The sequence below is a fragment of the Rutidosis leptorrhynchoides genome, unplaced genomic scaffold (assembly GCF_046630445.1).
Source record: "Rutidosis leptorrhynchoides isolate AG116_Rl617_1_P2 unplaced genomic scaffold, CSIRO_AGI_Rlap_v1 contig485, whole genome shotgun sequence".
Taxonomy (NCBI): Eukaryota; Viridiplantae; Streptophyta; class Magnoliopsida; order Asterales; family Asteraceae; genus Rutidosis; species Rutidosis leptorrhynchoides.
The window spans coordinates 1-65,121 of NW_027266716.1; the positions used below are offsets into that span (position 1 = coordinate 1).

Consider the following 65,121-nt stretch of genomic DNA (forward strand, 5'->3'; position numbering starts at 1 on the left):
AAACAGTATAGTACTCAATTGCATTTGAAAAGAAGAAAGTAATAACATCTGGGTTTGTAGCAGAAAAACGTAATAATGCATAAACAGAACAGAAAGAGAGATTGCGAGAAAGAAGGAGCGAAGTCGAACCTGAAGGGGGTTTATCTGATTTGGCGGCTAAGCGAAGAGACGATGTGAATGAAGAAGTAAATCACAAGAAAGTATTAGTATATTGTATATGGGAAAACTGACTTTTTATATCTACCGTTTCATAATAACGACGGGATTTATTTTACTGTTTTGAAATTGAGAGTTTTCCTCCCTCATTTCAAAACGTTAAAAGGAGTTTCTTTTCTGCCGTTTACTCGTTTTATGTGTCAAAATTAATGGATAAACGAGTGGTACGTGTTTTTCTTACATGAATTTATCGATTAATTTTGATTTGTAGGACGAGTTACTACCATCTAAGACGAGTTAATGGCAGAAAGATAAATTTTTAATGTTTTCAAACAGTAGGAATAAGAATTCAATTTTCTAAACAGCAGGATAAATCTCCGTCAATACGAAACAATGAGATAAAAACTCAATTTTTTCTATTAAATATTCATATATCGCTTGACCTATTTACCGAAATGGGCTTTGTATAACGAGTGGGCAAATGGGCTTAGTTTGGTTCGGTTCAAATTAAATCCCGATGCGTTAAAACTTGCCGTTAAAGCTTACCGTTTGCAAAGAGGCAAATTTCGTGGGTATAAAGAGGGAGCATATCATAATACGCAACATCCTCTTATAATTGCATAATATGTTTCTGTGATTCGAACTCCCTAAACCCATAACATCTAGACCACAAAGAACAATTTTAACCGATTCGCCCTCAAAAAGCTTTAAATTAAGAATACAATTTAATTTTGAGATTATATAATCATGATCATAAGTAAAAGTAGCTGATAAATTGATCTATTAGAAATAAAATAAAGATTACACGCACTAATTGATCTATTAGTATACTTTTTTTTTTACTTTTTCTTGACTGCACAAATCGAGCTAGTCCTTCGATGCAATTCATGGAGAGTCGATCCTCTGACTTTTTCATCCGGATAACCATTTTCACGCTTTAACATACTTGTCAACATAGCCCAGCAAAAATTATGAAAGATAAAGTTGATAATTGTTCACAGATGGTTTAAACTCTTAAAAATAAATCTCCCTACACAGTCTAGCAACTGCCTGTTTCAAATAACTCGGCGCTTCGCTAATCTGCAGATCCTTATAGTGTTCTCTCCAGATATAGTAAGTATTTCCTTCTACGGCTGTTTTGAAAAATGAATATGCATTTCGCTTTCTTCAAATAAATACCAGATCCGGACCTGCAAAAATGATCAAAACAACAAAGGAATAAGCTAAGCACAGCAGAAGAAACAACAAATTTGTAAGGTAGCAAAGCAAGTCCATACAGACTCTACGTCAACAATTGATCATTTCAATCAATACACAACTTTGAGAACAAAATAACTCTAAAAACACATATTCAGCATTGTTCACTTAAATGTTGAGTATTGTAAAGGCTGCTAGTTTAATGACGATGATATCAAATCATATGATAAAAGACACGATATGAGCAAACTCCAAGTTCAGTTCTGGAAAAATAAAAGATAATCCACTGCCTCTTTATTATCCCAAATCAAGCCATTTACTTTTTTAGCAAATTCTTTTATAAGTAATACAAGGGGTGGCTGAATAATAGTGATAAGATATGGAGCCTTAAGGGACCAAAAATGTTTTGAAGCAGAGCAAGAGGTGCCAAGAGCCAAGCCTGTAGGTAAGATAGAGATATCATGTCCAAGCAAGCAGTCGGAATTTATGCCTTTTAACCTCTTCTCACTCCAGAATCCAGATGCTTGCATCATACAGTTGAAATTACCAATAATCACCGCAAGAACAAAAACCATTTACAAATCTGTGAAAGCGAACCCGATCCCTCACTATAATTTCCCGATTATAGATCTTAGATACAAGCTTAAACACAGAATGACAACCCCCACAAATCCTCAGATTCTTAATCACTTGAATTGGAGTACTCTCACTTAACGTAATCAAACCAAAAGCCTCAGCCAACTTCTCACCATGATAACTCAAAGCATTTTCTTTATCCTCTGCCTCTATATCATGCAAGACAAGACTAGTCTTGGCTGTATACCCATATTCATTAATCCTAAACCTAATCTCATTCAGCTTGGCATTAATTTCTGTGGAGTTCAAATGAGTCGTGTCATTAGTATAAAAAGTGTGTATGACACCCTCTATTTCAATGTAGCTAAGAGCAGGCACTTTCTTCACCTCCCTGTTCTTCATAACCTCTCAAACTCTACCAACATCTAACCATCTTTCTTGAGCAGCATAAACATTCGCCATCAGAACAAAATCACCGCAATTTTTGGATCCCATCTCCACTAGCTTCATTGACACGATTTCTGCCATTTCCACATTGTTATGATTTCTGCAAGCTCCAAGTAGACTCTGCCATAGTACCACATCAGGCATCATTTTCATTGAATTTATGATTTCATATGCCTCCCACAGCCGCCCACCTCTGCCAAGCAAATCAACTATCGTCCCATAATGTTTCATGCTGGGTGGCACCCCAACCTTAGACATTGAATTAAACAATCGAATCCCATCATCAACTAATCCTGCGTGGTTACAGGCACATAGTGCTGCAAGGTATGATACCGAATCTGGGTTCACGCCATCTTCACCCATGTGCCGAAACAGCTCAAGGGCTTTATTTGCATCACCATGCATTGCAAATGCCATAATAATTGTATTCCATGTAATAAGACTTCTCTTACATTTCATATTATCAAACATAAAATAAGCCTTGTCTAAAGTGCCACATTTTGCATACATATCAATTACTGCATTACAAACGTGCAAATTCATATCCAGCTTTTGATCTCTTATATACTCGTGAACTCTTTCGCCTTCTCTCACAGCACCCAAATGTGCACATGCTGAAAGTGCCCCAAGAACTGTAACCTCATTGGGCCTCCAATTTTCCATTCTCATTCTCTTGAACAAATCTAAAGCTTCTAAAGGCCTGTTCCCTTGAGCCAACCCTGCAATCAACACATTCCACGACGCGATGTCTCTCACTACCATTTCATGAAAAAGCTTCTCAGAACTGTCAAGGTCACCAACTTTTGCATACACATCCAAGAGTGTAGTGCTCAACAAGGAATCAGCAATAAATCCACGACCTAAAACCTGTGAATGCAGTTGGGTCGCTTCGGATAAAGCCAAAACTCGAGCACATGCTTGCAGGGTGAAAGAGCAAGTGAGTGCATCGACACGACGCTGACCACGCAGCATCGAACGGTACCAATTGACGACCTTTAAGGGTTCAGGGCTGCGAGCAAAGCCATGCAGAAGGGCATTGAAGTCATCTGTCGAAGGGGCTTGAATTTGATGAAAAACGCTGAGGGCATAGGACAGGTTGCTCAAAGGTGGGAGAGCACAAAGCTCGAGAAGTTTTGCACGAGAAGAGTAATGATGCAAAAAGACCAGTAGTCACGAGAAATGACTGAAACTGTTTAATAAGTGAGAGAGAAGTGCATTTGGGTAAGATCGAGTTTAGATAGGCCAATGACAATGCCATTAAAAATCAAACCTTTACATAAGAATCTTCTTTTTCAAACAGGGTTCCCTTGTTTTAGCTAAATTAATCAAACTAACTAAAAACAAACTTCCTTTTCTGCTAACTTGATTAAATCAAATGCCAGTTATCATCCATTAATCAAAATCTCATGTTAAGAAAAAAAAACCCAACTCAGACGTGAAAGCACCAAACGAATGACATTAAACAGTATAATACTCAATTGAATTTGAAAATTAGAAAGCAATAACATCTGGGTTTGTAGCAGAGAAACGCATAAACAGAAAGAGAGATTGCCAGAAAGAAGGAGCGAACCTTAAATTGTTTCAGTTGGCAGCTAAGCGAAAGAGACGATGTGAATGACTTGTAATCGTATATTCATATATCCTTTGGCCCATATAACATAATAGGCTTTTTTTTACAACGGGTGGGCAAATGGATGGTCCATCTCAAATTTTAATATCGTTTTTTTTTACTTTTCATTTTGTCACGAAAAGACTTTCATACATAATTTAGCTTTTTTTTACAACGGGTGGGCAAATGGATGGTCTATCTCAAATTTTAATATCGTTTTTTTAAACTTTTCATTTTGTCACGAAAAGACTCTCATACATAATTTACACAAAAATTATGTTGTATTTCTCTTATGTAGTAAAAAACATGTACATATGGTTTTGATCAAAACCTACGAAAAATAAGTACTCCATTCATGTATATACGAGCGAATTATCCACATAAAAATGCGAGATTAATGGTGTTTCGTAAACATATTGAATTGTATGTAATGAAAAAATTCATGTATATACGAGCGAATTATCCACATAAAAGTGCGAGATTAATGGTGTTTCGTAAACATATTGAATTGTATGTAATGAAAAAATGTGAAGACCTGTATGTAAATTTTTGAAATGTAGGGCATTCCAACACTTGACATTTTCAAGGTGTTAAGTCGAGACAAGTAGAAGACAAAACAAAAAAAAAAAAAAAAGGAGCCTAAACGCGTAGTGTGATTGCCATATGCGAATATGGAGACGGTATGGAGGTACAGGCAGTGTATGTAATTGCCATAAATATTTCGTACTGCAATGAACCGAATATGTAAGAACTATATGCAGATTTTGTAAAAAGTTCATCGGATAAATAACTCACTATCACTATTTCATCATGTATTTTGACACGGAAGTACCGGTAAATAAGTTTACAAACACTAAATTTATAAATCCCAAAAAGCTCTCGTATACTGGATCCGCCACTGACTACTCGAATATATCATTTTCACGCTTTAACATACTTGTCAACGTAGCCCTGCAAAAACATATGAAAGATGAAGTTGATAATTATTCACAAAAGGGTTGAAAACTAATGATAGTTATTACAGGGAAACGGGCAATGCAAGACTTACCATCACAAGTTTAGTCAATTTCCTTTGCTGAGTGTCGATGTAATGATCAACTTTATCCCTGGATTTTGGCACTTGGTGACTTTTCATAGCTCCCGAAACCTTGTCAACAGTTTTCTTCACAATCGTCTTAAATGCTTCCTTGCTCATATTGCCTTCTCTCCATGATGGTTTCAAAACCCCCTTTACGAAATCAGCAATGGCAACCTTGAATATCTTCATCGATTTCGAATCTTTGTTCGACTTACTCTTTCCTGGAGAGTTTGTTTCATCGATGTCGAGTTCACCAGCGGCATGATCTGAGGGGCTTCCGTTTTCAACAGATCCCACTTCTGCATCATAGGCAGCTTCAACGTCTTTCGTAGTGTTCTTTTCTTCCATGTCCAATGGCTTGTCCCTCAAGTCAGAGCTGAATTCTGACTTTGTAAAGTTATCGACTTTTTCGGACAAGTTCAATGGTGGCTCCATGCTGTCAGAAAGTGGATCATACTGGTTCTCACCAAATTTAGGAAAATTCTCACCATCTACCTTGTTTGAATTTTGTAAAGTCGGAACACTGAAAGATGGATGCTCTAGAGTATATGCATGAGGATTTTGATAACCATAAGACACTGATTGGGGATTACTATTTCCTTTAGCATAGGAACTCTGAGCATTTGAACCCTGCATCGGAATCTGTAACGGTCTATCTTCTCTGAAACCACCAGGGCCACCAAATTGCTGACCTTGCACACCATACATGGGTGGAGGCATTGAATCCGAGACGTGCTGAGGTGGCTCGAGCAGTGGTGGTGGGTAGGATTGGTGATGATGCCCCCCAATCTGTGACTGGACTTGAAATTCCGTAGAATATGGTCTTGAAATAGTCTGAGAACCAAAGTCATAATTCCTTGGCTGAAAGTGCAAAGACGGATTCATTGTTGAATCATATTGTTGCAAATGTGGAGGTGGAAAATTTGGAGGAGGTGGTAAGGAGGCCCACGAGGAATTGAAATTATTGGAATTTTGAAGAGGAAAAATCTCCCCAGATGAGGGTTGCTGTATTGAGTTTGGCAAATGTGTATTGTATGTCGGATATGAACAAGATGGAGGAGGAGGAAGGGGCAGCTGGGAATGACTAATGCTGACATCAGCAATATTTGGATTCGGAAAGGCTGGGAGCTTAGTCGGCGACATTACGGATTTCCGGACTGGGGATGATTCAGATATGGAGGAGCCATCTGTCTGCTGCGATTCATCACAATGTGGCTTGAAGGTGCCCGTATCAGCTATCGGCACGCCGGGAGACATTTCGGACACGTCAATACACGTAATAGCATCTGTTCTGAAATCAATGGGTCGATCTATTTCCCGGCTCTTCAAGTCATCAACTTTAATACTCGCTACTTTTTCCCCTTCTTGAATACCAACTTTTACCGGATATTGTGTGTTCCTGAATCGCTTAGATCCATCATTTTTGTCAGAATCGTTGTGAAGATACCGACATGATGCTCCACGATGGCACCTGCCTCGCAAGAAATCAAAGCACACTTGAACTTGACCATAACCCTTGTCACGTCTCGCAGAATTCATGCCACGCTCATGTCGGAAAGAGGGAGACCTGCTCCTATATCGATTTCTGGGAGGAGACCGGCTCCTATTTCGGTTTCTTGGAGGAGACCTGCTCCTATTTCGATTTCTTGAAGGAGACCTGCTCCTATTTCGATTTCTTGAAGGAGACCGGCTCATATATCGATTCCTTGGTGACCTGCTTCTGCTTCGTCTTCTTGGAGACCAGCTGAAAGAGAAAATGAAAAATAAAAGATGATGAAGACCTTTAGTCTTTCTCCTCCTGGATATTAAACCAAGACTAGAAAATGAAAAAGAGAAATTTAATACCTCTGTGATCGGCTTCGTCTATCCCTCCGTCTCCTCGGACTTCTCCTCTTCCTCCTGGCTGGAGGTGATAGGCTACGGCTTGAACTTCTTCCTCTTCTGGTATGCCTTTCAGAACGACATCCATCATCAGAGTCACTGTCACTATCACCTTCTCTGACCAACCTTCCAAATTTGTCTACTTTTGGAGGATTAGAAGCAGAAACTACCTTTTCTACATTCTTTTCTATTACATCTTCGTCAGTATGGCCCATTGAATCTTTTTTCATTAATGCCTCCGGTGCAGAAAGTTTGATATTTGATTGTTCATGTTGACTGTCATCGGCATGTTTTTTGTTTTCGTTATCGATATCTTTCATCGACGTGACAGCAGCATTCTTTATCTCTATCTGTGAATCAGAGAAGCATTCTGGTGCTTTATCAAATCTGCTCTTGGAACGTCTTCTTCTTCTAGTCAAATTATTCCCAGCATCTTCTTTCACACTTTTCGTATCAACATCGTCCTGTTCTACACTTTTCGTACAATTTTCTAAAGTTCCAGTCTTGGGCTCTTCAACTACACAAGTTGAATTCCTGGTCTCGTGATTAGAGATCGATCCTGATGTACAAGAAAAAGAGAAACATTAAGATTAGCGATAGAAAGAAAAAAGAAGCAAATAATTGGTTATTATGGTCATAGCACTGTCACTGATGCTATCAAAAACGTTCTCATATAATAATAAGAAGCATATCTTCTATGAACAAATCAAACCACTGACAAAATAGCTCACACAGTAAAATTTATGGAAATTATTTACCTTCTTCTTTCAGCCCTGGAGCTTGTAAATGCTCTTCTAAATCACGATCAGTTTTTGGTGAATAATTTGCAACGTTATGAACTTCAGTAGAACTGCTTATAATCCCCATTTCATTTTCTGGCAGGGTAATATCATCTTGAAACACCCAAAAACAGAACAAAAAGTATAAATCAGCATCACAAGGTCAGTGAAAGTGAAATAAAAATGGCACAATAAAAGTCAATCTACATTCTAAACTGACCTTCCATCTCCATGTCGGAATCAGCAGGTGCATGAGATGTATCTGCAATCTGCAAATGATCTTGTGGCTTTGAAGTTTGATCTTCAATTGGAAGATTATTCGTTTGTTTCGTCGAAATAAATTTCTTCTTCAGCCATTGGAAATACTCATGCGCAGTCGCAGCGTTACTTCCTGGCTGACCACCAAACAAGAATTCGAACTCTTGATTTCCAATTTCATTCTGTCGAGCCATATCTTCATACCCAACACCATTATCAGCAATGCATTGGCAAAAATCTTTAATCTTTTGAACAAGATTCTCATCTGAAGGCTTTGGCGGAGGAGGTCGACTTTCCTCCATAGAATGATAATTCTCAGGCGTAGGACTTCCATACGCCGACGAACTCAAAGAGCTTGAAGTGGAAGGAGGTGGTGGTGGGAGATGCTGAAGTCCTCCAAAATCCATGACTTGAGTTCCGAATTGTGAAGGATATTGCAAGTTTGGTTGCGTAACTGGGTACATTTGAGGAGGACCAAGTCGATACATTGAAGTTCCGGGCTGAAGTGGAGGAGGAGGACAGGGCGGTGGCCGTGGTGGTCCCTGACCAAACTGAAAATCAAAACTTCCTTCTTGATTATACATTTCCAACCCCCCTTGTCAACAAACCCAACTCAGCTTCAACATAAAATGAACAAGTTCACTACACAGAAAAAATCGATACTGGAAAAAAGAAGAAAACAATCACTATGAACAAAATCCAATACAAAATCCAAAACCCATCTTAATAATGGACAAATACAAACATTGAATCATATAAACTCAGAAACTACGATTGAACATAGCTCAATCAAAGAAGACTTACAACGAAGTTCAGTTGATTGAAGTTTGGAGGGAAGGGATTGATTGTAGAACCCTAAAGTTCCCGACTTTGTTTCGAAATTTGATTGGGTGGCAATCGAAATTTGTTCTTTCTTGTAATGGAGAGCTTTAACTCTATAGTGGAGTATTTATATGAACCACGCCAACAACAACTAAGAAGACGAACATTGTCTTTGTTGATGTCTTGTCTTGTTGTCTTGTCGTGTGCTCTTCATTGGATTTTCATTCCTTTTTCGTATAGGTATAGCAATTTTGTTTTGTTAGACGAACCGATTCCAAATTAGTTCGGTTTGTGATCGTTCTCTCAGTTTGTTTCTGTTCGATGTAATTCGAATAATTTTACTCAAATAAGTCAAATTGAAGTGCTGATTTGTTTATGATAACATTCGAAAATAGTTTATTAAGAAGACCTAACGAACTATGTAGCACCGGGATGAGTCAAGGCCATCGCCCCGTCCAGGAGACCTCCCGGCGTTGGGAACGGAGCAGAGACATCTTGAAACATGTCAAATAAGTCACGAAAAATTGAAATCTTTTTGGTGTTGGGCACGATTAAAAAAGGGCCAAAAAAATGCTTTCGAATTCGGTAAAAGGGGCGGTATCATGGAAAACGAGATGAAAAAAGAAAGTTAGGGCTTTAGAAAATAAAGACAACACAAAAACGAAAATGGAGAAGTGAGAACTCTCGATCCTCTCATCGCTGCCACTCCTCTGCCTCCCAACTAGTCATCGTCGCTCCTCAGGCGAACCCTCCGTCTCTCCGTCATATTCCACGGGTTCAACTACCCGGAATGCTCCAAAATTATCCGGATGGCTCGAGATGGATCCAGAAGGATATGGAATTGACTAGAGAGGTCCAGAATACTCTAGAAGCGGCTATAAGGATCGGGAAGGTTCCGGAAGCTTGCGGAAGGATCGGACTCCGAAAGACCCTAGAAGGCTCCGCCTTGGGCTAGACTTCTCCGGGAGGTTCCACACAATTGTAGAAGGCTCCTACATGTTCTAGAGCTTTTAGACACTCTAGAACACTCTTGTACATTCTCTAGAATCTTCTTATATAGAATTCTCTAGAGTAGTTGGTAGGCTATATAAAGGACTGAACCCCCTCATTTGTACAACAACACACATTTCCTAAACAATAAAGAGCATTTTCATAGCTAGCTCATTCTCTCATATTCCAGCTTACTTTCCAACTTCTTAAACTATTCTAAGACTTCCGCTAGGATTCTAAAGGCCGACTTAGCTTTGCAGGGGCAATTCTAGCTAAGTGCCGTGCTACTTAGGCGAGGGAAACACTAAGTACGTGACATCTCGACACTGATTTCATTAATTTTAGAGCAACAACATTTCTCATCTTGTCATCGTGGTTTTCGTAGTCCCCATACGACATAGCTCGCAATACCTACTACGATAAATATCGACTCCATAATACAGTAATGGAAGTAAGCAACATGAGTGCAATGCAAGTATACAACATAGAGTCATAATTTGCTGGTTGCCAGCTGAAAGAATATTAGGAACTGGAAAAGAATAAAATTTTGGACATCTCCATAACAAGCCATGGAAACTCAATTGTTGAGTCTACAAACAGAGAAAAAAAATCACCGAAAACTCTCATCCAGAGAAGAAAACTATCCATCCTGCTTCTGAGAAAACTTTTTCATAAGCCGCATCGAACAGAAAGAATACCATAAAAACTCAGAAGAAGCTACCTACGGCTTTTTCAACCTCAAACAAGTAATTTCTGAATATGTAACGTAAAATGCTAACTACTGACGACTACAAAGAAAACTAGCGGGATACAACTATAGTCAACTGTAACCTTGGATCAGATTCTAGTGGAAAGATAAGAGAGCTACGAGAAAAAGTCCACCCGAAAAGAAAGAAACTATCATCAGCAGGCCGATCAAACCAGTCAAAGAGTACAATTTCTGCTTGTCTGGTCAACCAAACCGGCAAATGTACAAAAAATGGCTTTGTGTTTTCTATTATATTCAAAAGCCACCCCAAAAAGTTAGAGATTGTTCGCCGGATCTCAATGTTCCTCATCAGTAGGTTTCATTTGCTCTGCCAACACAAAATAAAAATGAAAACGAAGGAAACCCCTTGACCAAGTGACTGAAATGTGCAGCAAAGATGTTCTGTATAACTGACTAAATCATTTATCTGTACCCTTACCTTGGTCAGAGGACAAATTAATGGAGTCCTTCGACATTGGGGTATCCTCTGAAGCTTTAATGCTGGAGTCTTGTCCATCATTTAACTTATCATCATTCAAAGTCAAAGTAGCTGTCGGCGGTTGTGCATCAGCAGGGTCCTGGAAAAAGTGAACCTTAATCATGCTGTCCACATCCGACTGGTTTCAAAACGAAATCATTTGGAACCAAAATTAATCATACACAACTATACTGAAAACAATAAAAAGGACTTACATATTGAGGCTCAGACATTTGTGGATTTTGAGGCTCAGACAGTGCAAGATTCCTGCAATCAGGAGTCGGAGGGACTTCTGTCCGAGTTTGACCATGAACAACGTCCGATTGCCCGTGATCAGTTGAATTCTCCCGGGAGGTTCTGGGGGACTTTGACTTGTTATTACATTCACCGTTCAGCATAACACCACCAGACTCCGACGAAGTCCTTTTCCTGATCAGAAAGAATAACTCCCAGTAATAAAAAGGGAACAAAACTGCCTCAAAATTTGGTGTTTTGCAGCTGATGAACGAATTCTCACCTGCTTGAATTCTCATTAGCCATTGGCAGCGAACTTGGTTTGTTTGCAAGTAATATTCCCCGGAGAGATCTTCCATCTATAATAGTTTCGATACTAAATCCAAGTGGGAAACTTTCAGTAACCTGAGCTTGAAAGGCTTTCTTCCCTTCAAAAGCTTGAGCTACATTTAATGGTACATTCTCTCGTCCTGCATGAAAACACACCAAAAACTCATTAGTAACTGCAAGCCCACACTGAAACGTTTTAGACTAGATAATACAGCTATTAGTCGCTGTGATTTATCATTTTCTATCAATCATTCATTTGCTTATTTTTTTCCCATAACACATTCCTTTTTATAGTATTTTTTGGTTAGGACCAATTCATCGTATAAACACTTGCTGAAAAGGAATAAGAACATAACTCATACCTGGTTGGCTGAAACCTGAAATGGAAACAGGTTGCCGCAATGCAACGCTGGTATCAATCGAGACAAGGGCACCATCATGGACAGGAGAAGTAAGACTTTGTTCTTGACATTTTAACTTCAATTGTTTCCTAAGGGATAATGATTCAGGTCTACGATCATCAAGCACAAGTCCTAGGAAAATGGGAAGAAAAAAATCAGAAACTAATAAGAACCTGATCGTGCTCAGTTAAGAACTTCAAAAATCTTTGAAAACTAACTTGAATCTTTCTCATCCGTGAGATAAAAGGACCATATGTCAAACCTGTGTATAAATAATACATGTCGTCCAGTGCCTCAAGACTACTGTTGCAACCACCAATGAATGCAAGAACACCAGATTTTAGAGGATCAATGCAGTCTCCGGCCACTGAAAATCGACAAGGCGGCCCATCGCCAGTAGTTATCACCTTTGTCCATATACCAGTTTCTGCCCAGAAAATAGAAAAAGAAACACATGAGCAACTACATAATGGCACGTGTTACACATTTTGCTTTCAGGCATTAGCATGAAACATACCAACATCAAGCATGTAAAGGTCATCATACAAATTCTGAGCATCTGTGAACCCTCCAAAAACAAACATATTCTTGCCGAAAGCAACAGTTGAATGGCCAGCTCGAGGAGGCAACAGCTGGCCTGAGGTATTCAACTCTTTCCACATGAGAGTATCTGGAAAATAACGAACAGGGGCAGATAAGCATTGATAGGCAACATGTACTCGCCAATGGCATATATTTTTAGAAAAATAAAAAACCTGTATCAAGGATGTGGACGTCAGACAAATAGAAGTCATGGTCATCTTCACCGGCAATCACAATGATTTGGTTCTTCCAGGATGAGCAAGTATGACTATCTCGAGCAGACGGGGGAGTCCCAGTTATAGCAGCACGTTTCCATACAAATGTCTCTACAAGCGAGACCAAGAAAGGAGGTAATTTGTGTCAAGGCTACAGATTAACAGAAAATCAGAAGCAAAAATAACATGTAATCGTCCATAAGTAGAGAAATACCTGTATTCAGTGTGTAAACATTGTTATAATATACTTCTTCACCAGAACCGGGAGATTTTCCACAGCCACCAAATACGAAAAGCCTTTTACCCACAAGAGCTGCACTATGACCTTCCCTTGCCTCGGGTCCGTCGCCTCTAAGACTAGGAGCTATCCACGTGTGTGTAGCTGGAACAACCATAAACACAGAAACAAACAACGGATCTTAAGTAATGTGTAAGAATAAAGAAGAAGCATCAGAAGCAGGTGCAGCTACTCAAATTAGCAAGCACACTCACAAGTGTCAAATATGTGTAAATCCTTGAGAGGGCTCTTCCCATCGGTACCCCCAAACACAAATAAATTGTCACCGACAGCAGTACAAGTGTGGCTATCCCGAGGAGTTGGAGGATTTCCTTTTACCTCAGGCTGGCTCCATGTCAGATTGGCTGTAAATCAGCTATAGCGAATGAGAGAGTTTACAACATAATACCAAAACAAGAAGGCAAATGCAATCATCATATAAGCCATTCTTTTTGCCTTTTTCAGAACGTGTGAATGATATTGGCAACCGGAATCATGTAAAACCTCAGATAAACTATTACATCCAACAGTTTTGCCATTTTTACGTGCACATTCAGAGAGCATACCAATTCCCTCGTGACAATAATGGCAACCCCATAAACTAAATTGCATCCATTAGTCCATTTGACATGACCAATACAAAATTACCCAAGCTCACACCCAAAAAAGAAAAAAACCTCTAATTTACTACTCAAAACAAACTTACAGCAACAACCATGAGAATTATATCATTAACTCCTTAACAATATAATAATCCCTAACCTCAATTCACAATTTTAAACACAACCCACATTGCAAAACCAACAATTTTTCAAAGACATACCATTGTCAAAGACATGCACTTGGTTTGTTTGACAGTTATCTTTGCCATAACCACCAAAGACATAAAGAAATCTTCCCCCTTTAATACAATTGCAGGTATGGCCCCATCTCTTTCCTGGCCCAGCTGATATTGTTTCACTTTTTTCACCATCAACAACAAATCCAACTCCTCCTCCTTGTTCAAGGAGCTGGATTTTTTCCCATCTCATTTTTTCGTCTCCCCCCTCAAAAAAAGGAATTTTTTTTTTCACTCCCCACTGGAAAAAAAATTTATTTTTTATTTCTTGGGAGAATCTGAATTTAAGATTCAAGTAATGGGAAAAAAATGGAAATTTTGACGAGGGTTTTGGAGATTTACAAGTTCATGCAAGTGGAAAAATTAAAAAAATTTAATGAGAAAAAAAATATAGAAATAAAAAAACCTAAAAACAAGTGTCATTGTTTCATGGAAGAGGCAGAAAAGGCTGTTAAAATTAAAAAAACCCCATAGATTAGTTGAAGAGAGTATAGATAATAATCCAGTGGGCCTTAGATCGGTGCATGAGACACGTGGCGATCCGATAGTGGTTGAAAACTTGAAACTTTGGACACGTGGCATATTAACAACAAATGATGATTCTTTACTCTTGGATCCATTTTTTTTTCATGTGGCACCAATTTAATTTGAGTTTATTATCATAATAATAATCAGTTTTAGATCAATATAATTTCACAAAGTTTAATTAATAGTATAGATCACATGTTCTTCTCCATGAAAGTAGAAGATAATTTATTTCCCCTAACGACCGATCCAAATTAGACTTTAAGGAAATCTCAAAAGGGAGTTAATTAGCATTAATAATCTCGAAAGACTACAAAGTTTATTGTAGATCCGATCCATCAGTTAAAATTAGCGATACAATGAGTTATTCGATTATCTTCTCGAAATATAAAGATCGTCACTTTAAATCAAATGATTTTCAAAACTGGAATAACTTTCAAAATATACCACTTAAAATAAAATGAATTTTCGAAACTGAAGTCTTAAAAAATAATCGATTAATTTATTATGCTGTTAATTTTAACTAATGAATCGGGTCGACTACCATCCTCATTAAACTTTGTAAGTCGCCGCTCGAGAATCCTAATTCCATTTAAATTATTTTCATGATTCATATTCGAAACAACCTTTGCATAATCAGTTAAGGATGATTCTTTGCGCTACGTTTCGGTAACTAAACTCCACTTAAGAACAAAATTTTTTGTGCTTTTTTGCTTGAAAGTTGAAACCCTTTTGTGCAAGTTGGGTTTAGAGGAGAAAGTTGATTTTGTTTCAGTTTGATTGAACCGAACTAAACCAGCCGGTTCGATTATAAGCTCTCTCCATTGAAGTTTTATTATGAAGCCAATCAAGCTCAAGAAGCTTCAATCCACCGAACAATTTCAATGGCTATTGAACTCCTAACAAGAAGAAATCTCCATAACTTATCATTACACTCTCACAAACAAATTCAAAACCTAATCAAAACTCAATCTTTTCTCTTCTCTGCAAATCCCAATTCTCATCCCGAAAACAATTCCCAATACAGAAAACAAGTTTCTCTTGCAAATCTCCTCCAAAGGTACGGTTTTTCTCAACCCCAACTCCACAGTTTCCTCAAAAGAAGCCATTTTTTGTTGAACTCCAATCTCCATGACATTGAAAAGTCTTTTGGTATGCTATTGTCATTTAAAATCCCACAAAAGCCTCTTGTTTCATTGATATATGATTGCCCAGCTGTGTTAGATTATGAGTTTTTAAAGAAATGGGAAGTGGGTGTCTCAAAGTTTGGAAATTTGGGCGTTTTACTTTCTCCATTGGCTCATAGGAATGTTTTGGAGAGTTCAAAGAAGTTCCAGGTAGACCCAGATGAGGTTTGTAGAGCTGTAAATGTTTTGAAAGGGTTAGGGTTTTGTAATGGCACTGTGAATAGGGTTTTAGAGGGGTTTTCACGGTTAGTTTTGATGAAGGACAGTGAAATTTATAGGAAAGTTGATTATTTGGTGAAGTTTGGAATCCGTAGAGAAGGAGTTGATAGGGTATTGAATCTGTTTCCGGGTATATTAGGTTTGGGAATTGAAGATAGACTAAATCCGTTGCTTGACGAATTTCGGGATTTGGGATTTTGCAAAAACATGGTAAGGAATGAGATTATCAGAGAGCCTAAAATTCTCAGTATGGAATTAGGTGAACTTTCAAGGTGTTTGGAGATGTTCAGGACTTTAAAATGCCGTGAACCGATCAAGTATAAGATTTTTAGTGAGGGAGTATTTCGAGCAGGCATTGAAGTGAAACTGAGAGTTGATTGCCTATGCAATCATGGTTTGATTCGTAGAGAAGCATTCAAGGTATTGTGGAAAGAACCCAGGGTGATTGTGTATGATATAAAAGATATCGAGAAAAAGATTGAATTTTTAGTGAGTCGGATGAGATTCGATATTGGCTGCTTGGTTGAGGTTCCAGAGTATTTGGGTGTAAACTTTGAGAAGCAGATTGTCCCCCGGTACAATGTGATAGAGTATTTGAATTCAAAAGGTGCTCTTGATTGTGAGGTGCGTTTAAAAGATATGATAAAGCTAAGCAGACTTAGATTCTTTAATCTTTTCGTCAAGCCATATCCAGAGTGTGAAAGGTTTTTTACGAGATTTACAGGAGATGTGCCAGTTAGGAAGCAGACTGTTGGACTCTGGAAGCTCTTTAAACCTCAGAAGCAGCCGAATACCGAAGATGACTCGAAAGCCATGAGATCTTTCATGGAATCTCTGGTCTAGTTGATTATCAAATCAATCACATTGGCACCATTATGGGCATTCACCATCACATTTGAGCAAAGACGGACAGTATTTCCCATCAGAACTCTTGTTGCGTGTATTTATCGCTATGTAGACTCATTCAAGAAGTTTTATGTTGTAAAACAAGCTCTAACCTTTGTAGTGTTTGATGAAGAAGTGTCCATTGAATTATTTGGAAGAGGTGTTGATTGAGAAGTTCATTGTGTTTGACGAGCTCTAACCTCTGTAGTTAGCTTGTGGCTTACGAAATGAAAGAGGAGGCGATTAACTGAAATGAACATTATTCCCTTGTTATTATTGTTAAGAATTTTGCATCTTTTTAATTACTTGGATTCATTTTATGTAACTTCGGACTGAAATGTCGATTTATGCATAAATTCGAGATATGGTATTTTCAGTAGCTACATTTGTTCTTGGAACATTTCTAGTCATGGTGGACATAGTAAGCTTGGTGACAACCGACAAACTTGTAAAAAATTATATAATCAAATTAGTAATAGCAGCTGAAATGTGACAAGATATCTTATTATAGAGTACCATACAATAAACTTTGAGATCTAAATCTTTGCAGTTTTTCTTACTAAAGAGTCATTTTTCAAGATAAATTAAAAAACATCAAATCCATAATGCATTTACTGAGCCATGTCAGCATCTCCATATGTCCTAGAAAGCTCCCATGTCTCCATTTCATCATCGTCTATAAGAGAGTCATCTTCTAAACCACCGATAACTCCTCGTTCCTCAGGTTGTAATTCCACGTTTTCATCTTTTGAAACACTGCCAAACAAATCTGTATCTTCCATATCAGATAAGTCGCTAAACGCCGGAATCCTTTTCTTCCTTCCCCTGTAACCAACAAGGTCCATCACTTTTTCTTTCCAGAGAACCAAAGGACATTTCTTGATCAGTTCTGAACCTTGGTAAGCTTCTGTCAAGAACACGCTAAATCGCTTGCCTCTCTCAGAAACGTAGAAAATACCAAAATGTTTCAAGAGAAGTCTCATGAGCTTTTGTGGCATGACGAATTCTCGCCTGAAATGTGTAAGATGCTCGGTCGTCGCCAATCTCTTTTCAAGGGTGAAACTAATTAGTTCATGCATTACTGCAACTGCTCTCTTATCGAATTCCTTTGTCCCTTTCTCTAGCTCGCTAGCATCGCCATATGGAGACACATAAGACAGGTTTTGAAAGTGAGCTAGTTTTCCACCATGTCTATACACCTTTTTATAATTTTCAGGGAATTTCAAAGGAAATGGCAAAGAAAGTAGCCCTTGATCATTTACAGTTAGGTCAGTTGCCGATTCCATTGCAGCCTTCTTTTCTAATTCAGTGATCGCCCAATTTGGATTCCAATCCACAAGTTCCAAATAATCCTCACCTTCTCCATATTCAGCTGATTTAACTTTAACCACTCTAAAATATTGAGGATACTTGTACACCCATGTTTTCCTAAAATCAATAGGCAAACCGAAGTCCCTCCTAAAAACAGCAATTTTATCCAAGCGGAGCCTCCTATCAACCGACATCATTAACATTCTCGTAACATACTCTGCCACTTTATCTCCATTTTCTTCAATCAATCTCCGCTCTTCTTCCAACAAAACTTCAGCTTCTTCAGTCAATCCACACCATAGCACTCCCTTTTGATCCCTATACAATTCAAATAGCTTTGGAGACTTCCTAATGAAATCTGTAATCCTATGAGGTTTAGGCAAATTGATCTGACTCCTATAGTGTTCCAAGTTCCTCACTGGTATGATCATCTCATTCTCTTTCTTTAAAACATCCATTAAAAACAACACCTTCCCAACATTTTTGCACCTTTCGGTTACGATTTCAAGGCTCTGGTTCCTCTTCAACTTGCTTCTATCTTGCACGCGTCGGTGCCTAGTCATTTTTCGATACTGTAACAACCGGAAAGAAGGCAACAAATGTTCATCTCTTAAAACTAAACTTCTCTCAGACAAATACGCAAACACCTTGCATGTATGTTGCAGATAACAACAATTTCTCCTCAAATTTTCCATCAACACTATTAAAACGACATAAACAACTGGAAATCGAACAAGGGTAGAAAAAATCTCACACTCTATTTCATTGATATGAATTCTGTCTTGAGTTTCCGACAAGTGTTTGTTGAAATGCTCGAGCGAAGGAAGCCGATGAGATTGAACAAGACATCGGAGGAACTAAGAGGCAAAATATCAGTTTTGGGCCGACGGTTCGTTCCGGTTTAGGGGCCGAATCGGCCCAGTAATATTTACCCATAACATAGCTTGAATTTGAGATGGCCCAGTATCAATTGGTTGTTTCTTATCTGGTTCGACAGTATAGCCCATAAAAATTGGACATTTAAGTGATTCGGTTCAACAAAAGTCGACCATTAGATCTATCGATGTGTAATTTAACTAAAATTTAAATTGAATATACCAAATCGACCGATGTATTTATTTTATAAGTATTTATTTATGAAGGTGTAAGTATGTTTATTGATCATCACTTATTTATTTTATTAAATTAAAATATCCTTTTTAATTAATGAGATAATTGCATATTGTTTGCTGTTTATAAGCTATAAATAAATTTGTTATTCATGCTACTCTAAATTTAATTATATTCCTTAAAAACTAACGTCCCGTACCCTTAAGGTGTATAATTTGTCGTTTCTCACCCTCATTCTTACATCCATGTATGTATATGTCCCTGAAATATAGTCATTCGATCGATGGATGTGTAATTTTGATCAAAGTAGAGATTTATATTAATGGGAAAAACTCGTCTCCTACGTTATCAAGAGACTCTACAACCAAGTAACGGTTATTAGATTAGAGAGCTGAGTCTTGTGCCTGTCATTTGGTCGATAATGGAAAGAAAATTTTGTTTATCTTGAACAATGAGAAGAAAGTTCATTCTCCAATGACAACCACACCCCTCTCTTTTCAGAATTTAATTTAACAACTTTGTTCATCTCGGGTCAATACACTAATTAATCAAGTGAAGCTCGATTCGAGATTGCACGTAATACATGCATGAGATGTTCATTCACAACATAATATTGCTTAACAAGGTTTCGCATTTAGGGTCTTTAAACAATGTGATGATGAGCGTTCTTGGCAAAACCTTTCGTCGGGGGTCGAACTCATGACCTTCATCAATGAAGGGTATGAATTGCTGGGGATTTTCAATTGGAGCGATCTCTTTCCGTTTCTTACATTGTTATGAGTTCAAGGTGGTGAGGAAGAGATGTCGACAATTGGCGGGTAAAGTAATATTTTCGTAGGGAATATTATATATCGACAATTGATATGGCATATATTGTATCTAATTAAATGCCTGTCCCATTAAAGGTATGGCTTTTTAGTATTTGTAATTCATCAATTGCTTAAAGCTTGATAGACTTCCTGAACTAGAGAAGAATTGCATTTTCGGTTGTCCTTAATTGAGAAAGATCGATATCGAAGCACAAAATCTCAAAGTAGTATGGGTGGAGAAGAGCAAGGATATGGAAATCGAGATTAATGATTCACAGAAGCTCGATCGAAATCAAGTTTAGTGAAATGTCACAATGCATCTTGATTTTGAAAATGTGGGAGTTCTCTCAAGGAAACTAAACTAAGCAATATCTTATATAGTATGAATGGACAACAACCAGTGTCACCTACACTAGAAGAAATCATTCTTGAAGACATCCCATATGAGGATAGGATTGAAATTACAAGTCGAAGGCCAAGAAATCAGTCTAGTGTTAATTTTGTTTGTTATTTCTTCTTTCTCTGAACGAGAGAGAGTTTTATGATGATGGATGGACGTTATTATTATATCAAAGATAGATCATTTAGCCCTTAATTAATCCTTCATTTATCCTAGGAATATATAGGGGTTAATTTTCGTTGATGATCGATCCGAAATATATTGTTCAAGAAGGAAGATAACCGTCCTAGCTCATTTCTTCTTAATCCTTTAGACATGCAATTTTTCTGAAAAAAATGTATGTTTTTTTCGAATTTCCATGGACTAGACGATAGTTTTCTCCACTAGGAAGGTACTGGATCTACATGACCCACCCTTTTGCATTTAATTAATGAATTGCATTCTCATGTTCATAATTAATAAGTATATTTAACTGTCATTTAATTATCTTTGATTAATCATTAGATTTCTTCAATGTAATTATGTACAAGGCCTTATGTATACATAGTGAAAAGTGAAACTCATAAATTCTAAACATGCACGAGTTTTCAGCTTCTCTGTATACTTCCAAATAAATAAATTGATTGCATTTGTTTTACATACATATGTATCCCCACCGTTAACTATGAAAATAGTACTACGGAGATTGTAATAAAAACTTGAAAAAATATTAAATGGATAATTAGATAATTTAAAACTAACCAACTAACTATTTTAGGACAAATATTCATCAAAAAGAAAACTAATTTAGAACACCATTATTAGTGCTACTTTAATTCATGATCCCAAAATTATTAACTAAGTATGTTAAATTCTACTAGTAATAGTAGTACCACTACTAATTAACTAATATCCTACAAATTACAAATTAAACCTTCGTCCAAGTCCTATATTTTTGTTTCTCATATGTAATAATATCAAGGGCTATTTTGTCATACATAAAGATACCTTTTTTTTTATTGAATACCAAAATTCAATTTTGTAGGACCCAAGGCACGTCCATATAAATAGGAGTCATAAAGGTCTTTGTTGAATTCTTTCCTTTTATGAATAAGACAAATATTTTTTCCTATTCCAAATATTATTCTTCTCCTCTGTGGTTTTAATTTCATTTTTTTTTTTCTTTTTTCAAATACAAAAAGGCCTTCTGCTCTGGTTGTAATGGACAAATTCCGGTGTGCTAAGGTTTCCCGTTTTGAGGGAAGGAGAATGTCGTAATACGTAGCATTTTTTTTGCAATCGTAAAGAGGTTGTTCCCGTACCTTCTGCTCTTGCAGCCATGGCGAAAAACCCAAAGCTAAAATCAACAGTGTTTTTAGACTTCCGGCAGCTCCATTGGCAGAAAGCCCATGCAATTTTACTATGGTGAAAAAAATAAATTTAACATGCAATTTCTAGAAATTGCTAAAAATGAGTGTCGTTGGGGGGTGATTTTATCAAAACCACGAAATTAGAAACTTAACCGCCTCGACTTAAAAAGAAAGCATTCGAGAAACTAAAATACAGATTTTGGACTGAGCTAGTAATTACAGAGACAGTGTTTTTACTCTTGTAAGTAGTAATTGTTGTTATTGCTTGTCACAGACCTGCTCTTTGCAATTTCAGAATGACTAAGGTAACTCATTAGTCTTTAATTATACTTAGGAAGAAATATTGTAAGTTTGTAATTGTCTCTGTGAATTGTGATCTTGTAGTTTGTACGAAAAATTGAGATTGAGGTAGTAATTGAGACTCCTAACTCTCTCTTCGCAACCCTGAAAAGCTATAAACGATATAGATATGTGAGGTATTTCTCATTTTGTGCAATATTTCATAAAAAAGAATATATCAATAATTAAGCATCATACATTGGACACGAGAATTTTTTTGTTTCGTCCGACACTCAGGCCTGTGATACTATGTTAATAAAGTCACAACCAAAAAACATATGCATGAACTCTTCTTTATTACTCTAGAAGACGCACCATCTCTAGATCTTCTTACCACTATGTTCATGCATTCCTAACTGATTTTCTTTAAGAAAAATGAAGAGAGAGGAGAGTTTTAATTCCTAACAAATAACTTCCTAAAGTCATGTCATGGATTCATAGACTAGGCTAGTTCTTGAATCCTAATTTTAATAGACTACCTATATGGTCTGTTCTAGCCCATAAATTGATCCGACAATCAATGTTAATAGCCCTAATTTCAATTCCTGAATCCTAATTTCAGTTCGAGACCACAGTGGAGATGCCTCAGTCTCTGATTCGAAATCCTGACAAGCTCAAACTTTACCAGCAACATGCCATTATACATCTGCTATACTGCTTTCGATGTGATATAGGATTTGACAAGAAGAAGATATAGAAAAACACATAAATCAGTGGGATCCCGAAAGACACCGTGTACAACTTTACAGTTCATAAGAACATCATATGTAGTTGAGGGAATCTTATCAAGTAAGTGTCTATTGCCTAGTTAGTTTACATTGTCTCCTGGACCGACCCCGATAGTATTCTAACTTACAAGTATGTTTTGGAAAATGTTAGGACACCCTACATTCAACAGGAGAAGGTTAAGTTGACCAAAAAGAAGAAGTGAGAACCTCTGTAAGTAAATGTAATAGTATGTTTTTACCTATGTTCTTTCAATTAGTAACAATACTCTAAATAATTTCATATGGTATTTTTTATTTTTGCAGGAAATTTTCTTTTAAACGGATGTTTGTGCAGATCCAAATCTAACTAATCACCACTGGTCCCTTTGTTTTTGGAAATCTTTGATTGCAAATTTTGTGTTTTGCAGACCTCTTTATAGGCTCTTCATTTGCTAGTCATGTTCCTTTCAGGGATATGTTACTGTTTGTTAGTCCATTTGCCTATGATCGGTGCATGAGACACGTGGCGATCAGATATTGGTTGAAACTTGGAACTTTGGACATTTGGCACATTAACAACAAATAATGATTCTTTACTCTTGGATCCAGTTTTTTTCATGTGGCACCAATTTAATTTGAGTTTATTATCATAATAATAATCAGTTTTAGATCGATATAATTTCACAAAGTTTAACACTATATCACATGTTCTTCTCCATGAAAGTAGAGATAATTTATTTCCCCTAACAATCGATCCAAATTAGTATTAAGGAAATGTCAAAAGGGAATTAATGAGCATTAGTAATCTCGAGCGGGTAGTACAAAGTTCAACGGAGGTGGTAATCGATCCGATCCATTAGTTAAAATTAACGAGTTAGTCGATTACCTTCTCGAGTCAAAAAAGATTGTCACTTTAAACAAAATGATTTTCAAAACTGAAATAAATTTCAAAATCTGCCACTTAGAAAAAAATGAGTTTTCGAAACCGAAGTCTTTACACCTCAAGAAGATAATCGATTAATTCATTGTACTGCTAATCTTAATTAATAAGTCGAGTCGATTATCATCCACATTGAACTTTGTAGTGGCCGCTCGAGATCGTTAATTCCTTTTTAATTCTTTTTATGATTCAAATTCGAAAGAATCTTTACGTAAACGGTTCAAAAAAGGTTGCTTCTTTGCGCTACGTTTTGGAAAATAAACTCCTCTCAAGAACAAAATTGTTTGTGCTCAATGAGAAGAAATATCAATCACCGAACAACTTTCCCGTGAGAATGAAAATTTCGTGAAAATTAAGAAATTTTCACAAAATTTCTTACTACCAAAAACCATAACTAAGATTACTTCATCTAGTTTTCTTCCTAATTCCTAAATTCTAAACATATATGAATTAGGAATTATTTTAACTCTTGGCATATTAATATACGGCATGTAGATTTTCTTCATAATTCATAAAACCCTAAACATATATGAATTAGAAATTGTTTTAACTTGCATATAAATACAAGGCACGTAAATTTTCTTCCTAAATCCTAAACATATATGAATTAGGAATTGTTTTTAACTCTTTCATATTATAAATACACGCCTGGAATCACTTTGTTTCAAACAACAACCTCGATCTCTGCCTTCTCTTATTTTAATCGTTCAATTTTTTGACAAAAACTTTCAGTGTCAAATAGATCGAGACTTCACAATGTTGGATGAAGTTCCAAATGATATTCTTATTTCCATATTTGAGCGTCTAAATTTCCTGAAAGATATTATTTCGGTGAGTGCTACATGTAAATCATGGAAACTAGCTACGGAGGTTATGTTAGGTAAAGTCGAAGTTCCTCCGAAGGTTCCATGGCTTATGTTTCCTGAGGAAAATAAGTGGGGACTCGAAATCAATAGAGAAAAAACAAATCCTTCTCGATGATTTAATAATTTGTCGGATAAAAGGGTTTACTACATGAATTTGCCTGAAACCCTTGGAAGAAAATGTAGAAGTGTTGGCTATGGCTGGTTGTTTACGGTAGATGTGGATTTACAACTTAATCTCCTAAACCCATTGACAAGACACCAAATCAATCTCCCATCCTATATGGAGCTACGGACTGGTGTTCAGCTTCATGAAAAACGTAATGCGTATATCGACAAAGTTATTGCTTCTACCGATCCTTGGAATTCACAAGCACAACACTACAACCAAGATTGTGTTATCATGACAATTTCCGGTATAGCATCAGGGTTGTTAGCTTTTGCAAGGCCAGGAGATGAAGCATGGACCCGTATATATATATATATCCACAATTATTCTACGACATTGCTTATTGTAAAGGTAAATTTTATGTTATGGGTTCTTATGAAGTATATGTTTGTGACATTGATGGCGAACAACATCCTAATGGAACACCTATTGCACGTGTTCCTAAATGGGTGCGAATGAAATGTGGAGACAGAAGGAAATATATTGTTGAATCATGCGGAGAATTATTCTTCATTCAACGATATTTTTATGATCGTGATGAAGAGCCATTCAAGACAAAGTATTTCTATGTCTTAAAACTTAAGGAAGCTAAGAAGAAGAAAGGCCCATACAAATATAAGTTGGTAAAAGTCAAAACTTTGGGTAATCGAGCCATCTTTATAGGAGACAATGCATCTTTCTCCTTTCTCGCATCAAGTATCAACGGATGCAAAGCGAATCACATTTATTTTACCGATGATACTCCTATGGTCTATTTGCATGATGAAGATTTAGCAGGCTCGGATATGGGTGTATATAACTTTAAAAAAGGTACTATAGAACGACACTATGAGACCGAGTCCCTCTCACATTTCTGTACCTCGCTTTGGGTTATTTAGTAGATTTGTTTCCGGATTTTTGCTTTCCTTTTCTTTTGTACTAGTATAAAAGTTCACTCCTGTTTGTCCAAGTTATTGTTTGATTAAAGAAGTCGAATGTGCCGGCAAGAGTTTAGCTTGCGGCTTACGAAATTAAGGAGGAGGAGAGAATTTTTTTTCCCCTTCTTGTTATTAGATTTATTTTTTCCCCATGGGGATGGAAAAATTTATGCAAGTCATTCAAACACAACACTAAAACAAATTTGTTGTTCATTAGTCCCTTGCTATTATTGTTAAGAATTTTGCATATTTAATTACTTGGATTCATATTATATATGTAGCTTCTGATTAACTGAAATGACCATTTACTGGAATCAATATTAAACGCATAAATTCAAGATATGGTCTTTTTAATAGTACCATTTGTTCTTGGAGCATTTCTAGACATGGTGGACATAGTAAGCTTGTATAAATCAAATCGGTAATAGCAAATGTGAACACGTAAAATTTTTTATAATCAAATCGGTACTAATTAATTAGCAGCTGAAATGTGACAAGATGACTTATTATATATAGAGTACCATACAATAAAATTTGAGATTTTTTTTAAAAAAATCTAATCCAGAGAACCAAAATGGCATTTCTCGATCAGTTCTGAACCTCGGTAAGCTTCCGTCAATAACACGCTAAATCGCTTGCCTCTATCGGAGACGTAGGAAATATCAAGGTGTTTCAAGAGAAGTCTCATAAGCTTTTGTGGCATAAGGAATTCTCGCCGGAATACTCGGTCGTTGCTTGTCAATCTCTTATCGATTTTTTTTGTCCCTTTCTCTAAACCCTAGCATCGCCATATGGGGACACATAAGAAAGCTTTTGAATTAACTTGAGCAATATTTTCAACATGTCTATACATCTTTGTTGTAATTTTTTAGGGAATTTGAAATGAAAAGGCAAAGAAAGTAGCGCTTGATCATTTTCACTTATGTCATAGTTGCCAAGCACTATACAAATTGTAATTTTTTTCCTGGTGTAGCATCCTTGAGACATGTTGAAATCGAGAGGAATCTAGAGAGTTGGTAATGGGCCAAATATTAGAAGTGGGAACGATAAGTCGATAACTGGATTCCAAATCACGTGTTTCTCAGCTACACTAGGTAGCTAGCTCCCATCACACAGTTGCAATATGTTGCTGAAATCAGGAAGCTCACATTGTCTTCGATCCCGAGGTGTAGCCTTGTTGGAAACTTCCGGAGTTCTAAGCTTGTTTAAATGATCTCGACTTGTAAGCTTTATTAGAATTTCCCGAGTTGTAGCTTTGTAGGAGTTGTAAACTTGATAAAACGCAAAATGCACAACAAACGACACATTTCTAGCAATGATGTATGGTCGTGTATTGGTCAGCGAGTTCCATAGGGATAGAAATATATATGCTTGTCATTCAAATTCACAACACTGAAATAAATTTATTGTACATTGTAGTCCCTTGTTAATTTTCTATAATGTTAAGAACTTTGCACATTTTAATTACTTGGATTCATTTAACATAGCTTATGATTAACCGAAATGACCATTTACTGGAATCGTTAAACGCCTAAATTCAAGATATGGTCATAGTACCATTTGATAAGACTGCTTCCGGTTCAACAAAAGTCGACCATTAGATCGCTCGATATATGTGTAATTGACTATTGAATTTTAGTGAGATGATGGAATGAAAGATGAAAATGTATTTCCTTGAATTGAGATTTTTTACAAGAACTAAACTATGTAATTTATACTATCTTTTCTATTCTAATACAATTTATTAATGTAAACTATCAAAATCAACCCCATACTGCCTCCATGTGATTAGTATGGGTTTAATATGACTAGAGTTGTTGTAATACTAGATCACATCATGGCCATGCTTGATTGAAAGGAAGAAGATGGTCCTTGCTTCCTGTGCAAGCAATCTAATGGAGGGAAACCGTGCAGGGCTGAAACGGATGGGCCATAATGATTCTGGGCCGGAGTTGGAGCGAGCCTAGTTTGTCCAAACGGGAACGAAACGACGTCGTTCATTGTAAAGAATGAAACGACGTCGTTTGTTTAACCAATCGGAACAAAAAACGAAAGAAAACAGAGGTGAAACGACGACGTCTCATTCCAACGGTCGATCCTCTTTTTGAAATGAAATCCCTAATCCTCTTCTTGTTCTTCCCTTCGTTCCGTTGCCTGAAACCCATATTTTTCAACACCCCCCCACAAGCTGGACTCTTCTGGACCCAAGAAGTCCAAGCTTGGACAAGAAAGATCGAAATGTGGGTGCTCGTTGCGACTTTGTGAAGAAGTCTGCTAATTGCGATGCGGAAGCAATCGGGAGCAAATTGACAGAGCCCATCTTTACCTGATCTCTGACAATGTGACAATCAATGTCTATGTGCTTCGTCCATTCGTGAAAAACGGCGTTGCGGGCGATGTGAATTGCCGATTGATTGTCACAATGTAAGAGAGCAACTTGAGGGTGTAATATGTTCAGGTCTCTTAGAAGATACCTGATCCAGGTGAGTTCACAGCATGCCATTGCCAATGCTCGATACTCTGCTTCTGCTGAGGATCGAGACACCGTAGCTTGCTTCTTTGACTTCCAGGATATGATTGCATCTCCGAGGAATATGCAGAAACCTGTGACTGATCTTCTCGTCAAGGGACACTTCGCCCAATCTGCATCAACATAAGACTCTAGTTGCAGCTCGTTCTCAGAAGGAAAAAACAGACCTTACCCTGGTGCAAGTTTCAGGTATCTTAGTATTCTGTTTGCTGCTTGCAAGTGTACTTCTGTGGGTTCTGTTAGGAATTGCGAGAGATGTTGTGTGCTTTGTGAGATGTCTGGTCTTGTATGGGTCAAGTATAACAATTTGTCAATTAGTGTCATGTAGATTGAAGCATCAACAAGTTTTGGCGAGTCCTCAGGGAAAATAATTCCATAGAGCATAGGTGTAGGAAGTGGTTTGCAGCCAATGAAACCTGAGTCTGTAAGCATCTCAAGTGTGTATTTCTTTTGGCACATGTGGATTCCACTTTGTGATCTTACTATTTCGAAGCCTAGGAAGTATTTCAGCTTTCCCAAATCCTTTATACTGAACTGGCTGTGCAGTGAGTCTTTTGTCTTTTCTATTTCTACAATTTGATTTCCAGCTATGATTAGATCATCAACATAGACTAGCACTGTTGTGAATGAATCATTTTGAGTCTTTGTGAAAAGAGAGTGATATGAAGCTGATTGCTTGAAGCCAAGATCACAGAGTGCAGTAGTTAGCTTGAAATTTCACTGTCTGCTTGCTTGCTTTAGGCCATAGAGTGATTTCATGAGTCTGCAAACCTTGTCTGTGGGAATGCCAGAACCTTCAGGTGGTTTCATGTAGACTTCCTCATCTAGGTCTCCATGTAAGAAAGCATTGTTGATGTCCAGCTGTGTGAGATGCCAGTTCTTGGCAGCTGCAACAGTGAGCAAGAGCCTTATAGTTGTGAATTTTACCACAGGTGAGAAAGTTTCTGAATAATCAATCCCTTCCCTTTGTGTGTATCCTTTTGCAACAAGCCTTGCTTTATGTCTTTCAATAGTGCCATCTAGTTTGTGTTTCAATTTGAAAACCCATTTGCAGCCAATGACTTTCTTTCCCTTAGACAAATCAGTGATCAACCATGTCTAGTTATCAGATAAAGCCTTCAACTCAGTTTTTATGGCGGTTTGCCACTCTTTATCCTCAATGGCTTGTTTAAAATTGAATGGTTCTCTTTGACAACAGATGTTTAGTGTGAATGAGAGATGTGGATGAGTGAATTTTGGAAAAGCAAAATGATTTTTGATAGGATGAGGTGTACCTGGAATTGGAATGCAGTTTGAATTCTTGAGGAATGACTTGTGATCCTACTTTGCCAAAACTTGGACTAGATTATAGTAGTAATCTTGTAGATGTTTTGGTGAGAACCTATTTCTAGTAGATCTCCTAATTATAGTTTCTACTGAATTTTCAGGTTGAGCAACATCATTTATGGGAACAGACAAGTTATCAGATTCTGGTTCTATATTTTCAGGAAGGACATCATTCTCAATTTCAGGCATCCCAGATTGCAGATCATCAGAGTCCTCATCTAATGCAGGTGAGTTGATGTTCCTAGTGGGTAGGATTAAGCACAGATCATCTAAATCCACCTTAGGACCATCATATGGAAATATATACTCATAAAACATGACATGGTATCCTAACTGAATGCTGTGAGTATCTAAATGCAAAACCTTGTATCCCTTGGTACCATCCTAACACCCTAACAGAATGCATTTAGATGATCTAGAAGTGAATTTGGTTTTGTTTCTATCTAATGCAGATATGAAACATAGGCATCCAAAGACTCTTAAGTGTGATATGTCAGGAATTTTGTTATGTAGCATTTCATAGGGTGTTTTGTTTTTCAGAATTGGTGTTGGTGTTCTGTTTATCAAATGAATGGCATGGGATATTGCATAACTCCAAAACTTTAGAGGTAGCTTACTCTGAAATAGTAAAGCTCTTCCAACATTAAGGATGTGTTGATGCTTTCTCTCCACTCTTCCATTTTGTTCAGGACACTCTACTCATGAAGTTTCATGCAAAATACCATATGAAGCATAGAAATGAGAGTCATTAAATTCCTGTCCATTGTCACTTCTAATGGTCTTTATCTTTTTATCAAACTGATTTAGATTAAGCTGATAGAAGTGAGCAATGTGTTTTCTTGTTTTTGATTTTTCTTTCATTAGGAAAATTCATGTATGCCTACTGAAATCATCTACAATAGTTAGAAAGTATATATGTCCTTACATAGATGGGATGATAGGACCCCATATATCCATATGGACAAGATCAAAACTGGATTTAGCAACTGAATGACTGATAGGAAATGAGAGCTTTCTCTGTTTAGCAAAATGACAGACATCACAAATGAGATCATGATTGAACTTTACATTCTCATTAACAGATTTAAAGGATGATAATCTGGCATTAGACGGATGACCAAGTCTAAAATGCCAGACATCAAAATTATCCCTAGGCTGCTCTTCTAATGCATTAACATAAGAAAGTTTTTCATTGATAGATTTCTTAGGACAGACAAAATCATCTGTTAGATTCACAAAATATAGTCTATGTCTTTGCTCAGCTGATCCAATCATCCTCATTGAACTCAGGTCCTGCATAAAATACTTTTTATAATATACCATCAAAACACAGTTAGAGTCTTTGACTAATTTATTTGCTGAAATCAGATTGATGGCAAATTCTGGTGTATACAGGACATTAGACAGGGTGATTGTTTGTGTCAGCTCTATAGTTCCTATGTGAGTTGCTGAAATGAAATGTTTATTTGGAAGTTGAATTTTATGATTGGAGATAGGATACAGGTTTTTAAAATAGTCTTTAGAGCAACATATGTGATCTGTTGCACCTGTGTCCAACAACCAAGAAAATTTTGAAATTTGAGAATTTTTTTGTGAAAACTTACCATTGTTGGATGTATTGGCCATGTTGCTCATAGAAATTTGAGATTGAGAGCTTGACTGAGCTTGTCTTTTCAGACAATCATACTCCTCTTGGGAAATGGAGATGGTGGAAGCATTCTGTTGAGCATCTACCTGTGTTGCAGCCGCCAGGTTGCTAGCAGCATTTTTGGTGAATTTGAAATTTGGAGGGAAGCCTACCAACCTATAGCATTTAGCAGCTATATGTCCTACTTTACCAGTGAGAGCATATAGGCTTTCCTTCAGGTATTTTCTTGTAGGAAGGATGAGCATTAGGCTGCTTTGCAGGCTTTGAAGTTGAAAATGCTGCAACAGTTGTTTCATCATCATCCTGTGGTGAGACATTCTGCCTTTCAAACTGAGCCACAGTAGCATACACCTTCTGTAAAGAAGGAATAGGATCCATCATCATGATAGTTGACCTTGTTTGTGCATAGATAGAATTGAGACCTTTCAAGAATCTGATTATCTTGTCATTTTCATAGTAGTCAGCAATGGTTTTGAGGGCTTTGCATTTACATTTGATGGCACATTGACATTCAGGGATTGGCCTTAGATCATCGAATTCATCCCATAGTGTCCTCATCTTAGTGTAATAGTCTGAAATGTTGAGATCTCCCTGTTTTAGGAGATAAATTTTCTCTTGTATGTCTGATATTCTAGAAAAATCAGTTTTTGAGAACCTGGTTTGCAGATCCTTCCACATTTCTCTGGCTGTGTTGAATCTGGAAATGCTAGGTTTGATTGAAGGATGCACTGAATTCATTATCCAACATGATACAGTGATATTGCATCTATCCCATTCATCAAAGAGTTGGCTGTCTTCCTCAGGTTTGGTGATCTTTCCATTTACAAAACTGAATTTAACCTTGGATCTAAGAGCCATTGTCATGGCTCTAGACCAGGTATGGTAATTGTTGTTGTTGAGAAGAGGTGAAACAAGAACTTGAGTGGGACTTTCATTAGGATGAAGGTAGAATGCAGAAGATAGTGAAGTGATTTGGTTTGAAGGAGTGACATTGGATAAGGTGTTTCCATCCTCGGCCATGATGATGATTTTGAAGTTGAGGGTTTGATTTTGATGAATTCAAGTTTGACAGAGGTTGCGGATTCAATTGGCTCTAGATACCATATTGAATTTTAGTGAGATGATGGAATGAAAGATGAAAATGTATTTCCTTGAATTGAGATTTTTTACAAGAACTAAATTATGTAATTTATACTATCTTTTCTATTCTAATACAATTTATTAATGTAAACTATCAAAATCAACCCCATACTGTCTCCATGTGATTAGTATGGGTTTAATATGACTAGAGTTGTTGTAATACTAGATCACATCATGGCCATGCTTGATTGAAAGGAAGAAGATGGTCCTTGCTTCCTGTGCAAGCAATCTAATGGAGGGAAACCGTGCAGGGCTGAAACGGATGGGCCATAATGATTCTGGGCCGGAGTTGGAGCGAGCCTAGTTTGTCCAAACGGGAACGAAACGACGTCGTTCATTGTAAAGAATGAAACGACGTCGTTTGTTTAACCAAACGGAACAAAAAACGAAAGAAAGCAGAGGTGAAACGACGACGTCTCATTCCAACGGTCGATCCTCTTTTTGAAATGAAATCCCTAATCCTTTTCTTGTTCTTCCCTTCGTTCCGTTGCCTGAAACTCATATTTTTCAACATTGACTAAAAAATATTTCTAAAATTTAAAGCAAACTAGTCATTCGACAGGTCCGTTAGACGAATTTATATTATCCACAGTAAATATATCCGATAAATTAGATATTGCATATATACGTATATATATTATAAATTTTAAAATATATATATATATACATGTACTATATTTAATTGTGGCTATTATTTTATTGCGTGGAGTTACAGTCTAAAACTTAATTTAATATTTAAAGGAAAAACTTAAACTAAGAACATGTATCGAAATACAATTCAAAAATAAAATCAGCAATCGAAAAAACCCAATTTTATTCTTCCTGTTAATTATCTATATAAAATATACCAAATCGACCATTAGTTCGATTGATGTGTGATCTGATCAAAGTCGAGGTATTTATTAATTGTTATTAAGATTCATCTGGATAGATTAATGAAGCAGAAACCGGCCTCCCGATTACTTTACCTTCAATTTAGTGGAAAGAGCATGTTAATTGTAGTTTTGGATAGGTCATAAGTCTAGAATGTCTCATTTGAATATTTTATTTGATAATTTCCTTTATATTCATTATCGTATCTTATAAGTAATGATGAACTGAAAACAAAAAAAAAACAAAAATTGAGGGGGCAAAACATTTAACTAAACCCCATCTTCTAGAAGACAAAATATTGATTCGTGTTCTTAAGTTTCGAAAAACTAATAAAGCATTCATGTAGTTAATCTTTCTGTTTATCCAATAAGATGCTATATACTAGTCATAATAATCTAATTTGAATTTCTGATTTGGACCAAGTATGTACTTTGTATATTTCTCTTAAGGAATAATGAACCTATACACATTGCATTGAGTAGTAATTCAACTTATGGTCTAAAACTTAGTTTAATATTTAAAAGAAAAAAATTAAACTAAGACTGTCATATATCGAAATTCAATTCAAGGGTCTATGACGGAGTGACGAAATATATGCTCTCGACTTACTATTGGAATATTGTTTTTTAGATCCTCCGTCGATTATGTACTTTCAACAATGTACCTCATTATTTCACTATAATGTTATTATTTTCATTAATCAAGTGAATTGAAATCAACGTTAAAGTTAATAATCCCTTAATTAAACTTTTTGCAAAAAAAATCATTCGTAAATGTTAGATTAAGAAGAAAGCTTCCATTCACTTTCTGGCTTCAAAATTTGAAAAAAACAGAACGTGTTTATATAGTCGTGGTCCGGTAGATATTGACCATAGTTCTAGAACTTAGCACATGCTATTAGACTTAGTCGTCTCTATATCTCATTCTAAATTGCAAAACAAATCAATTATGTTGCCCAAATTATAATTAATTACTTAATATTTCTAAATCTTAATTCATTAGTACTACATGTTAACAGAAACCGACTAATGTATCGAAGAAAGCCAGCCTATATATGGTCGCTAACCGCCCCTACGTCTGTCTACTCACATACAAGGTTAATTAGTTTATACTGTAGTTATTTATTTTATTTTAATTAAATCAGGTTAGTTTATAGTTAGTTTAATCTAATATTGACCACCAATTAAGTAGACGTTGACATATGATAATTAGACAATTAGAAGGTCATAAGATTGGACGGTAAGTATACACTTATAGATTTTCCGAACTACCACTCCATAGACAGTTAAAATGAACACTCACGATTGTCCATCGTGATGATAGTGGAGAAGACCTAAAAACATGTTAAAAAAAATAAATTATTTTTTTCCGAAGAAGAATAAGAAAGGACTAGCGAATTAAACTTTAACGGCTGAGATTTTCTTATCATGCTGATTTGGTCATCATCATCAACATCTCAAATTTAGGGCCCACAAACTTGCCTTCATTATTGTCGTTAAACTGTCCCAATTAATTACTCCATATGCAATGAAATTGGATCCCTTTAATACGCCAAACAATTAGCTTAAAAACAACACCCTTATAAATTTTAATTACGGGTCAAACCGTGGGTACCGTACTTCCATCCATAAATAATTGTCACGTGAATTTTTTAGATTCATGATAAGTGTACGTAATTAGTCAAGATCAATCAAATTATTTATGGACGGAGTATTAATTAACTACACAGTCCCAATGATCATCTTCATCATTTTTCATTCCATTCCATCATCTACGACTCAATATAGAATTTTAATTTCGTTTATCGTGATATAAATCAAATGTAGAGACGTCAGTGGTAAATTATCATATGATGATTGAAGAAAAATACTAATCTGTTCATATTTTGTACATATATATGTTCATCGTTAAAATCTCATCCAAAAATTGTGTATCTATCGATCTCTAAAAAGGTTAGACATGATATACAGCTCTCTTCACCTACTTTGCATAATTTTCACGTGATTTTCGTGTATATTATAATAGTAGGTAAAGAACTCCATACTAAATTTATCCCAAAATTATTGAATTTCTTAAAAAAATTAGAAATTTTTTATACTTTTTTTTTCAATATATAACACATTTTCATATCTTCTTCAAACAATTTTAGCTCGATCTTTATTAAGAATATATACTTCAGAAAATACTTTTGTCCATATTTAAGTACTTAATGTCAACTTAAAAAAAAAAAGTAATAATTTTTTTTCGAGAACCACGATATATTAATTTCTACATAGTTGAATTCATAGTTTTTCGCAATAATCATTTACTATAGCTAGTATTTCAAATTAAATTCTCATAGTATAGTATTCGAGGCGTTGTCTCGAATTTTATGAATAAATTTGATATCAAATTCTGTAGATTTAAAACTCGACGATATTTAATCATGACCAATCATAAACATATAATATGACAATAAAATAAAAATTCAATATTAAAAAAGTTAAGAAATTATTTGGATATATCCTCACTTATTCATAAAGTTAATTGACGATTATTGCTTTAAATATATAAAATAAATGAAATGCACTCCATGAACCATAGAAAAACTGAAATCAACATCCACGTTATTAATGGAGATTACTTGGTGCCCATGGAAAATCCTAGATGAAAAATAAAATATTTGAAGAAGAAAAAAAAAGTAATTGGAAATATTTTATCTAATTTTGACATGTCATGAGAGATTGTAGTTAAAATTAGATCGAAAAGAAAAATACTTACAAAAAATAAAATACATATAATTTTGTAATCCACCATATTCGATCCACATGATATTTTGACCTCGTTGATTTCATAAATATTTTTTTTTCTGTTCGACTAAATATTACATCATCGTCTTAATTAAGAAGTATATATAATTTTCATAATTAAAAAGATTTATATAATCTACTCCAAATCTTTCTCACTTCACATTTACCCATAAAATAAATCTATCTGATTAAGAAAGGGAAGAAGAGTATTTCATATCAAAAGATATATGATTTCTTTCAGTGAAACAACACAACCTTTCCTAATTACTATTTTTAGGATAGTTGTTTAATTTATGGAAAAAAATTAAATATTTAATAATAAAAATAAAACTTTTCATTATCAACGATGAGAAATTAGTGGGAAGTTTCATGATGTTTTAATTTTAAAACTCTATTTTAACATATTATATTGATATATACTAATTTACGAAATTACGTACATCACAACAATTAATTATAATTCCGCCGAATACATTCCCCTAGATCATCATCATATGCTAAATGAACAGTCACCATGCATCCATAATACTTATGAACTTTTAATTAATTAATTAATTAGTTCTCCAGAGAATTCTCTATAAATTCTCATATCTCTCAACAATCTTTTTCCATCTCAAACAAAACACAATTAATCTCTTCTAACCTAAAACTAATTGCCATCGACTTTCTATCTCCAAAAACATGTCACCTGAAGATTACCTAATCACTTTCATTTCGACAAGTGGCTTCGCCTCATTTGTCAATCTCACTCTTTTCCTCCTCCTCGTTTCGGTTTTAGCTCCTCCGGGAGGACTCGCATGGGCTCTATACAAAAACCGGCGGTTCAGTTCTCCGAAAGCCGGAATATCAATTCCGGGACCTTCAGGATTACCGGTTCTAGGGATAGTCTTCGCCTTCACTGGCTCGTTAACTCACAGAGTCCTCGCCAAACTGGCCGAGTCAACTTAAGCCAAGTCCTTAATGGCATTCTCTATCGGTTTCACTCGGTTTATCATCTCATCTGAGCCGGAAACCGCCAAAGAGCTATTAAATAGCTCATCTTTCGCCGATAGACCGATCAAAGAGTCGGCTTACGAGCTAATGTTTCATAGGGCGATGGGTTTTGCTCCATTTGGCGATTATTGGCGAGATTTGAGAAGAATATCGGCGACACACATGTTTAGCCCTAAAAAAATCGGTACTTTCGGTGCGTTTCGGAGAAATATCGGGCTTAACATGGTTGATCAAGTAAAAACTTCAATGGAAGCACGTGGTGAAGTTAGGTTAAGGAAGATTTTGCATTTAGGGTCGTTAAATAATATGATGATGAGTGTTTTTGGGAAAATCTACGACTTTGACCATCCGTGGGGACTCGAACTCATGGCCTTGGTAAATGAAGGATATGAATTGCTAGGGATTTTCAATTGGAGCGATCATTTTCCGTTTCTTGCTTGGTTAGATGTTCAAGGAGTGAGGAAGAGATGTCGAAAATTGGCGGATAAAGTGAATATTTTCGTCGGAAAGATTATCGAAGAGCATCGTGCAAAGAAGAATACCATTAGTGGGGACTTTGTGGATGTTTTGCTAGATTTAGAAAAGGAGTGCAAGCTGAATAACTCTGACATGATTGCTGTTTTATGGGTAAGTGTTTAACTAACTAAGTACATTCTGATCTTGTTCATAAGTAATAATTAATACTCGGTATATTTAACTTTAGTTTATAAATTTTCTTAATTTGATTGATCCTTAGAATCCTTAGTGTAATTAAGAGTTTTTAGTGAAAAATCAAAACTCATAAAGTCTAAACACATGTACGAATTTTCTTTGTGATATATGTAATTCCTGATTTAGTTACCTAAGTTTATGATTTTTATGGAAAAAGAAAAGGAAAAACATTTGTTTTTGAGAAGAATATAAATTGTGATGTAGCTAGCTAGCTAGATGTTTTCTATTGGAGTTATTCTCTTTGAAGGTATCCAATTTACAAACAAGAATCTGATTTATATTTTTTCTTCAATCCATGTATTCTCTTCTCAAAATTATTTGGATTTTAATTAATTACATTTTCAACCATAATAAATAATTTAGGTTAACTAAGTATTTGTGTTAACTTACAGGAAATGATATTTAGAGGAACTGACACAGTAGCAATCCTCTTGGAGTGGATCATAGCAAGAATGGTACTCCACCCTGACATCCAAGCCAAGGCTCAGTCAGAGATCGACGCAGCAGCCATCTGCGGCGGCGGCGGCACAATCTCCGATTCCGACCTTCCAAACCTCCCTTACCTAAAATCAATAGTGAAAGAAACCCTAAGAATGCATCCACCGGGGCCTCTCCTATCATGGGCTAGGCTTGCCATTCATGACACCAACATCGGCCACCATTTCATCCCTGCCGGAACAACGGCTATGGTCAACATGTGGGCCATAACCCACGACGAAAAGCATTGGCCGGAACCCGATAAATTCGATCCGGACAGGTTCATGAGGTATGATGACGTGGCAATTATGGGTTCAGACCTTAGATTGGCTCCCTTTGGTTCAGGCAGGAGGGTTTGTCCTGGTAAGGCTTTGGGATTAGTCACTGTTGAACTTTGGCTCGCTCAGTTGCTTCAAAGCTTTAAATGGGTCCCTTGTGATGGTGATGACGTGGACTTATCTGAAACGTTGAAGCTGTCATTGGAGATGAAGAAATCATTGGTTTGCAAGGCTACACCTAGGGTTTCTACTAATAATTAAATATCATGTGAATTAAAATACTATGATCATGCATATCTAGCTCTCTTGAGGGGAGATTAATTAATTATAATAAGGCATTTGCTTTCAGTTAAAGATTTGGTTTTAGTTTTGATGTATGATAGGTTTGGGCCGTGCCTTGATCATTTCACAATATTGTTCTATAGGGCTTGGATTTTTCTTGTACAAAAGTGTTCTTATGCAATATCATGGAACTTAATTAGCAACTAATTAATTTCATTTACTTTCAATGTATACCATATATTTCTCTATATCGAATTCGACACTTCATACACCAAAAATACAGTTTCTTGTAGTAAAAATCTTTTCATCATATATGGAAAATCGATCAAAAGCTAATATTGGTTCCAAGAGAATATTTAGTTGCATAGTAGTTAAATGGTCGTTGTCATTTTAATATCATTAAAAGTTGTTGATCACATTAATGTTATAATGTTTCATTACACAGATCCATGAGCATAGGGGAAAAGTTAAATCCTGATATTAATGGAAAACTATATATAGACCATGCATGTGCCAATACACTTATGTAATTATCCATCGAAATATACCAGATAGGTTTGCGTACGAGACGTAATGACTGCCAAAAATTAGCTAAGGATCTCGAAAGTTATTATTATGTTTATTATTTGAAAGCAATTAACAATACAATAAAGAGGAGATCTTTAAATTAAGATAATCGTCCGAAGATAATCGCATCAATCGAAATTATGGTGTACGTAGGAATCACATAATCTATTTTTTATGCATGCTTAACATATATAATACTATTTTGTTTAATTAATTAAGAGGCAACGACGGCTAAAAGAGTGAACGAGTTGATCATTTTTTTTCTTTTTTTCTTTTGAGGTTCAACTAACTTTTCATTAAGTTAAATCGCGTATCCCTACATCAAACAGGTTAGGAGAGAGATCTCCTTGACAGTTGCTTTTCGAATTGGCTAAAACTGTGAACAAGTTGATCATGGTGATTAAAACGTCTATGGTTTGATTTCTGATGAAGAAGAAAAACAAACATCGCATTGTATCCATGACAATATTTTTTTTATATGTATATCTAATGCAATCTACCCAATGGTTAAACCATTGAGTAATGCCCTAATCGTTTCTCGTTTATATGCTTGTCAATAAATCAATGGTAGATCGTTAAATAAAAATGAGGATACCTAATTTTGTCTTAATTATTGACTAGTATTATACATTTATAAATGTAATAAACAGGAAAGAGAACATTTTATTCTTCTTGGATTCATATAATGATCATCATGCATTAGTTACTATCACATCATTTATTACATTCCCTTTCTTTTTCTTTCTATCTTTATTCTTCTCTATATCTCATATGTATTGCATCTTATCCCTTGAATATAGCCTTTTTGAATGGGAAATTAGATTCCTTAGTTAAGATACATTATAATCGTACACATATATATTTCATCTCTACCTCTTTTTAGATAATTATAACAATAATTCCTTTTAATATTTCTTTGGGAGACATATATAAGCTTTAGAAAGTTGCGTTAATTAAACCCTTAAAAATAGTTAAACACTTAAACATTAATAAAAGAAGAAGATCTAAGCACTATGATATATGAGCAACCACGATATAGTCTAATAGTTAAGAAGTGGAAGGATTGAATCTAACAAATCATATCAAAAAAGATATATATGCAATCAAAATTTAAATATTAAGATAGATTTTTGTAATATATATATATATATATATATGCTTCTTAGAGTCACTAAATTTCAAGAAAATATGTTTACATTATTAATACAGGAACATTCTTCTTATATTTATAAAGAGATTGTTTTTGTAACTCTTACTCGTGACCTCAAACTACTTAATTTACAAATATTGTTAAATGTTATTTTTACTCACTGTGTTTTTCCCCTTTTCGAATGATCACCACGATGTAGAAGATCTCGAATGATTGACGAATAAGAACCTAATTACTATTATTAACGAAAAAGAATTGCCGTTTGATATGGAATTCTTCTTTACAGATGATCCAAATTCCTTCACAAACAAAAAAAATATTGAATAAAATTGCAAGCTAAGCTACAGATATACGTACCCTAGCTATGGAAAGCTTAGCTCCTTTATTTTGCTAGCTTTATAGGCTATAATGATGCAAACAATCAAATTTCAATATCCAGAAAAGAGAAAAAAATGATGATTTGATTCATATCAATGCAATTATTTATGCAACTTGCATTTTCTTTCGATTAATTGAATCCATAATAGGATATCTCAAATGTTGATCATAATCAATCACACTAAATGAAAGTATACGCATTGCATGTGATAGGCTATGATTGACTGATATCATACATGGAATTTAAATTCTAATTAAATTTAAATTCAATAACAAAGTTTATTTCTTTTCGTGTTCTTTTGGGTGCAATCAATCGATCTAACCTTAGGTTAATTCGATTCTCAATTTTTTTATGCTTAACTACCATCTATCCTTTCAAAAGTCGACACATATCCTGGAAATGCCTAATCATTATGTCACGTCCTGACCTTTATGTTCGATTTTCATTATCACTTTATTATGCATAGTTCCATAGTTCCATATACGAGAAACGAGTCAATTTAAATTTACCTAAAATTTTCTATAATTGATCTATATTGTGACTAAACAATGTTCTGTTTATAGAATTGCATAGACGTACACAAAATGTCATTTTCTTCTCTAAATGGTAAAGCTTTATATACGCAATATCACATGATCACGACTTGATATATATTGAGTTGGAATCTGATGATCAAACTAGCTAATGTTACGATCGACAAAGAAAGAAGGACCGATTCTAAAAGCTATTAAATATTCTTAATTAAGTATGGTTATGAACCAAAGATATCGATCGATCTTGAAACAGAAGTTGGGAAAACTACTAGTAAATGTTGATTGATTTTTATTTTATGTTTTAACCCTGAGAATATTCTTATAGTACAATTAATCAAATGGGTGTTGAGATAATTATTAATATTCCTTTGACCACCAATGATTAATTAATCAATCCACTTGCCATGACACTTTTACATAACTAATTCCAAGTAGAAGATTGATTGGTGTCCAAGATCTAGTCTACTAATATTATTTTATTATTCGCATAATTAAGCACTTATTATTAGTGGGGGGAGTAACTTAGGTACATTAAACATTATGACTTATATAGATCTCTAATTTATGAAAATTAAAGTGTACATTTACATTTTTTGGAATGAATAAACTCTTTCCGTCTGAGAATAAATGTCACACTAACTATTTTTTATTTATCCGAATTAATTAAATATCACATTTGATAAATTTTACATCCTACGCCTTTTTCCACTAAAAAGTCAAATATATTATTATTATAATATTTAAATATTTAAAATAGTTCATCGAAGGACATTTTAAGTTTTTTTTTGAATAATCATTATATTTTTTAATCCTCTCAAACTATCAACTTGTGACGTTTATTTCTGGACGTTGGGAGTACATAAAAAAATAATTTAATATAGAAGGCATATGTACATTCTTTCTTTTGGACAAAGAATTGCATGCGTGGCTTTGCTTTTGGTTGTGGGCAATTTGTAGGAAATCAAGTATATAATTTGTGACCATATTTATGCATCATCATAATATACTCTTGTTTGATGCTTCTCCAACAAGTATCTTTTAGTAGTGCTTCAAAAAAAAGTATCTTTTAGTAAAAGTTTTTATTATTTGCTTTAGAATATAATAATACTGTAGCAGATGATACTGGAAGTAAATATATACTGAGTAGTAGTGGCTTTCAACTTAGAAAAATAAAGCCTAAATTCGAGTTGAATCACACCACTTTACAGATGAGCTAGGGCACACGCCAAATTTTACAGAATATATAACTATATCAAAAGGGAGTAATTAACAAATTAGATCTTCGGTTAGTAAGTACTCCATCCGTTTCACAATATATAATGTTTTGATTTTAATGGTATTGTGTAATTAATTAGATATAATGAGCGTATTTTTTTCAAAGAAAACATTTTAACTCTTAAGCTATATTACTTCCAAAAAAAAATTTCTTAAACTATATATGATGTTTTGTTCAATTTAGAGAATGTTAAGAAATTTATTTTTCACAAAAATACTCGTAGTACAAATGATTAATTATACATACCATTAAAATTCAAAACATCAAGTATCAAGAAACGGAGAAAGTAGCACTAAATCGTTAAATATCGACTCAAATAATAGTACTACAAGGTGTATATATATAAACAAAATTATAAAATGTTTGGTCTTTAAATAAAAACAGAAATCACAGAAAGATGACTCATGCAAAAAAGATAGGTATGGTATATATACTAATTATATTGATCAAACTGGCGCAGTCATAATGATGAACAATATTTGCTCAAAAAGATTGCGTCTTCCACATAAAGACTTTAGAATTTGAATAAGGAAAAAGAAAAAGAAATGGATTAGATTGAATCAGGGGCGTATGAACCGATTTGGATATCTTAGGCGAAATGGGATAACAAGGTCTCATGTACTTTTTTTTTAACAATATTAGATTAGAAGTATAATATTTTCTCTCTCTTAGGGAATTTCCTGTATTTAAATATTTTTAGTCTTTTTGACATTTATATAGCATTTTTTAGGAACCCTTTTAATGTATATGCATAACATTTTATTTTTGAAACTTTAGGTAACCACATTTTTCGGTTAACTATAGGGACGATCCTGGATTGAATAGCAAGCTAACTTCATGCTGCGAAAGTAAAAGACAAACCCTAGTATGCTAAGGCTCCCGTTTTGGAATATGGTGGAGGATGTCGTAATACGCAACACGATCCCCTTGTATTTTGTAGAGAGGTTGTTTCTGTGACTCGAAAACACAAACTTCCAAAACCGATCGTCCTTGGTTCAAAGCAGAAGTAGGACTATCGTGATTCATGCAAGGCTAAACCGGTGTAGGAATAAATTCCTAACGGTTCCTTTTGGAGGAATTGAAACATTTTCCCAAACTCCCACAATAATCCAAGTACAACGTACAATTTTATTTATAAATAATGGGCTATATTAATAAGCCCATAATAAATTTGGGCCAAAATTCCATAATTAATAATGGGCCTATTTAGCCCAGTTATGTTATCATCTTCTCCCCTTTGCAACTACTACACTTAACTTTTCTCTCACGTCACGCCATCGCCTCCATTGGGATTTCATCACCGTTTACGGGATTTAATTTTTGAGAAAATGATTTATGGGTTTAAGAGGAATTAACAAATTAATTGATTAAATAGTCTGAAATTGGTTGTGTGATCAGTTGTGTGTTAATTGATATGATCGTGGCTTGTGTAGGAAGAAAGATCCTTTTCGGCTAATCAAAAGCTAGTCCGTGGCGAAGTGAACCCGAGTCGCCGTTGACTCGGTAGTGAAATGAACCCGAGTTGGTTCCCAGTTGGCTACTTGATATGGAAAAACAAACGAGTTGGTGCCCAGTTGGCTACTCGGTAACAAAGTGAACCGAGTTAATCCGAGTTGGTTCCCAGTACTTTTATGTGTCTAAATTTCTCGGGTAGAGTACTTTTGTACACTGTAGCGGAGAAAGGTGAACATGCAATAGTCGTCCCGGAAACGACGTTTCCGGTTCAACTAATTGTGATTAGGGAGGTGATTAATTAACTAAGACCGGGAGTAGCGTTTCCAGTTTTAAGTAAAACCGGTAATGGTATTGCCGGTTTTAAGTAAAACGGGATTGGTATTACCGGTTTTACTTAAAACCGGTAATGCCATTACCGGTTTTTGATAATATTTTTACATAATCTGGTTTACATAATTAAGAATAATTACTGTAAAAATTTCGTAGGTTCGGAACATATATTTTAGGTTATATTAGGTTTGGAAAATTTAAAAATAAATGATTGGTTCTGAGTTTAGGTTCGGGAGAATTGGTTCTGTACTGAAGTGAACTGGTTTTAAATGAACCGAACTGGTCTGATTTAAAAAGTACGAAATGACAAAAGTAGCCTTTGACCAAAAATTTGACGCGTTAATTTTTCTGTAATTATTTTAAAAAATAGAAAGGTAAAACAGTCTTTGAACATCAATTAAAGGTATATTAGTAATTTAACATTAAAACTGGTTTTAAAAGATAGGTCCAGACCGGACCGAACCAGTTTGGACCGTGTCTTCTTCTTCGAGACAGCGTCGTCTCTCTCTCCCCATCGTCTCTTTTCTCCTCCGTTCAAGGCATTTCCGGCGACCTCGAACCTCAAGTCCGGTACCGTTCGACTCGTTTCTTCGATACGAACACGATGGTAGCTTTAGATTTTTCTAACTCGGCCTAGATTTTCCGTAATCGTGATTTAATCAAATCGGGCCGGCGTCTCTTTTCTCCTCCGTTCATGGCATTTTCGGCGACCTCGAACCTCAAGTCTGGTACCGTTCGACTCGTTTCTTCGATACGAACACGATGGTAGATTTAGATTTTTCTAACTCGGCCTAGATTTTCCGTAATCGTGATTTAATCAAATCGGGCCGGCGGAATCACGGACTAAGTTTGACCGGGAATGGGATATCCGGTCAAAGTCTTTGACCGGGAATGGGAAACCCGGTCTTACCTTTTGACCGGAAATCCCAAACCCGATTTTACTTAATATTAATTACGGAGATTAACTTTTGGGACCGGAAATCCCATTTCCGATCCGACTACAAATGTCCACAATCTTATTTTTTTTCAATAAAATATTTACCTTATTTTTAAAAAAATATATTTATAATTTTCCCTAAAATATCTCCTAATATTATATACTAACAATTTCCTTTTCATAAGTTCAAACTACAGCTGTATAGCGTGTTTTCCACATTTTTTCAATCTTTATTCCAAGAATTGATTTGTATAAAATAATTTAAAAAGTATTTAAACTGATATATTTTTCATAAAAACATTCTATGGTCATTCATTTATATATACATCTTCTTCAATGCTAAAAGTTTTTTTTTTTTTTATAAGAATGAATGTTTAATTCTCCTAAGTCCTACCATCACGAACTTTAATTCCGTTATCGGAATAATTGTTGGTTATTTAACAGATGACAAAAATTCCAAAAAAATTAAACAAACATCTCTTTCTCTATTAGCCGACAATGGTGGACGAAGGAAGTGACAGAGAGGATTGCTCTGTCTTGGCCCCCATGTGAGTAAATGAATGTCATCATAACATTATATTATTCCATTATTACCCCTAAAAGAATTCAATTAGATTACACAGTATCCTCACAAGTCACAACATTAAAAAATTAACATTAGTACATGGTCATGGGGTTCTCATTTCGTGTGTGAAGAGGATCCGTTTTTAGATTAAGTACGATAAAGATAAGTTTATGAAGAATTAGTGTCAACGTAGGATTAAGTTTCATACCATAAAATCATACAATCATATATTCTTTAAATATACATTCGTAAAATAATAATTTTTATATATTATATTGAATATGACTCTTTTTAAATATGAACTAGTATCGACGTATAAGATCGATACCAACTAGATTATTTCATAATACCCTTAAAAAATTTAAAGTAACAATATTGTCACAACAACACGTCAACATTAAAAATTAACCATTACTTTTTTTTTTATAATACATTAACCATTACTTGAGATTTGATAATGAAGTCAATGATCGATTTCGTTAGGGGTAAAATAGTCAATATGAGTAACCCATACCAATGAATTCTTTTATCAGAAGAAAGTGACACGTTGACAAGCTTAACATCACTGGATTGTCTCCAAACCAGTCCGAATAAAGAATTAAAGTCCACTGAAAAGAAGAAACTTCCTCCATCAATCTACATACAAACTTCCTCACTCACACAGACGAGATCTTGAACTGAAAAGAAGAAAAGACTCATTCTCCCAAGTCATGATTAAAATGGAGCTCGTTCCAGTTCTGTTCTTGCTTTCCTGCTTCATTTTCACTTCAACAGGTTAGTTAATCCACAAATTTCAATTCTTTTTTTACTATTTCAAGTGGGTAAATGATTATGCTTCTTTTGGGTAATAGAAAGTTTAGTTTTTTAATCGATCCTTGGGTGGGCGTTTGAGTTTTGATCTTTATGAATAGAATCTGATATGGGGTTCTGATATTCTAATGTATTGTGAAGAGGGGTTTTGAAATTGGGATTCTTGAGATCTAAAGATCTTGTTTTTAATTTTCGTTTTTGGTTAATGTTTGTAGAAGCTTATGATGCACTTGATCCAAATGGGAATATCACAATCAAGTGGGATGTATCAGCTTGGACTCCTGATGGCTATACTGTGAGTAATTTCCCCAATGATTGCTTATGAATTAGGCGAAAATTGATTCGTACCTGTGAATTGGGGGAAATACAACTCAGTAGTACTTATAGTTGCTAATTCTGTTTGTAATGAATGGTGTTCCTTTTGTAATGTTGGATTTTGCAGGCTATGGTTACGATGTACAACTTTCAACAATATCGTCATATTCAATCACCGGGTTGGACATTAGGTTGGGTATGGGCTAAAAAGGAAGTTATTTGGGATATGGTAGGAGCTCAAACCACAGAGCAAGGAGATTGTTCGAAATACAAATCGAACGTTCCACATTGTTGTAAAAAGGACCCAACAGTTGTCGATCTTTTACCTGGAACTCCATACAACAAGCAGGTTGCAAATTGCTGCAAAGGTGGAGTGATAAACTCTTGGGCGCAGGACTCGTCCACAGCCGTGAGTGCGTTTCAGATCAGTGTAGGCGCTGCTGGAACCACTAACAAAACTGTCCGACTTCCCAAAAACTTCACATTGAAAGCTCCAGGACCTGGTTATACTTGTGGCCCTGCCAAGATTGTCAAACCTACAAAATTTGTGACATCGGATAAGAGGAGAACCACTCAAGCTATGAGTAAGTTACTCTTTCATTCCTGTTTGTTTCTATTCTAAAAGGAATGTTGCTTGCGCAGTCTTACTTACTTGCCCTCTGTATTTGTTTCAGTGACCTGGAATGTTACTTGCACATATTCTCAGTTCCTGGCTCAGAAGGCACCCACTTGCTGTGTTTCTCTTTCGTCCTTCTATAACGAAACAATAGTCAACTGTCCGACTTGCGCATGTGGATGTCGGAACAATGCAACCTCGTCAGGCAGTTGTGTAGAGTGAGTCTTCGTTTACTTTTCTTCTTAAATGAGTATCACTTAGTGTTACTTTATCGTTCTAATTTTACCAATTTGCTTCTCAACAGTCAGAACACGCCACATTTAGCATCGATAGTTTCTCCACCTGGAAAATCGGTGACCACGCCTCTTCTACAATGTACGAAACATATGTGTCCGGTCCGAATCCATTGGCATGTTAAGCTCAATTACAAGGAATACTGGCGGGTAAAGGTCACGATCACGAATTTCAATTACCGGTCGAATTACAGTCAGTGGAATATGGTTGTTCAACATCCCAACTTCGATAATCTCACTCAGATTTTCAGTTTTAACTACAAGGCACTAACTCCTTATGAAGGATTAAGTAAGTCACTCAACTAGTTTCCGAATTCCTAACGATTGGTATTTTAGAATTCAGTAGAAATGAACTAAAGATTGGTATTTGGTATATATTTTTGGTCTTTGACAGATGATACTGCAATGCTGTATGGAGTGAAGTTTTACAATGACTTGCTCTCGGAAGCTGGTCCTTTAGGAAATGTACAATCGGAGCTACTTTTCCGCAAAGACCAATCTACTTTTACTTTCGAGAAAGGTTGGGCTTTTCCACGAAGAATATATTTCAATGGCGATAACTGTGTTATGCCTCCTCCAGATTCCTATCCATGGCTGCCCAATGCATCTTCTCGGACGATCATCTCTCTCATTCAAACAGTCGCGACAATCCTGGGATCATTCGTCTTCTTGCTAGCTTATGTGTGATGAATCTTTTCTTATCATTTTTGTTCGAAGAAATTGATTAGCTATTGTATTGTATGTAAAATATAGAAATATGATCGAATGTGTTCTGTAGAATATCCTAAAGTACTATGGTAATTGTAATAACAAAACTTATTGAAGGAATTATTGCAGATAGTGTTATTTCAGCTGACTAGAAATCTGTTTCAGGAATTACTTCTTACCAATTTAACTGTGTCCATCTGATAATGACAAATTTCAACAATGTCTAAAAGACTTGTGTGAAAATGATTTCTTATAGAAAGATCAGCAACAGCTGTCTTTAGCTTCAATTCCTTATAAAAATTGTCTTGTGACGTGGGAAAGTTGAACTTCCTATTGATGATTAGGTTTTCCGTGGACTTTTGGCTAATCAGCCTTCTTAAAACTACTACTATTACGATGTACGATCAAGACAAGGACTCTAGAATATTTGTATCGATGGAAGTTCAAACGCCATGCTCAGACTATGACTCTCTCGCCTGGTGGAAAAATATACCCAAAACGAATATGAAATTCTCGTGATAATAAATTTATATTCCGTGAAGCAAATTAAATGGATCCATATGATTCTATACTCAATTTGCATGTAATAGGAGATAAGTTGATATTTCTGTAAGGTTTCGCATGCTAGGATTTCATCCTAATCCTTAACTGTAATTCTACCTTATGCTAGGATTTCATTCTAATCCTTCCTGGATCACCAGAAAATCAGGAATACCACAAGAATCAAGGCAGAAGTATGTGTAGACGATGTGATCAGGTTCAATAGGGCAAAGTTTGGCAATTGGCAGGATTGGATATTCATCAGGAATTCGTTGAAGTAAACTTTCCTAGGAAATGCCCATCTATGTCAAAACAAGAATGTATTCATATCCTTCTCTAGGATTAACTTGGACTGCATGTTTCCGTCTGGTCCTGCCTGCATCAGCATATCTTTGGAAATTTTACACCGGAAAACATTCTTATCTGTAAGATCATGATTAGAAAGTCTGTCAGGTCTAATAGAATACCATGCATAATTGTTTTCATCTTTGTGCAGACTTAAAATTTGCAGGATTAGTATTCTTGAGAGAGGAAAAGCTAGGTGATAAACTAAATGGATCCATGATTCTATACTCGATATACAGTAGGTGATAAATTGTAATTCTGTAAGGTTCCTCATGCTAGGATTTCATCTTAATCCTTAATTGTAATTCTGTTAGGTTCCTCGTGCTAGGATTTCATCCCAATCCTTCCTGGATCCCCTGAAATCAGGAATACCAGAAGAATCAAGGCAGAAGTATGCGTAGACGATGCAATCACATTCAAGTGGCCAGAGTTCGGCAGGATTGTATATTCACCAGGAAGTGGCATTCTACATTCATCCCTATTGAAGTAAAGCACTCCTATGAAATGCCCATCCCTGCCGAAATGAGAATGCATTCATATCCTTCTTTAGGATTTAGATCCCCTAATTCCTAAACTTTAAAATAGACCAAAAAAAAAAAAGAAAAAAGACAAAGTTCTTAATTATCATGAAATAAAAAATACATTAAAGCAGAGTAGATTCTACATCTTGGACACGCAATGCTCAACAGGGCTTGCTATAGTCGCTGAATGTAAATCCTAAGATATGTTTGATTAGTTTCTTACCTTGTAAAGTATTATATTTGGTTAGGATTTACGTTCTTGACTTAGAACTGGCAGTCGACGGTTACTTGGGATTATAGAGAAAAGATTATTAATAGGATGGAATCAAGAATGTAAATCCTAATCAGACATAATATTTTGCAAGGTAATATCTTAACAGGTTTACAAACTCAGAGTGAAGTAACAAGCCTACGCCTCGGTAAGCTCTGAACAAGGCTACAACACGTTAACAAGCCTAAACTGGGTATATGCATACAAACCGAATATGAATATTTTAGGAAAGGAAATAAAAAATTTATTCTGTTAAGAATAATAATTAGATGGATTCAGGATAGGTTTCTCTGTGTCCAAGTTACATGTACAGACTACCTAACATGGAGACGAATTGTAGCAATTACTGAATATATTCTGCTAAAATAAGGCTCTTCGTGCCAGGATTTCATCATGCACCAACCTGGATCACTAGAACTGAACGTCAGGAATTCAGGATTGGAAACAAGAAAAAAATTAAGGAACAATTATGTGTAGACAACATACGATTAGATTCAAGTAAGCAAGCAGAGTTTCTCAAGAGATTGGAAATATTATCCTATCTACTATTGGTAAGTCAGTTAAGACTTTTGATTACAAAGAAATATTAGGAAAATTACTGCTAATTTTCTCAAGGGCTGTCGAAAGTAAAGATCTGGATATTCTTTGATCCAAATAATACTTTTAACTAATTTTGGATTAAATTGATTCATTTGATCACCAGGTTACCCTACAAACAACAAAATTTTCTCTATAGAGCTAGATATATATGTCCTATGCTTTTACTAATTACATTAGAAAATTCAAACATCCTAGTGGATGATCAATATCAGCTTTCTCTAACATGGATGCAACTTCTTCCATCTCCGGTCGATTTTTCGGGTCATCACGCAAACATGTCTTCATAATCTTCGCCAAAGCTTTAGCTAGGAATATCCGGCTCTCAACACCATAAGTTCTCTTGTACATAAATGCAGTATAGTATCGCAACAATAGATCTACCACAAGCAAATCCCAAAACTACAAACGTCGCATTTCCTATCGAATGATCTCCGGAGCTATGTATAGCCAGGCGTCCCATGCAGGAAAATCTCTTATTTCAGATTCTTTACACAATATCTCAAAATCTGTTTTCTTCACATTATCGAACTCGTCGAGAAGCATATTATCTGGTTTGATATACAATCTTCTTAGAATGAAGGATATGATAGTTTGGTGTATTTTTGCTATCTATATATGCATCATCCTCTCCCCGTTCGAAGAAGCGCCAAACCAGTGGTGGCAATTGTCACGGATACTCTAAGCTTTGTTGTACCGATAATTAACATCGTGGTGTCGTTTTTTTTGTCAAATATCACGACAAAAACACATCGATGATCGTTATGGACGGTTAAAACATTGCACTTCACTACATTACATGGAGCTTTCCATTGGATCCATTATCTTGCTTGCCCTCTCTGAATGGAATTCCCAAAGCTTAGCGTCTCCGACTTTTGAGGATTCCTTCGATCATGAGAATGTCAGCGAATGGAAGAAATACCTAAGCTTTTTCTTCTTCAGGTGTATCCAATTGACTGTAGTAAGTACAAGGACAATCGATCTTATATATAATTTTGGTCCCTATATAGTGAGTCGATCTACTTCTCACCTACTATACTCTCGACTGTGGGCTACGGTGATGCACATGTAGTAAATGATAGAGAGAAAGAGTTTCGCCACGCGGATCATGGTATTCAACATGAGCTTCATAGCATATATCATTGCAAACTTGAGTGTATATGCCAAACCTTTTTGTAAATAATTCCAAAGAATGTCAATCATTAATTAATCTCTATCATTAGGCGAACTTTATCATTAATTAATCTCTATCATTAGGTGAAATTCTAAATATTTAATTTTGACCAAGTTCTCTTATTTCATGAAATTGTAATGAAGTTTGCAAAGAGGGTGTAGCTTCATGAGGACGACATAGAATTTCTTATTGCTCACCTTCGTTCAAAGATGGACAATGATTGAATCCAAGGAGTTGTGGAGGCTCTTAGGGTCGTTTGGACTCTACGACTATGATAACAACTTATAAGCCCACAATGTGGGTTATAATCCACACTTGCATCTCCAATGGTGTAGTTCTCGTTAATGTAGTTGATAACATGGAGGGTAAACGCGGAGTTTCGAAGACTCTTCCCCAGTAAATCCTTGAAAGACTGAGTCAAAGTGTCCTCAATCAATGCTTCGATTAATATACCTCCTAAAAAATAAACCACGCAGCTTGCTGCTTGAATCGATAATATTTTATTTGACATGTCTATTGATTTGTTAAGTGTTTGTGCTAATTAATAATTTTGTTTAAAATTTGCAGCCGATGGAGATAAATTGTTTTATCTCGGTGATGATATTTTATCGGAAAATGTTATAGCGGGATATATGTATATCATTGTACATGATATTTCCCGGTAGAGAAATCTATCTTTTCCATCACCACCAAAGCTTTTAGTACATTATACTCTAGATTAACATCATGGCCTCCTTCTTTGTGGCTTATTGCGACAAGAAGACATCTTTGATTGTCACGGATGGTAGATTCATAGTGCGGAGATATGCCCCTTGGATCGTATTAGATATTCAGTCGGCATTGTCGTATGTATGCGTAGCTCCGAGGGTATACAAATCATATGCACATCATGGATCATCACTATACTCTGGATGCTTCATATTATTCCGTTCATGTCCATGTCCATGTTCGAAAAATGGGAGGAGTATGGACATTTCTTCATCTTAAGATGCATAAGATTACTCCTGATTAGTAATTTAATTTATAATTAATAAATTAGAAAATGTATTTTTTTTATTATCGATCAGTAGATAAAACAAGAGAAGAAACTTAGATTTTTTCATCGAGGCCCGTTAAACGGTTCGTAACTTAAATGGAAATTGTTTTCTTTATCATTGCCGACTACCCTTCTCTAGATACACATAGGTGGATGTTGGCTCTATATCATCGCGCTTACTTATGTCGATCACACAATCCATGTCGAAAATGATTAATTAATCTCTATCATTGGGCAAAATTCTAAATATTTAATTTTAACCAAGTTCTCTTGTTTCATGAAGTTGAGATGAAGTTTGCAAAGAAGGTGAAGCTTCATGAGGACGATATAGAGTTGCTTCTTACTCATCTTCGTTTAAAGATGGACAACGAATGCATCCAAGGAGTTGTGGAGGCTCTTAGGGTCGTTTGGACTCTACGACTATGTGATAACGACTTATAAGCCCACAATGTGGGTTATTGTCCACACTTGCATCTCCAACGGTGTAGTTCTCATTAATGTAGGTTGTTAACATGGAGGATGAACACATGAAGGAGTTTCCTAGACTCTTCCTCGATATAACCTTAAAAGACTGACTCAAAGCCTCCTCAATCAATGTTTCGATCAGATATACCTCCTAAAAAATATACCACGCAACTAGCTGCTTGAATTGATAACATTTTATTTTTTATTTGACATGTCTATTGATCTGTTAAGTGTTTGTGGTAAATACTTTCTCTTGTAATTTGCAACACATGGAGATAAAATCATTTTATCAGATGCTTTGATGTTACAGGTGAAACCAGACTATGACACCAACTTTTTATTTTCAGGCCACTCTTTTTTGGGTCCATGTCGGAGGACGCTGGTTTTATTTCTTGGCCGAAACTTATATGGATCCTGGAAGGACCTGGATCAGGGCTCCATGGGTTCCGAATTTGCTACACAGAGCATTTGGACGAGATACATCCAGTCAGTATACTTCTCGGCAACAATTCTTTCCAATGTTGGCTTTGGCGATGCACACGCCGTGAATGTTAGAGAGCTCCGACTTGCGACAGCCATAATGGTGTTCAACATTGGTTTCATGACCTATATAATAGGCTATATAGTAGTGAATTTAACCAATATCTACAACCATGAGACATCCAAACCAAGCATCTCTGTAAGTACTTAAAGTATAAAATTTTCTAATTCTTTATCTAGTATGTGTTGGTCTCCTAAAACGTTTGGTAAAATAAAGTTTTGTAAAATTCTTCTCTTATTTCAGAAAGTTGTTGTAAAGTTTGCAAAGAGAGTGAAGCTCCCCAAGGACGAGAGAGTTTCTCCTCGCTCATCTTCGTTCGAAGATGGAGGGTGAATGCATCCAAACTCAGATCTTAATGAGCCTACAACTCGATAAAAATATCGTTTCTTGTCAATGCAATATGTCTATTGGATTACTGATTACTCCCTTCAAAATTAGAATTGATAAAAAAAAACCTCATGATAGTGGATTTTGATGAAATCAATAAATCAGGAAAAGAGGAAAATATAATTTAATTAATTTTTTTGTTGGGGTAGAATAGATTTTACTCTGAATCAAAGCTATAAGTATTTGTTTCCTAGATAAACACCAGGAAAATGGAATTCGACATCCATACCCATGAATTCCTAGGAAATGCCCATTCTTACTGAAAGAAGATGTATACTATATTCCTGAATCATCCTGGAATATGTTCCTAGGAGTTCTACATTGCTAGTCGTAGCTGGTTCAGAGCAATGCCCATTTTTTAGGAACTGTTCAAATTGTTAACAGTCGGATTTTTAGTCCTGGAAGACGAAAAATAATAACTGCCAGTAAATTTCGAGTTACTGACAATATCCAAAGAATTGAAAAGTGCTTTCGTTGGTTGTTGGTGGTCAAAATTAAAGGCATGATAAAGGGGAGAAATGAGTGGCCTGGGAAAGAAAATGTCCCAAGAAATAATATTCTCATATCTTCAAGGACTAATTCCTAAAGATGAAAGAAATACTTTCTACATGTTATGATCGATCGAATTCTGTGTGGACAAAATTGTGTCAAAATTTAACGAGTGCATTAATGGATGAGAGATCCGCTCATTTCAAGACGTGTTGTACTGATGACAGATCTTAAAGACATTTTATTGGGGTGTGACATCTTTACCGATACATCTAACACTTAGTTGATTATTTGACAATTTCATTTGAATATATATGTTCATGTGGGTATATTTTAATTGGTCACTCAAAATTAAAGATCGAATCTTGTTCCGTCCAAGAAATAAATGGAGGATATGGAAGTTTGATCAAACTCTTGTCATAATTTGGATCATAGAGATAGATCCGACGACTATTTAAGCGTTTACTTTATGAGACTAGTCTATAAGGCTCAATCAAGATCGTTGATCAAGAGTGTATCAACGGGTATTGCTTATATGCTCTTTTCGTAGAAGAATTTTTGGGTAAAAATTTTCCACCATCTGACTATTTAAATATATAAATCAAAATATAACAAGTGACAATTTTAATGAGTCATATAATACATAGATCATGAGGTGGAAAATACTCATTAAATTAAATAATTTTTTTTTGAAATATTAAATTAAATAATTAATTATAAGGAAAAGTCAACGAAAGAGAAAAAGGAAAATGCAAATTGGAAAAAAAACAGTGGGATCTTTAAAATCGATGAGAGGTATCCTTTAGAAACCTTCTTTGATAAAATTCCCAATTTTTATATGAACCCTAATTTTTTTCTGAGTTTTCATTCTATGGCTATTTGATTGGTAAGACAATTGGGATTGTCAGCAATCAGCATGGTGTACGGGCCCTTTCTTTCTCTCAAATCTCTTGCCGTCAATCTCAAACCACTTTTTAATGGCTCCTCTTGATAGAAATAGAAAAAAATTAAAACAATGAAATATGCACTTTGTAAATTTTAAAAAATTGAGAAATTAAGGTTCATAGAACTTGAATTGGGATTTTTTTTTGGGAAGGGAGGAGAGTTCTTCATTTGAAGCAGAGTCCAGATCGTGAATCATGATCAAGAAAGATAATATTGGATTAAGTTGTATTATTTAATTAAAAAATACTTTTTTCCTTTTAAATCAATTAATACTTTAAATTAATAAATTTCATATGATATGTTGAATCATTAAAAATATCTACTTGTCACGTTTAAATTTGCATACCTAATTAATAAGGTGGTGGAAAATTTTGATCCAAAATATTTTTTTAATAGAGTTTATATATATATAAGTATGTGTTAGGAGTCTAGAGCTGTAGACACCATAAAAATTATATTTATATAGACATTTAGATCATGTCAATAAAATCTAACAGTATCAAAATAATTCTTTTTTAGAATAAATTTTCTATTGCGTGCAAGGCGGTTCGGAGATAGTCGACGAATCGACGAATCGGACAATCCGGCAGCATCCCATCGGACAGTGATTACTGGCCGATCGACAACCTTTTTTCATAACGCTTTTCAATCGATCAAATAATTAGAAAGAAATTAAATGAACGTGTAAATAATGGTATGAATGATAGATTGCACGTCGTGAGTAAAATAGCCGGCTGTCTTTGTCGACATGCATGTGTTACAAAGATTCTGAATTAATAATTAAGATTAATTAATGTTATCACCGACACTGCTTAACTGTCTCCATGCTTCTATATATTCTTCTTTCTTCTACTAGTATATAGTACAACAACAATGTGTCAACCACACCACAACATGTCACTAATTTTAATGAACTAATTATATAATTATGACTCTCTCTTGATTGTCATTTGTTGCTTGATTAGTTCGAAGGTTCCTTATTCACGAGCTGGAGTTTTGGCTCATGTGCAACCAACCGAGAAGACTATATCGATTTCTAAATTTTGAAGGATAAACTATTATTTATACTACTATAATTATCATTTTTGGATATAGTTATCACAAAATAAATGAATTACATAATATATATAGTCCTATTTTCATATTTCCATCTTAAAATATATGATATTTTTCATATGCATTTTTATAAAAGAATATTTGTATTTTGAGACGGATAGAATATAATATATTAACAACATTTTATTTTTTTGAAGAGTTGAGATAAATTGAATTGTTGTTTATTATGAGACTCGTTGTTGTTAGGCTAGGCAATTATCGTCTCTTTTCGAATTTTTTTTTTGATATTTCTAGTTGATTTCGAACATTCAACATCTTTATATAGCTTCGATTTTCCAAAAATATCAATGAAATTACATCATTTATTTAAATAAATAAATAACTAAGTTCCGAACTTATGCTAAGATGTTGAGAATTGCTGGTGTCGGTCGATTTACTTTTTATTTTATTTTTTAATATACTAGTTTATAAGAACTTTCCAAAGAATATTTCATTTTTTGAAATGTACTCGGTACACAGTACTGGGAAATAGTATTAATTTTTTTCTCAGATTTCATATGACATTCACACTTAATCACATGGAACACTCAGTTAAATAATGGAAGAAATTCCTGGATGCATCGGCGTGGGCCCTCGACGGTGAAAAGTCTGACAAAGGAAACTCACCCAGAGTAAAAGGTACGGATTCACCCTTCAATTTCAGCATTCCACATTTTAGCCATTTATTTTACTGTCTGTGAAGATTTTATCCCATTTAACATTGTTCAACTTTTTTTTTTGTTATAAATGAGGTAGTGTTATTAATAATTAAAAAATATGGTTTAGTCGAATTGTGTATTTTATCGCTAATCGATAGATGAAAACTAACTCTCAAATTAGGATCGAAAAATAAAAACTCATAAATATTATTAATAACGTCATCCATAATTTAAATATCAAATTGAATTATAAAAATAACTTATATACAGTGACCTGATAAAAAAAAATCAAAAGTAGAAGCTAAATATAACTACTCAATGAATCAGCATAGTCTTATAATGTTCTTAGTGCACGATTTTCGACAAATTTAACCGACAAACAAAGTTCGAATTTCTTTAACGTTTATTCACAATTGCATGTTTATTTGGATCATTTTAGTCAAAACAATAAAGAGAAAGTGGACTTAAAGAGATTATAATCCTTTTTTATGCATGAAAAGAAAAAGAACATATCATCAAATTTTTTTAATCACCCATGTGCTCGAGGAAATTATAAATGTGTATTTTTCCACTTAGACATAAACATTTCAATGGATTTTTTAATTTTAGTAGACATTTGTATATATTTCGAAAATAAAATTTTCGAGACCATTAACCTAATGACAAATTAATCGCAATTAATTATAGTGTTAAGGGAAATTTAATTTGATCCCGAAAATCTGAAATCCGGGTCAAAGTCGGAAGTGACACGCGTCACGCATGCACACTAAATCCGTGAACTTGTTCACGGAACGAGTAAAAAAATTGATCTCGTGTTTTGCATGTACGTGACAAGAGAAAAGGACAAAAAAAATTGAAACCGTGAATGGCGTTCACGGGATGAGAATAAAATGTCGGTAAAATAAAGACACCTTCCTCTTCATCTTCCACACACACATCTCTCTCTCTCAAATTTCTCTACAAACCGGATGGACGGAACTTTTCTCGGACGGTGGAAGTTTTGATCTTGTGCTCAATTTTCATTTTAAATTTACTCTCTCGTCAAGCATTCGGAAAAGGTATTTTCCAATTATTTTTTCCATAAATATATTCGAAATTTAACGGATTAAACCAATTTAGTCATATATTTTTCCGAAATTTCTTCAAATCGCATCTTCTTGCAGTCCCGATCGTGTAGGGTAGTGAGCTCCGTCCGATCTTTACGTTTGGGTAGGCTTTTGTGGTTGATTTATTCAAGACTCGGTTTTTTGTCGGTCGGTTCGCTAGAAGGATTGGATTTTTCGGGTCGGTTGGAATTTTGTTTCGGTTCGGTTTGAATTCTGTTCGGGCTTCGGTTCGTTTTTTGGGTTCGGGTTTCTGTTCGGTTTTTCGGTTCGGTTTTTCAGTTCGGTTTTCTGGTTCGTTTTTTCGGTTTGGGATCGATTTTTCGGTTAGATTCTTCTGTTCGGTTTTCTCCGATCGATTTTTTTGGTTCGGTTTTTCGGTTCGATTTTTCGGTTCACGACGAAATGTATACCAAATTTGATGTGTTAATTGTATCTATTTTATAACGCGTGGATTGAATTAATTAATTTGTAGAATATGGGGAGTAGATAGTAAAAAAATTGTAAATTGTGTGGCGAACTTGTTTGGAAATAAGTGATATGGGGCCTTGCTTTTAAAAAAATTCGTAGTATGAGGTCTTAATTGTTATTTTATTTTAAAGGACTCATATATTTATTTTTTTTAACAGATTATGGCGGAGAGATCTTCCTGGATTCCGCATGGACTTAGGGAGCAGGATCTATTGTGGTTTCGGCTGCAACATAGATCGCGTCATATTTATTCGTCCCATAAGGAGTGTGATAGGCCACTGCTAGTGAGGAGAGCGGACGCTTTCTTCTGGGAGTGTATGCGGGATGATGTCTATCGCATACCTCAGGTCATGGCGTATATACGGATGATGGGGTTTGGATTGGTTTCCGATATAGGGTATATGGAGTATGACCATCATCTGCTGACGGCACTAGCCGAACGATGGAGGCTCGAGACTCACAGTTTCCATCTATCCATAGGCGAGGCCACCATCACGCTGCAAGATGTTGAGGTGTTGATGGGACTACGTGTTGACGGTTTGCCCGTTACGGGTAGCGAGTCATATCCCTCTGACGTCGACTGGTATGTCGAGAGGCTGTTGGGCTGTCGCCCAAGGAGGTATGGGAAGACCGTTATTCGGCTCGCTTGCATTAGGGAACACTTGGAGGATAATCACGAGCGTGTAGATATTTCAGAGGAGGAGGCGCTACAGAGGGCACGATGTCATGTCGCCTTCTTGTTTGCTGGTTGCTTTTTCCCGGATAAGAGCCAGAACAAAATCGATCTTTTTGTACTACGGCTCCTAGAAGACCCAGAGGCATGCGGTTGTTTGAGCTGGGGCAGCGCCGTGCTTGCCTACACCTACCGCGCCTTGTGCGATTCTGCCAGTTCCGGAGAGCATTACACGAACATGTACGGACTACTCGTGCAGTCATGGGCATGGACGAGGATTCTTAAGGTCAGGCACAGATTTCGTCGAGGACATGTGGCGCCGGTCGACGTTCCATTTGCAGCACAATAAGTTCACGTACATTTATTTATTTTCGGGACAATACGTTTATGGAGTACGCATTACTCAAATTTTATTTGACGCAGGTGGACGAGACCACTCTCCAGAACCAATATTACAAGCCACGTCCTTGTGGCTTACAGAGATCAGTTGTCCATGATTACTTCGTCACAGATATTTTATCATCTAAGTTCTCGTTCAGTTTTAACTTTTTTGTAATTTTTTTTCGGAATATAAATTTATTTCTAACAATTACTTTCGTCTTTTCGTTTTAGTTCTTGTGGACACCCTACGGTGATCTTATGCACAATCTACCGGATGATTGCCGTCAGGGCGAACACATTTGGATGTCGAGGGCATACCTCCACTATTACTATATTGTGGAGGGGCACTATCTCGACAAGGTCATGCGGTAGTTTGGATGCCTGCAAGTTGTTCCAGATGCTCCTTTAAATGAGAATGAGACAAACCGATTGCACCGATTGAAGAGGTCCTCACACGTTACGAACTGGCAACAAGTCCACAATGTTTACGTTCATGAGTGGCACACACGGTCTAACCGTGTCGTGGAGGGTACCCCCACAACACATCTAGAGGCTCAGCCGCCTTATTTAACTTGGTACAGTATTAAGACCGTCCGGTTTGTCCAGGATCCCAGTCATGAGCCAGCCACAGGGGGCTATCATGGACACACAAATTCAGTGAATGCCCTAGTGCATACAGATTTATTTATTATGAGTCTTTCGTTGAGCGATCTGTACACTACAATTTTAATTCACTGTTTGTGTTCCTGGGTAATGAATTGTAGAGCGACGAGTTGAGCCACCTAATGCAGTGGGCGAACAACCTTCAGGGGGAGTATAGGGATAACCAGTACCATCAGCAACATGTAGAGAATTATGGGGAGTTTTCGACCAGGATCCGGGACTTAATGGAGGCCAGCGGTTTGCCGATCCAGGACGAGCCCGTCGTCCCACCGCAGGGCGTCATGCATGTGGATCCCAGTCAGGGTTACATACCTCCCCAGCGGAGATCACTGTTGCGGAGGCTGGGGAGTCAGGTATTCAGGAGCGGTAGACGAGCCAGACAGCCCTCGCCCGAGGTACCTCCTCCTGCAACACATGCAGGATCCTATCGTCCTGTTGGACCCTCTAGTGATGCAGGACCTTCTCGTCCGGCTGGTACCGATAGACACTCAGTATCGGATCGTCCAGCTTCATCCGCCCGACATTCTACATCCTCTCACCATATAGGTGGTTATGTGCCAGTGCTGAAGTCACAACCATTAAGGAGCGATGACTTCTTGTCATCAGGGAGGGGGTTAACTGATTTTCTAAACAGCCAGGTATTGGGTGTCGATGATTTGGGTGATGCCACTTCACCATATCAGCATTTAGCAAGTTCATCCGCGACTGTAGATCTTTCCGCTACAATACCTCCTATAGAGTACAGCTTCGAGAGTCTTTTCGGTCCGTCTCAGCAGCAGCCACATTCGACCACTTTCGAAGCACATCGACACTCACATGCTAGAGATGTTCATATGGGAATAGACATCGGATCGAGTTCTCAGGGCTTTCCCGATACATCCACCGCCCCAGTGCTAGGTTTTGCGGAGTTTTCAGGGCATCGTGGAGGGGTACAGGTTGATGGTGAGTATATGTTTGTAATCCATTTATATTTTTCACATACTATTATTAATATATACTTATTGATAAATCTAACTGTTTCATATTTTACTAATTCTTAGATGCTCATACTCAGTGTGACGAACCATCTGCGGAAGAGATAGAGTTGCAGCGACAAGATCGTTTAGGTCGCGGTCAGAAGAAGAAAAGGAACAGTTGGTTATACTCCAGCGTATGAGCTAGTATTCGAATAGAAAATATGTATATTGTTATGAGTAATAATATATCTACAATATTCACAATCGTCGCCAAAAGTTTTATTTATTAAAAAATGAATCAATTACTAATCTGTATCATACTCATCATCATCATCAACATCTTCCTCCTCCTCCTCCTCATCGCCATCATCATCATCACTTTCGGAACCGTCGTCGTCATCCTCATAGTCGTCATCTTCATCATCATCATCGTAGTCATCATCTTCAAGAGGAGCATTTCCATGAAGTCCGTACGGGTTGTACAACATGTTCAACGGTGGTCTGTCAGCCGGTGAATGAGTAAACGGACATTTCCTTCTGTCGTGGTCTCTGGCTTTGCAATTACTACGCCCTCGTGGTCTTTGACCGGTCCTGATCGCGTAGTCCCTCGCGCCTCGTTGTCGTCTGTTAATTCTTCTGCGACCCGGACCGGTATGATGAACCATTCGAGTGTCGTCTAGTAGGAGCAAAAAGTCAGATTCGGGCCAGTAATTTGACAGAGGGCCAAAAACTCCACTGAACTGTTGTCTCCAACCATCCCTTGTGTAGCAACGATGAATCAGATCTAGACGACGGACGTTGAGTTCCTTCGCAACGGCCATTGCATGAGAACAAGGAAACATGTGCATGAACCCAAGTCAAATTGGACAGTACGTTCACTGCCCGCAACTCCGAGACGCAACGGTGGAGATCTGACACTGAACGTACGTTCGGGAGCATTTGGATATAACGAGACTGAGTACCGTCTGGAACGCAACTTATTGGCATCGAATGTTTCCGTCGGTATTGGTGCAAGCGCACATGATCTGTATCTATTTATTTTCGTCAGTTCGTCTGCAAATATAGCCATGGTTGTTCCCCATCGGTAGAATCCGTCTTGGAACAATGTCCACTTCTCCACGGGAATACGTTGCAGATACCTAACTGCAGCCTGACTCATTTCGAATAGATCTGACCATGCCTTCATATATTTAGCCTCATCCAACTCGGTACCGATGGCCCAAGATAAGGCATATAATCCTTTCTTCTTTGGGACTGATGACATCAGATTAGCACGAACGTGCTCCAGGCAGTACCTGTTCAGAAGCAATAATTAATTCCTGGATTAAATTGAACTTGAACTTACAATTGAATTGCTGTAACCATCACTTGTGAACTCCCCAGTTTGGAAATTTTCTATCGAGCTTCACGATAGCAGACAGGATGCCCGAATTACGATCAGAGATGATGCGTGTGAACGTATCTTGTATAACGTAAATTTTCAGGTACTTTAAAAACCAATACCAACTATGGTTCGACTCCTCGTCTATGATGGCATATGCGACTGGCACGATTCTGTCGTTGGCAGTCTTCACAACTGCTACAACCGCCTTACCCTTGTACGCCCCACGAAGATGCGTTGCGTCAACAGTAACAACCGGGTGACTGTGTTGAAATGTGAGTCTCGTCGCACCAAAATGCCAAAATACGTACCTGAAAAATGACAATAATCAATAAACGGTGTAAAATTCATATTACCGTCCTTGGTAATATGAATTTTACTTTTGAATTTTACCGGAAAATCTTCCTCCTGCTATGCACAATCCCGTCCTCCTTCTTGAACTTCCACTGGACTTTCGACCCATCGTTACATTGTCTAAGAGCTCGCATGTAACTGGGCAGTTGGCGAAAATTTGTCTCCCAATCTCCATATACCTGGTTCATCGCCACTCGCTTATCGTCCCAAGCTTTTTTCTTCCTAATTTTACAGCCGAATGCTGCTTCGCAGTCGGAAATAATGGACTTCATTGGGTAATTTGGACGATCGCGAATCTTCTCTAGTATGACGTGGGCAACGTGATCTTGTAAAATATTTCTGTCTTCACGTTCATTGTTTGTTCAGTCACAATTGTGCCCGTCACACCATACAGTTATTTGCCACGTGCGATATTCGCTCTTGAACGAAGCCCGGATCTTCCAGTTGCATACAATACCGTCATACGGCTGCTTAGTGCGTTTGTCTGGACGATTAACGCATTCTGCAGCCCATGTTGTCTGGTTTGATGCCGTCACGCGATATTCTGCTCCCAGCCTAGTTAACCAGATCGCTAGCGCACCCTGAAGCTCTTCCTTGTTAGAAAAATGCGTCCCCAATTTTATGGTGCTAGGGTCACCATTGTATAATTCTATACCACTAGGAATGCGGCAGTTTGTTACCTCATCAGGTCCATCCATGTTGATGAACACATGATAATCTCTTGGGCGGGGAACATTGTAATCCTCGTCGGATGAGGCGTATTCCCGTCGTCCGCGAGGCCTACTACTACCTTCTCCCCCGGCATTGAATCTTGATGTCCGACCCGAATTACGAATCAGATGGTAGCTGATGAACAAGTCACGACTCCAAGAGTGATGCTGATACATCAATGATAATGTAGCATCATCATTAATTATGATACATTGTTTTTCACCGTTATCGACCGCGTAAACATAGATAAGATTCAATTGTACCCGTTCTCTTTGAATCCCGACATATTCGCACATTACTTGAGAAAAATCATCATAACTCAACATACCATTGATGAAATACGTTGCGTCTGGAACGCTGCCCACCACGACCTTGCCATCTACAAATTGTACGGAGCTCCTCTAATATAAATTTAAATAAGAAGACATATTGAATATAAATAAAAAAATTAGGAATTCTAAAAGTATTACAAAAAAATTTGAAGGAAAAATTTTAATCGTGAAAGTACTGAGATGAAAGACGAATGTGAAAATGAAAGCGGGACGGTATATTTAGGAAAAAAATATGTATTCCGGTAAATGGAAATACTGGGATAACAATTATACCCGTGTGTTGTATTTTCGGGACAAAGCTCGTCCCGTTATCCCCATTTACGGTTTAAACGTCATCCCGTAACCCCCATTTCCGGTTTAATCTCGTCCCGTGTTCCCCATTCCCGGTCAATTAATTTTTTTTTTAAAAAAAGAGTCATCCCGT

General features: G+C 36.1%; 6 protein-coding genes and 1 pseudogene across 6 annotated transcripts; 4 read left to right on the forward strand and 3 right to left on the reverse strand.

The window, feature by feature from the left end:
- Positions 1-1,896: 1,896 nt before the first annotated feature.
- Positions 1,897-3,634, reverse strand: LOC139883981 (pentatricopeptide repeat-containing protein At1g34160-like). Its single transcript, XM_071868067.1, is given in 2 exon segments — positions 1,897-3,531; positions 3,533-3,634. Coding segments are annotated over 2 exon segments (1,737 nt in total).
- Positions 3,635-10,837: 7,203 nt separating this feature from the next.
- LOC139883975 (uncharacterized) lies at positions 10,838-14,089 on the reverse strand. The gene is made up of 11 exons (XM_071868063.1): positions 13,882-14,089; positions 13,274-13,423; positions 12,996-13,163; positions 12,740-12,892; positions 12,502-12,654; positions 12,247-12,411; positions 11,994-12,116; positions 11,537-11,723; positions 11,235-11,448; positions 10,981-11,119; positions 10,838-10,869 (listed from the first exon to the last, which is right to left on the reverse strand). The coding sequence occupies exons 1-11, from the start codon at positions 14,087-14,089 to the stop codon at positions 10,838-10,840; spliced, it is 1,692 nt and encodes a 563-aa protein (XP_071724164.1).
- A 1,216-nt stretch (positions 14,090-15,305) lies between these two features.
- Positions 15,306-16,670, forward strand: LOC139883976 (transcription termination factor MTERF15, mitochondrial-like). The gene has a single exon (XM_071868064.1). It carries the CDS (start codon positions 15,306-15,308, stop codon positions 16,668-16,670), a length of 1,365 nt encoding a protein of 454 aa, XP_071724165.1.
- A 653-nt stretch (positions 16,671-17,323) lies between these two features.
- Positions 17,324-18,718, reverse strand: LOC139883977 (protein WHAT'S THIS FACTOR 1 homolog, chloroplastic-like). The gene has a single exon (XM_071868065.1). The coding sequence runs from the start codon at positions 18,716-18,718 to the stop codon at positions 17,324-17,326; it is 1,395 nt and encodes a 464-aa protein (XP_071724166.1).
- Positions 18,719-24,691: 5,973 nt separating this feature from the next.
- LOC139883978 (putative F-box protein At1g65770) lies at positions 24,692-25,587 on the forward strand. The gene is made up of 2 exons (XM_071868066.1): positions 24,692-25,010; positions 25,091-25,587. The coding sequence occupies exons 1-2, from the start codon at positions 24,692-24,694 to the stop codon at positions 25,585-25,587; spliced, it is 816 nt and encodes a 271-aa protein (XP_071724167.1).
- An 11,026-nt stretch (positions 25,588-36,613) lies between these two features.
- On the forward strand, positions 36,614-38,652 carry LOC139883980 (cytochrome P450 78A5-like; annotated as a pseudogene).
- A 7,944-nt stretch (positions 38,653-46,596) lies between these two features.
- Positions 46,597-48,586, forward strand: LOC139883982 (protein COBRA-like). Its single transcript, XM_071868069.1, has 6 exons — positions 46,597-46,639; positions 46,891-46,970; positions 47,118-47,574; positions 47,665-47,824; positions 47,911-48,188; positions 48,294-48,586. The coding sequence occupies exons 3-6, from the start codon at positions 47,121-47,123 to the stop codon at positions 48,584-48,586; spliced, it is 1,185 nt and encodes a 394-aa protein (XP_071724170.1). The 5' UTR covers positions 46,597-46,639; positions 46,891-46,970; positions 47,118-47,120.
- Positions 48,587-65,121: the final 16,535 nt, after the last annotated feature.

What these genes read in the sequence shown, in the direction of transcription:
- LOC139883975 (XM_071868063.1), bottom strand. Translation starts at nt 14,089, where the DNA reads ATGAGATGGGAAAAAATCCAGCTCCTTGAACAAGGAGGAGGAGTTGGA. An exon ending in CATGTATTATTTATACACAG is followed by an intron (nt 12,117 to 12,246) that starts GTTTGACATATG and finishes CCATTTTCCTAG; the next exon opens with GACTTGTGCTTGATGATCGT. An exon ending in TAATTTGTCCTCTGACCAAG is followed by an intron (nt 10,870 to 10,980) that starts GTAAGGGTACAG and finishes TTGTGTTGGCAG; the next exon opens with AGCAAATGAAACCTACTGAT.
- LOC139883976 (XM_071868064.1), top strand. Translation starts at nt 15,306, where the DNA reads ATGGCTATTGAACTCCTAACAAGAAGAAATCTCCATAACTTATCATTA.
- LOC139883977 (XM_071868065.1), bottom strand. Translation starts at nt 18,718, where the DNA reads ATGGAAAATTTGAGGAGAAATTGTTGTTATCTGCAACATACATGCAAG.
- LOC139883978 (XM_071868066.1), top strand. Translation starts at nt 24,692, where the DNA reads ATGAATTTGCCTGAAACCCTTGGAAGAAAATGTAGAAGTGTTGGCTAT. An exon ending in AGGAGATGAAGCATGGACCC is followed by an intron (nt 25,011 to 25,090) that starts GTATATATATAT and finishes GTTCTTATGAAG; the next exon opens with TATATGTTTGTGACATTGAT.
- LOC139883982 (XM_071868069.1), top strand. Translation starts at nt 47,121, where the DNA reads ATGGTTACGATGTACAACTTTCAACAATATCGTCATATTCAATCACCG. An exon ending in GAGAACCACTCAAGCTATGA is followed by an intron (nt 47,575 to 47,664) that starts GTAAGTTACTCT and finishes TATTTGTTTCAG; the next exon opens with TGACCTGGAATGTTACTTGC. An exon ending in TCGTCAGGCAGTTGTGTAGA is followed by an intron (nt 47,825 to 47,910) that starts GTGAGTCTTCGT and finishes GCTTCTCAACAG; the next exon opens with TCAGAACACGCCACATTTAG.